Source organism: Natator depressus, chromosome 22, assembly GCF_965152275.1.
Source record: "Natator depressus isolate rNatDep1 chromosome 22, rNatDep2.hap1, whole genome shotgun sequence".
NCBI lineage: Eukaryota > Metazoa > Chordata > Testudines > Cheloniidae > Natator > Natator depressus.
This window is the reverse complement of record NC_134255.1, coordinates 7,407,022-7,478,412: the sequence shown is the minus strand read 5'-3', so window position 1 is coordinate 7,478,412 and position 71,391 is coordinate 7,407,022. Positions and strand designations below refer to the sequence as shown.

Sequence of the window (71,391 nt, the reverse complement as noted above, 5' to 3'; positions counted from 1 at the left end):
ATCAGGCTGAGACTTGGCTTAGGGAGAAGACTTTGCACGTGATTTCTCCTGCTAGTTCAGACTGTGGTTCTGCTCTGAAAAGGGGCTGTAAAACTGGCATCCATCATTTATCCCCTCCAGTGCTTAATTTGTAATGAAAGAGGTGCTGAGTCTCAAGCAATTAGGTGCTGGGGCTCACACAATGCACATTCAACCTGTGGAACTCTTTGCCAGAGGATGTTGTGAAGGCCAAGGCTATAACGGGGTTCAAAAGAGAACTAGATAAGTTGATGGAGGGTAGGTCCATCAATGGCTATTAGCCAGGATGGGCAGGAATGGCGTCCTTAGCCTCTGTTTGCCAGAAGCTGAGAATGAGCGACACGGGATGGAACACTTGATGATTCCCTGTTCTGTTCATTACCTCTGGGGCACCTGGGATTGGCCAGTCAGACAACAGGATACTGGGCTAGATGGACCTTTGGTCTGACCCAGTATGGCCATTCTTATGTTCTTATGTTTATGTTCAAGCAATTTTTTTTTACATTCATAACTGATTCAGCAAGCCCAGAGGTGCTGGAGCTATGAACTGCCAAGCCTAGAGGTGCCGGAGCTCAGCCCTGGCAAGCCCTGGCACAAATTAAGCATTGATCCCCTTGCTGTGATTCCAGATCAAATTTGCTCAGTTTACAAGTTAAAGGGTTATTTTTCTAACCTCCAAGCACTGCAAATTCAGCCAGGAAGCTGGCCATACCGCTGGGTTCTTTCTACCTCTTTCATCACCAGCCACAAAGATTCCACAAGATGCTCTTTGGAGTCAGGTGTGATCTGTAAAAGTCAGATCCAGATGCATATCCAAGTGTCAGAGCTCTCATAACTTTGGGGCGGTTTGGATTCAGGGTTTGGGTCAGGCCCATCATATGGAGATAGGGACCACCTGCAAAATTCTGGTTCAGATTCAGGTTTGGGTTCTGACCTCCTCCATTCACACACAGTTGTTCAGGGGTGGTGTTTCTTTCTGACCACCACCTGCTAGGGGGAGCCTGAAGCAAGAGGGCTTATAGCTCTTCAAAGTTCTTCACTTCTTGTTTTTTCACAATCCTATCTAATGTGACTGTTGATCTTCTCTTACTGCTGTAGGGTCAGTGATCAAAGTCAACTGCATCTCACCCGATGAAGTCCTTAAACATTTGCCATGTTCCAACCCAAAGATGACTGCATTTCTACGCTGGGTGAAGCAATCCATCTGTTGTTATATGCCTGGATTATTGTGGTGCTTCATTAGTTAGGACTCATGTTTTTGAGCTGCTTGAGTGGAAGGTGCATTAGAATTTGTACATAATGTATAGTATTAATAAGCACATGTGAACGTTACTGGAGTCATCCTTGCAATTTGACCTCTGTGCTATCACCCCATGCCACTATAGACAACATAGCATTCTTTCCAGACAATACCCCTATTGATTTCCTGCACCAATGCCGATCGTAAAGGCTTCATTGACACTGTACAAGGTCTGAGTGACCTGATTTGCCACTGGAAATGTCTTGCACAATGTACAAATTGTATACGTTGGCACATCAGATCACCAATATAAGGTCACTGGAGGGGATTGGCAGCACAATAAGGGCCTTATGGCCTAGGAGGGATGGTACAGTGGGTCCCTTCTCAGTGGAAGAGCTATGAATGTCATTGATTTATCTCTTTGTCTTATTTTAAACAAAACGCCCTTTAAAATAAATCAAAAGAACTTAGTTGGCAATGGCTTGAGTCTGAGTCCTCATAAATGTTTTCCTCCCTTTACAAAAGCAAAGCATAGTTGGGCATGCCTGGAAAATGTCTGCCATGGAAAAGCTGTTTTCTGAGCAGCAGAATTGAGGTACATCAGCAGCAATGTGGTGAGGCGAGGCCTTGGACTGGATGGAGTGGCATGTATCTGCAGAAGTGGCCAAGAGCTAGAATAGCAGGGCTGCTATGGGACAGAAGAGAGGTTCATTAGTGGAGGGTCCATGGTCGGAACCCATGGGGGACATAGCAGGTCAGGGCGGAGGTGCATGGGCAATGCTGTGGTGGGTGGTGCTCAGGTCTAGAAGAGAGGGGTGCTGTCGATCAGGAGTGAAGGGCACAGCAGAGCTCTGTGTGCTGCGGAGGGCGGGGGGGGGGGGGGGCTCAGGATTGGAATAACCAGCCAGGAGGAATGTCAAACATTAGCAGAACTCTATGGCAGAAGCACATATGATGCCTTCAGGGAAAACCCCTCTCTATGACTCTAGACAATTGTGCATTTTGCTCGGAACAAATTCACATGAACAAACCAGCATCTCAGTAGGGATGAGAGGGCGTTACAGCGGGGCTGGGGGAGAGGGGTCGCTGAGGGCAACATGGCTCATGAGACAGCCCGGCCACAGGTCTTGAATACAAGAGAGTCCTGCCCATCCTTTGCTGCCTGAGAGACCTCTCTTCACCATACCTCACAGCCTCTCCTAGAGCTGCACATGCCAAGACAGGGACTGGCAGGGTGCCTATGTTATTCCTCATGCCTCGAATAAACTAGTTGTAAACTAGCAGTCTTTTGCTCCCTCTCCCCGTGGCCCCTCTGTTCCTGGTGCCCACCTTCAGTATGTGAGGTGCACACAAGTGGTCCTGAAGCCTTCAGCGTGACTGGCCTGAGCCTGGGATTGGCTTTGCCTTCCTCACACAGCTTCAAAGGGATGGACCCAAACTCTGACTGGCCTCAGCCAGCACAGGATCGAGCCCAGTGCAGGACATCCTGCTGACCCGTGAGGAGGAAGCTGCAGGATCAAGAGGGTGAAGTGTCGGTCCAACACGTCCTGCCCCGTCAGCACATTGCCCCCTTTGAAGAGAGTGGCAATGAAAAGGAAGCGCTTTGATTTACTAAACAAACATTCCCCTGACTGGGGAGATAACCCCAGCCAGGCATTGGCTCAGGCCCCCAGGGGGACGGGAAGTAGCACTTCATCTTTCTACCATGAAAGCTTGGAGCGGGACCCAGCCAGCCAAGATCCAGGGTGTTCATCTAGCTCTGGCAGCCGTGTCGTAGCATCGCTGCCCAGATCAAATGCACCAGGCCTGATTCTCTCCTCGCTGACACTCGCCTAGCCTCATTGATGGCCACTCTGTTGCAAGACAGGGACCAAGAGCAGAACCGGACCCCAAAGGGGATTTTCAGATCACGGAAGAAGCTCAGGGTCAGATCTTTAGAAGATGTAAATTGACACAGATGCTTTGACTTCAGTGGCTACACTGATTTACGCTAGCTGAGGGTCTGGACCTAAGGGTGCTTATGTGTGTATGGTGCTTGGCTGGCATCCCCGGTGACTGGCATCCTCTGTCCGTCCACAGACGAGATGCAGCGTATACTGCAGCCATGCAAGCTTCTCTCGTGCCACCCTGCCACACAAACATGCCTCATCTGATAGGATCTCCACTAGTGCTGAGACAGGAGCCCGGTCTCCAACGCCCATTCAGTCTTTGTCCTGGCTGATCAGGCTGCAGATTAGAGCCATGCGCAGGCGTGTCCTTAGGCCATGGGGGCTCTTCTCCACGAGGAAAACAAATGAAAGTGCTTTGAGATCCCTGAATGAAAGGTGATAAATCAGTGCTACACACCAGTACATGGGGACAGGGTCTCCATTACGCGACGTGGCCTCCACATTTAATCATTCAGCTACCACTGCTGAATAAAGGACACGGCAAAACGATCTCCCTTTCGGTGGGAGTTGTGCACCACCCTACGTGGGAACTCCCCAGTCATGTGCCTGGAACAATGAAATGTTCTCTTCTTTGTCAACAAGAGTGTCTCCTTCTGGGTGTCACAGGCATCTCCTCCCCTTAGTTCCTAGAATCCAGGCAGCAGGAAGAGGAGCAGCCGCACTGGAATGGAAGTGGCATGGAAATGGATGAAGGTTACGGGGTCAGGAGAGTGCACTCAGCTCTCTGGACCCTGCAGCTGGAGCTACAGCTGGAGAAGTTAACTCTTCACTGCCCATGCTGAGTGCAACATCGCTTCGGACTGCGATGAGGCTGCAGCCATGTTCCACCCCAGCAGCGGCTGAGGCAATTCCTGTTGGCCAGCCGTGATGCTCAATGGGCTCACAGTCCGCCACAGAGGAAAGCCCAGTGAGCTCAGCAGAACCATGCCCATGGCCTGAAGAGCTCTGAATCCAGCCCCAGGCTAGAACAGCCACGGAGCCCCTCCCTCTCCCCAGCAGCATGTCCCCTCCCTGTGATATTTTTACTTAGTATTTAGCTTTCTCCAGACCTTTCCTCCAAAAGGCTGAGAAAGACTCGGGCAGCGTCGTCTCCTCCATCGTGCCCATTCGGTGCCCGCCCAGTCCTCACGCCTCCCCTTTCCACCACCCTCTCTGCTTGAATTCCTTTCTTGCCTCTTCTCCATCACCTCCCTCCCTCCCTTACTTCAAACCCCTCCTTGAAACCTCCTTCTTTCAGGAGGCCTCCTACACCAATCTTCTTTCCCATCTCCATCTTCTGCATCGCACGTGTCAACCTGAATTAGACTGCAAGGTCTATCTGTGTAGGACCCATGCACATAGGGTTTGGTGCTTATTTGCTCGCAGAGTTCCAGTATCTCCTCAAAAGTTTAAGCATAAACCAGGGACCTCAAGCTGAGCATTGCTCCCAGCTTCCATGTTGCTAAACAGCTTGGAAACGGTACCAGCATCAGACGCGTTGTGACACAGTCCCCAGGGACTACAAGAGTCTCACAAGGAGCTGTGGGAGTTTGACCCCTTCTCCTGCAATTCCTAGGTCACTTGGAAGCTCACAATGTCTTTCCTAAATCTCCCACAACGCACTGCTTCTGGGAAGTGTGCTGGGACCCCGATTGCATTGCAGGTGGATCGGCATAGCAGAGGCAAAGCTGCGAGCCTGGCTTGTGTTGGTGCACTGAATCACTTGTGCTTCACGGGGTGCAAGACACTTGCCTCAGTTGCACGTGACTGAGTCCTCTACTGTAGAAAAGGCCTGACAGCTAGCGCACTGCTCCAGCTTTGCTGGCATTCCCAAACTCCAGTACGGAGGCCTTGAAGGAACATATCTTTACACTCCTTGGGGTGAGGACCATGCCTTTAACATGCTCCATGAAGCGCCAGGCAGCCTCCTGCTGGGACTGGCCCTCTGCAGCATGGTCCCAGGGTCTCAGCCATCTTTCTTTCCAGCTTCCCACTCTCTGGAGGAAGCTGCATTCACTCTGGGATTTTTTATACCATTTTATTTTTATCCGAGCTTCTTTCCAAAACAGGCCAGTGAAGCCCCCGAGTGATAATGAAGCAAACTAATCTTTTTTTTTTCCCCAAGTCAATATTTTTAGCTCTCATAAACACAAGTCATTAAGCGTTCGAGAGCAAACTCGGCTCTGTGGGGCGGCGGGAGGCACCAGTGCAGGGACAGATGGGAGGCAGCTTGCAACTCACCGATTTAGGGGCTGCCAAGGACTAGGGCAACCCTGGATGCAGGTTAGAGCAGTCTGAGGGTCACCCTAAATGAGACCCTGTATTGGCCACTGCCGGGGTGACGAATCACTAGAGTAAAGGTCACCCCTAATGTGCATGCTTCTGCACCTGATCCACATCTGATCCACGCCCTCCTCCTTCCTGCCCTCCCCTTGCTCCACCAGCAGCCTGCCAGGAGCAGGGGCTCTCTGCACCTGGGGCAGGGGGTGTTCTCCAGGGCAGCTGACATCCTTAGCAGGCACAAAGGAACTGCTGGGCAATGACGAATAAGGCCTTCCCTCTGGGAAGGAGACAGGAAAGAGAACTCATCTTGTCTCTCAGTGCTCAGGTCGCCTTTACCCATTGGGCCATCCTATTCCACAGAGAGCCCTCCAACGACCGTCAGCAGCAGCCAGAGCAGAAGGGGTCTGTACATAAGGCACGTGTTCCTTTTCCTTCACTCCACAGAGCAAAGGGGCTTTACAGCAGTGTAACTCCCCTGACTGCAGCGGAATTGCTTCTGATTTACACCGGTGTGAGAGAGAAGAGTCAGGCCCAAGGGCCTTATGAAGGGGGGGATCATTCACACCACACTCAGATACTTTGTTAGCAGAGGGTCAGGAGGGAGTGGGGTTTGTACCCCTGGTCCAAACACTGAGGGGACGCAGCAGAAACATATAGTCACCAAATTGTGGAATAAACAGAGCAGGGCCGGGGGAAAAAAAACAGATTCAGAGTTTCAGGGAAATCAGGATCTGGATCCCAATGGCAGCTCGGTCCCAGCTAGGCAAAGGATGGAGCCAAAGCCCCGGATCTGACTCCTCTGAACGCTGTGGGGGTCTGGAACCAGAATCCAAACTTTGCAGCTCACAAATCTCTTGTGAGAGGTTCTGCTGGATGACTGGGTTAGAATTACCAGATTCCCTGGGTTTCAGAGTAGCAGCCGTGTTAGTCTGTATCCGCAAAAGGAACAGGAGTACTTGTGGCACTGTAGAGATGAACAAATTTATTAGAGCATCAGCTTTCGTGGGCTACAGCCCACTTCATCGGATGCACGGATTCCCTAGACTGATTCCCTAGCACTGCGGTTCTCAATCTCTTCCATCCTGTGACCCCGTGTTATAACAGGAAAACGTCTGGGGGACCCTTTTCTCATTGAGCCATAAAGAAAGGAAAGGCAGCTGTGACTCTCTGAAGCAAGTTGGTGACTCTCCAGGGGGTCACGCCCTTGGCTGAGAACTTGTGTCCTAACTAACCTGTGGCCCCAGCTATCCTAAGTGCTGGCTACCCTCAGATCTCTACTGCGTCAGGAGTTGCACTTGCCCAGCACCTCTGAAAACCAACCTGGGTTCTTAAAAGAGCTCACGGGAGTGAGGTGCCCAGGTCCCAGGGAAATTCACTGGGAACTGGTTGCCTTAAATGCCTCATGGGCCTTTGGGAATGACCACCCGTATTGTTAATTCTCTAAAGCATTCGATGAAGTGTTGTTTGGCAGATGCTGTTACTTCGCTAACTCTTGGGCTCATCAGGAAATATGTTGTATTCGGCTGAAAGGCTGTGTTTCCGTTTGGATTGCAGCACAGCACACATTGCTAATGTAATATCAAACTTTCTCTGCTCTGCACTTGTATCCCTCTCATGAGGGCTTAGGTACTAGGACTGCCTTGTAAAATCCTAGGTAGGTAGGTAAATGAGGGTGTGTGGACATATATAGATGGGAGTGTATGGGGACTGATGCATGGATAGATAGATCCACTAACCTGTTTAAACTGTTACATTGAAGAGACCTGCAAAGCCTCTGTTATCTCACAGCTCAGGAACCAATGGTTGGGAAGAGAGAGGGAGAGGGAGAGAGAGAGGCAAACCAGTGTTGATGTCAAGGAGCAATGCCCACATGGCAGGGATATGTTTACCTGGCATGGAAGCACTGCTGAAATCAGTTGCAGGCCGTGAGTTGGGCATTGGGATTGCGTCCTAGCACAGGGTTGAGGAGCCCTTTGATTTCATCTCACTCGTTCAGGTCCCGGTCTCTGGGAAATGAGTGGTTGGAATGACTTGTGTGGTGCCTTACAGGCCTGGAGGTGTTACTATGCCAGTCGCAGGCAACTGACAGCTCAGTTCCACTTGAAAGGTGCCCTTTGAGTGGTTTTCCTATTTGCATTTATGTGGCCACACTTGATCTTGCGCCTGGCTCCCCATCTGCCCTTGGGAATCACTGGAGTTTTGAGATTTGGCATTTTTGAACTGCATTAGCATCCAGGGAATGCGGTGAGACACTGCTGTTGAGCCAGCCCTGTCCCTCCAGCACAGGCATATCAGAGAACAGCTTGGGTGAGGGATTTAACTTTAAGAAATACAAATAAATTGCAATGAAAATAGGCCCAAGTTTGGCAAAACAGTGGCTCCATTTAACTGAAGGATGCAATGTGATTCTCTGGTTCAAGCAACTCCCGGGTTCCATCCTAGCAGGCACTGCCACTGATTCAGGGTGTGGCCTCAGAATGATCACTCCACTTCTTTGTGTCTCACTTCCTACACAAGCACTGTGGGAATCATGATGACAGCCACCCAAGTAACAACTAGGATTAGTAGAACTGAAAGAGAAAAATATATGTTTCTTAGAGCTGGTCGGAAAACGGAATGAAGTTTTCACAAAAATTGTCATGAAAAAATTCATCCCCCATTTGTTTTTAATCAAAACACTGACGGTCAGAAAATGTTGACCAGCTCTCATATTTCTCTCTTCTGTATAGGCAGCTGGAGCGATGTGATTATACCAATTATACAGGGGGTGAAGTGAACCACGGAGAAGATAAGCTCACACAGCAAATGCATGGGAGAACTAGGAATGGAACCCAGGAGTCCCGACTCCTAGGATCTGATCCAAAGTCAGTCTGGGGGTTTGCATTGACTTCAACAAACATTAGGGCTCTAGACCCTTTTTCTAACCATTTAGCCAAACTCCTTCCATCAATCCCCAGATTAACATCACTTTTGTTACAATACCTCCCACCTCTTCCACACCCCATCCCACCACCATCATTGGCCAGGCCTCTCACCCTGATGACCAGAGCCAACACGACCTTCATTGCCACCATCTTCCTCTTCCTGATAGCATCTGCATTATTACTACCTCCTCCTGTCTGCCTCACTCAAGGAGGCTGCAGCCCAGTGATTCTCCCATCAGTCACTTCCATGTTGACCGGCAGAGGACTGCAATGTCTCCTAGGGAAGTGGGGCATCCAGAAGTAGTGGTTGGAGAAAGCTGTTTACCCTATCAAAGACTTTCTCCATTTCCTTCCCCTTCAGTGGCAATGACATCTTGGAAAACTCATATAAATGCAGCAGGGTCCGTTTAAGAACTAAACAGCTCAGAGGCTTCTCTGCTTTAGAAGCAGCTGGCCTCTTGAGTGAAAGCAGCTCTCTCTGTCTGGTGCTGTTTATTCGGCCCGCCTGTGTTGGTTGACAGCAAAATTATCAGGAGACTTGGTCTGTTATTGCAAAACTTCCTCCTGTCCCTTGCTAGAATTACGAGGGGAAGATTTAAGGGCACAGATCTGGGGAAGGGGCTTAGTTGCAAAGCTCTAACAAGATCAAAGCTGGGTGAGTATCCAGATTTTCAGATGAATGCACAATCTTGGTTTGAATTTTCCAAGTAACCTGGCTCTCTTGGGTCTGCAAATTTGTCTGGAAACCTCATGAGAGCTCTCTGATTCTCTTGTAGAATTCCCAGCCCTTCTAGCTCCCAGATGGAACAAAAACACCCTCCAAAACAGCTTCTTTCTCATGCTATTTTTGGAATTTCTATTTCTGGAGGAAACGTGCAACTGAAGAAGCAGAAAAGAAGAGGGATTGAGCTTGGCTTTGGGTTCCAATGTTACACCATCAGATTCACCCATCCCTTATGGAGATGCCTCCAAATGGTCACAGTGCTTCTGAAACAACCCCATACAAGGCAAAGGCAAGCCCTGCTAATCTGCTTGAATGGGAACATCTTCTCCCCATGCACCCTTCCCAAAACTTCCTGTCTGGTTCTGATAGAAGAGAACCCAGGTACCATCCAGCACTGCACAGTAGAAACCCAATCCCTGCCTTCCAGCTCCCACAGTTCACTTAGAGAGTCTTGAGGGCTTTCCAACTCCAGCAGGAAAGATGCAACTGAAAGTGCAGGAGGAAACGTGGATGACCCTCATCATTACGCTGACCTTGGAGGAGATGCCTTCTGGAGGTCTCCCATCCACAGAGTGACCCAGCGTAGTAGGGTCTGGAGTCTAAGGGGGTTGAGGAGGGCAAAAGAGGCTACAAAAAGAAGCAGCAGGAGGAAAGCATCTCTGCTGGTTTGTAGAAATGCTAAGTGCTGCTGTCTGGAAGAGGTTTCGGTGTAAGGAACTGCCAGGCCACTCTCTATGAAAACAAAATCTCTGCCCAGGAGAAGCAGTGTGACCATGAGAGTCCAGACACCCTAAGGGGGGAACAGTGGGCGAACCCCAAAGAATAACTAATTGAATCAACTGGTTGTATACATTGTTATTGTGTATCAATATACGTCAGGTAAGGTCTCTTTAATTAAAGCGTGTAATGTTCTGAACTCGATGGTCCCTAGGAGATCTGTGTACAGCTTATGGCTATAAGTGTAGTCATAGGTATGTGTGTAGAACATTGTACACTGAACGGCACCAACACCTACCAGCAGTGTGGGGAAGCAAATGGGACTAATTCCAAGTACTGTACAACCCCCAGAAAAGACAATGACAGACCATTAAAGTGAATGGAAAGCCATTGAAAACGGAAAAGAAAACACCCAGTCTTGGAACACTAAGGAAGGAGGGAGTTTCCCCCGCTCTGTGTAACCATGAATTAGCATAGTCGGAGAGAGAGAAAAAAAATTACAAACCCTCTTGAAAGGGAAGGGGTTTGAAGTGAAGGCTGTCCAGAAACGAAGGGCCAGCATCTAAGTGGGGGTGCTGTCTGTGAAACACTGGATCACATGTTGGGAAGCTGTAACTTGTATTAGAAAAGGGAATTTAGCTCATACAGAAGTGTGAAACCTGTGGTTGCGTCTCTGTGTTTATTTTCTGTGACTGCTGTGAGTTTGCTTTTCCTGACCGTTTCATCTTTGAATCTGTGATTTTTCTATTTAATACACTTTTTGTTTATTCAGACTCTACGCAGGTCTTGGGGGTGCCCAGGGGGTGGATGGTGCAAGTGCACTGATGACTGGGGGCAGATTTCACTCCTGCATGGGGTGATGAACCAGAATGGAAAAGTTTGAGTGTCTGGAAGTTAGGAGCTTGGGGGACGGACTTGGGGAGACAGAGAACCAGAACAGCTATTGGGGTCACCTTGCAAGGAGTAAGCAGGCCAATGGGAGCCAGGGTAAGGCCGGTGGGAGCCAGGGTAAGGCCTTGTAGGCTGGCTACTGGTGTCAGAGTTCTGAGCCATAACCACACAGCATTAGGGCACCCAAAGTGACATGGCAGGTGGTGACAGAACGCTGACTGCTCTGGGTGATCCCCAAAACGTCACAAGCAGCTGTTTCCCTTCTCCCTATTACTTCGACTCACCAGCCTCACCTACAGGAGCTGCTTGATTCTAAGCGAGAGGCGAGCCCAGAGAATAACGAACCTGATTCGCCCGACTTTGCTCCTTGCATTGTCATGTCCTCCCGTGTAAGGCAGGTGTAAAATGCTGCCATTCTGAGGTGGTCGCATTTTGCACCTAGCTTGTGCTGGGGTAAATGACAGCACAAAGTGCAGGGCAATAGAGAAGCAGGCCCAATGTACCTAAAAAGAAGTCTGGTTGAGCAGGATGAGCATTAAGTTGCAGACAGGTTTCCCAGCCTGGCTGACAATAGTGTGACTGAAAACTCACTCCACGAACCTTTTTCTAATTCCTTAAAAGAGGGTTGCTATCACCAGCTAGAATCCCCTCCCCTCTCTCCACCACCAAGCCTAACCCGCAGCCTGAGTAGGAATGATTCATACTCATCCAAGGATCTCAAAGCACATTGCAAATGTGAATGAAGCCACACAGCACCCTGGTGAAGAGGGAATCCATTCTTATCCTCATTTTGCAGATGGAGGTAGCTGAGGCAAAGTAACTTGGCCAAGGCCACTTTGTGGGCCAGTAGCAGAATCAGGAAGCGAAACCAGGAGCCTAATTAATTCCTGACACCAGTGGCCCATCTTCAACTGGTGTAAATGGGCAATGAAATGAATGGGGAGCTCCACCCATTCACACCAGTTGAGACTCTGATGCTCGTCTCTGCATGTGAAACTACAGGAATAATGAACCTGCTCTGCCCACCTGACCTCTTCTTGTTGTTCTCCTTTATTTAGTCCCCTGGAAATTGTCTGACACTGACGAAAGGCCTGATCCAAACCCAAGTGGAAAGACTCCCCGCCCCTGAGTTTTGGATCAGTCACTCTGCCCCTGAAAAGCCGGACCCTGGGGAAATGTCAAATTTGCCTGAGTCATAACAAAAATGCTCTCATTCATTTTACTGTCAAATCAGCTTTAAACAAGCCCGATGCGAGTAAACATGGAAGCCTAGATCGCAAAGGCTGAACAAACACTCTGGGCTAATTGGTTTATACACACTCAGCAGATGTCATTTCACGGACAGAGATCTGCTTAAAGGTTAAAAGTACGATTTTGAAAAAGCAAACGACAGTAGTTTGGAGGGAGGGGGCAAGTTGGGTGTATGGGAGCAACGCATGGGCATTGTTGTTCTCAGAGGAGAATCATTAGGCAGGGTTCTTGAATTCACCGTGTTAACAGTTGCAAGTACATAGCCCATAAAGATGGAGCCATGTAGGCATATCTCATACTGATATAATGGCATGGTGGACCAGAGAGTCTCAGGCTGTCATCTGTGGAGTCTTTGATGCCAATTCAGCAAAGCAACCTTAAGGGCCTGTTTAACTTTAAACGCACGTTTCAACCCATCACTATTCAGCAAAGCACTTAGGCACAGATTTGTAAAGGTATTTGGGCATTGCTTCACTCAGCGTTGCAACACCTAACTGGATCAGGAGCCTACGGGTATGTCTACACTGCAGCTTGATTAGACATCCCCAAACTAGCTTTAATCTAGCCAGCTCAGGTAACAGAGCAGTGAAGCTGCAGCCGTGTGTTTCAGAGCTCGCTAGCCCTGCAACTAATCATCCAGGGGTCTGGGCAATTAAAGCTAGCTCAGGTATGTCTTCTCGAGCGGCAGTCAGAAGCCATCACTGCAGTGGAGAGAGACCCTAAATCTTATTTTCAGAAGTGACTTAGACTTGGGCTCCTAAGTCAGTAAGGCATTGAACCACTGAATGGAGCAACACCTAAATTACCTTTAAAAATCTGAGCTGTAGGGCTTGATCAATGGGTGTTTAGAATTATCCAGGTAAAGATTAGGAATAATTATCAGTAGTGGTTTCACACCTAAATTGTGCTAGATAGCAGTGATCAGAAAAGAGGGGATTTTTCTGTGGAAGTTTTTGACTTTTTGGAGAAATATTTCCACTGAAAACCAAAATGTTTCTATTCAACATGGCACCATGGTGCCTCATGGGAGTTGTAGTTCAGGTACTCCCATTCTCCTATGTGGGACAGACTCTCTCGCCAGCCTATATCTCCCATGATGCACTGTTTTATCCCTTCTTGGTGAGTGGAGGTTCTTCATCATAATAGTCCCTGGCCATGGTGCATTATGGAAGATGTAGTCTGGCCAGAAAGCCTGATTTCAATGGCATATTTCTGAGCAGCCCAGACCACTTTACAGAGCATATAAAAGACCCAGTGCCCCAAGGAGCATACTATCTACATGAGATATGGCACAACAAGGGAATATGAGAAAAACAAAATAAGGGAGTGCATAGACATTACAATAATGGGATGATGTGGTTGCTTAGAGAGCAGGACACACATCTCAGTGAGTGTTGCTGGGGGTTTCTTTTCTTTGTTGAAGGTTTATTTTTCCAATTGTGCATTTATAATGTGAGTATATATATATATATATATATATATATATATATATATATATATATATATATATATATATATATTGATGGTCAGCCTTTAGGGTTGAAGTGGGGAGGAGAATAGAGGAACAGGGGAGTTCCTGAAGGAGTAAAATAACAAGGAGAGATATAGGCCATGTTCTCTACCATTTTTGTATGCTGTGTAGTAGGCCCTGATCCACCAAAACAGTGGGATTCCTCATGGGATTTAAATTAGGCACTCATTTTAGTACTTTGCTGACTTCTGACTTTTGTGTATTAGGGCTAGGCTAGACTAGAAGTGGTAGTGTGTACAAGCCCAAAGAATCTACAGTGAAAGGCACCTTAAATAAAGACCCACCGGGGTCACCTGATTAAATTAAGAGGTAGTAGGTTTAAAACAACCATAAAGAAATATTTCTTCACACAACACAGACTCAACCTGTGGAACTCATTGCCAGGGGATGTTGTGAAGACCAAAAGTATAACTGAGCTCAAAAAAGAACTAGATAAATTAACCAAGATGGTTAGGGATATAAGCTCATGTCCAGGTGTCCCTAAACCTCCAACTGCCTGTAGCTGGGAGTGCACAACACGGGATGGATCACTCGATAGTTGCCCTGTTCTGTTCATTGCCTCTGAAGCATCAGGTACTGGTCACTATTAGAAGACAGGATCCTGGACTAGATGGGGCATTAGTCTGACCCACTACGGCTGTTCTTCCGTTGTCTCTCTCAGACCCTGATCCAAAGTCCTTTGAAGTCACTTTAAACACCCCCACTGTCCTGTTGAGCTTTGAATCTGATCCCCTGTTGTCTCTCTCTTGGTCAGCAGAGGACAGTCCTACAGCATCGCAGAGGGCACCCTTATTGGAATGTGATTGGACTTAGTTCTCACGCTGACTGCGATGGGAAATGCCTGCATTCAAGCCAGGCGAGCTTATGACGAGAACTTTATGCTGGCTGTTGCTTCAGAGGATGCCTGGAATAAAACAATGCAGAAGTAAAGGATGACTCATGGATGAGTGACCATCAATTAGCAGCAAAAAGGACACACACACACACACACACACCCCCGAGAAGGGTGGAAGTGGAAGGTGCATGGCAAATAGGCACAGAGCAACAGAAAACAACAAAGAAATGTCAGCAGCTGCAAAAGCCAAATCCATTATGAGGGTTTGCAGCATGTCACACGCACATGCTGATACCAGTGTCATTTTGCTTCAAATTTACAGGAAGGGGAAACATGTACAATGGGGAGAAGAGATGTTCCCACCTGGCAACATCCGTCCCTCTGTTGGTAAACATTGATGCGTTTGTGATTACATGTCCCAGGTCACCAGGATGTAGCTCACTTGCTCAAAGGAAAGACGAATAATACCCTCTGTAAATCAGCCTGGGACAGAAAGCTCACTCCTGCAGCCTTCCTTCATATCATGCTCAGGTTCATTGATTTCCATGGGCCCACTCACATGTGTAAGGGCCGCTGGGAGGAAGAAGGGTCATGTTGCTGGAGCAGTAACCTGGGCTCAGGAGAACTGGTTCTGCCCAGGCTTCTGGGCTAGTCCCTCTCTCTGTGCCTCAGGCTCCCCCTCTGCAGACTGTGGTTAATAACGTCTCCCTTCCTCACAAGGGTGTGGAGGATGTGATATACCAGGGTACAATCCAGACTAATGAGCTGCTGCGTCACCCCTGCCCTACAACCTCGGGTGCCCTACAATGCCTTGCTGAAGTAGCTCCCACCTGGGCAGCTCACAAACATTTTCCCAGGATGCAAGCCACACCCTGGGTGTCTGTTTGTAACTGCAGCCTGCTGGCCACACTTGGGTTACATTCTGGCTCTCACCAGCCTTGGTTATACTTCAGGGTGACCCCAACACATGCCCAGTCAGCAGCCTGTTAAGCCGAGTCCAGGGTCTGCGTCCCAGGGTGGATGCAAGTTAGCATTTTTGAAATTTGTCAGCTCGCCTCTCGAGCCCAGAGTTGCTGCCACTCTGCGATGACATAGCTGTCAGCCCTGCTTTGCCGTTGTTGGCCCAAAATTGGCAATGGGCCGGCAGCACTGGATGAGCGCATGAACCACCGCCGCGAAAGGATGTCAGACGAGTTGCACATTGACGAGGGAGTGTGTCTCCTGAAGCAAGACGTGTCCCCTTCCGGGGAACTGTAGTGCAGCAACTCCATCTCTACACCAGTGTGAAAGAAGAATCAGTCCCAGGGGATGGGATTCAAGGCCCGTTTCACAGAGAATGTGAGTGTTTGTATCTCTCCCTCCCTAGCTCTCCATTGTAGCACATTTCTGGCATCCATCAAGGAAGCCCTGAAGCCCCTTTGTTTGTCTCTCCCATCACGCTATTTGGTTTACAGTCATTTTCAGCCCTTGTGCCTCACGCTGCAAGGGGGAACGCAGTCGGGTTTTATCTCCTTTCCACTCCAGATTTATCAGTTATTTGTTTATTTGGGTTTATTGCTTTACTTGTTCATTTTGTCGTTTAATTTATTAAATCCCTGAGGCTGCTGAAACATGGCACCGAAAAAGAGCAAAGTACAAATTATTATTATTTGCGTGTTCTCTGGACTGAGCCAAGAAAAAGAGTCGGGGGTGGGGGGGAAGGGTGGGATTCTTCTCTGTTTGTTTCTTCAGAAACACGATGGGGGGGGGAGGCTTATGAAATACTTAACCCTTGGCTGCCTGGCCGTCGCTGCACCATCAAGCTCTCGGCATCCCATTGAAACAGAGGAGATTGTGGGGTGTAGGTTGAATATTTGGTAGCAGGGAAAAGGAAAATGAGAGAGTGTGAATCAGAAGCAGGTTCCTTTATATTACCAGTTTTCTGCCATCAGAAACTTGTCCTGTTAAAAATGCTGGAGGGGATGTCTATGGAGCAAGTGGGAGAAGGGGGTAGTGTGGTCTGACAGGCACCAGAATGGGAGTTGGGGCCCCTGGATTCTACTTATGGAGCTAAGAGCTATTAATATACCCCACGGGCTAGCACAGCAGAGGCCTGCAAATGCCTTGGCAGCGTGAGAAGGATCTGACCTCAACGCTGTGAAAGAAAGTCTGTGGCGGCAGCTCGGAATTCTCCCCCAGCCGTCTCCTCTGTTGCAAAGGGGCATCCGTTTGCACATCCCCTGCCTTCCTGCAGCGGCAATGAGGGAAGTTTCCCAGTGGTCACAGCTCTGCCTTCACTCGGCGGAAGGGCGAACAACAGCCTTTGCTCAGGCGGGTCTGACACAGTGATGCCCATCAGATACTTTTCTGGAGACAGTCCTTGTGGAAAACAAGGGGTTTCAGCTCTGACCCTGTGGCTGCCTATTGTCTCTTCTAGATCGGGTCGGAACTGTTGATCTTCATTGTATCGTTTGCAATCATTAAATTCCACTCCATCATTATCCCCTGGCATATTCCACAGCGCAGCTGCTATTCTGTTATTAACTGGATACAGCAGCTTAGATAAGTCATAAGCATCTCCTCAGCCTGTGTCTCTCCCGCTGTGTGTTAGAGTTTCTGTGTACAGCATCTCAGCCTTCACCCTACCCGAGATCAAACCTCTGGAACAATTTTGTTTGCTTTGCAAACTCAGTTCACATTCGCGAATGTCTTCTCCTGTCATTTAAGCCGTTTAAAAAAGTTTATTTCAAGGGTGTTTTGAATTTTCGAAAAACACAACCGGCATGACATCTTTTCCCTGGCTGAGCTGTGTAGGTGTGGGAGCAGCGCCCTTAAGAGCTCAGCCGGCCCAGCTGGGTGCACTACGTACTGCAGCCAAGATTTTCAGAAGTGACTAGGTTTGGTTTCTTCCAATTCTTGGGAGCCCAACTTGAGATACCTTAAAGAGGCCTGGTTTTCAGAAAGTGCTGGGCACCCCGCCCCACCACCCGTCCCCTGGAAACCAGGCCCCTTTAAGGTGTTCCAAGTTGGGCTCCCAAAATCACTAGTCACCAGGGGCAGAATCTGCACCCCCCGTTCAGAGAGGCTACCCCCTGCCCTGCTTCTTCTGCCTGGGGCCCCGCCCCCACTATGCCCCCCCACCAGCCAGCCCACTGACAGAGCCCCAAACCCCAGCCCATGCCCAGAGCAACCCTGAGCCTGGGACAGCCCGCCAGCACCCAGAGCAGTGCGGAGGAGCCCCGAGCCCCAGCCAGGAGCTCTGAGGCCCGGCCCCAGGGCTGCGGCAGGAAGCATTAGCAGGCATTTGGAGAGGCTTAGCCTCCCTTATCCATCGCCCAGGCTAGTCACTTTTGAAAACTTTGTCCTAGGCACCTAACTGTTGGCACCCCACTTCGCAAATGCTGACCCCAGCGACATCCCAAGGCTCGCACAGTGCATCAGCGGCACAGCCAGTGCCAGACCCTGATCCCTAGCCCTCTGCTCTCCGCGAGCCCTCCGTTTCTAGACCACACCTTTCTGCCCTCTCTCCCAGCGTTTGTCCACACCCAGAGTGCACGGAAGCGGAGCTGGCTCCCAACTCCATTAAGAACTGTACCTAAGCACAGAGCCAGAGAGGACAAAGGAAAGTGGTTTTGTAGGTCAGCTATTGCTGAATGGGAGACATGGCCAGCGGGGAGAGTTTGATCTTCCAATCAGAGCTGTCTCCCTTCCAGATTCCATTCTGTCAGCATTTGGCAGCATGGAGAACAGATTGCTGGCCTCAACTCACCCATGGTCATTGTTTCTTTAGTCAGCAGCAATCACATCTGCAAAGGCAAATGCCATTGTGTCAGAGGGACAATACCTAACTAGTTTCCTCCTCCTCCTCCTCTCTGGATCACAGTAAACGCTCCCTGGCACCATGAGCTGATGGCTTAGCCCGGGTAATGCCAACCACCAATGGGGGACTTTGCTGGGGAATCCAAAATGTGAGACTCATTGGAGCTGAGTGGGCTCAGAGATGGGACCCAGGCAGGAAAATGTGCTCTCTTGGGAGCAAAAGCTTGCTGTGGTTTCTTAGGGGCCTGGCCCCATGTTGCTCCCACAGACTCCCCCTGGGCATTTGAGTCTATATAGCAATGCACATTTAGCTCTAAAGGCTGCAGCTGCATTCTGTAGCCATGAACAAAGTGGCTTTCAAATTGCCCCAGCTCCCTTTGCACGGGGGGAAGGCAGCATGAGGCTGGAGGTGGCTTCTTCTCACCATTTCCACCTCCTCCTTGTTCTGTGCTCTACAAAAGGTGCATTGCATTTTCCCCAAACCCTGGGCAGCTCCCAGCCAGAAGCTGGGGCACCTGTAAACTTTACTGCCGTACAAAAGCTGTGATGTGTTTGCTGTAGGGAAGATAATAACAGGGTCGCCCATAGTGGGGGCAAGTGGGGCAATTTGCCCCAGGCCCTGCAGGGGCCCCCATGAGAGTTTTCGGTGGCACTTCGGCAGCGGGTCCTTCAGTGCCGCTGAACGCACCTGGAGTGAAGGACCCGCCGCCGAAGACCCGTCACCGCTTCTTTCGCTCCAGGTCTTAGGTGGCAATTTGGGAAGACCCGGAGCAGAAGGACCCCCGCCGCCGAAGACCCCAGCCCCCCCTGAATCCTCTGGGCGGTCATGGATAATAATATGAGCTTGTGAACCTCAGAACGATCAGTGAGTCAAGCCTGGAAAGCATCCAAAAACCTGCCGCTGACAATGCCTATTTGGGCGAGGGCTAGGAGCATTGTCTGACGGGGAGGGGAGCTAATGTTAGATTATGATGAGCTTAATTTTGCTCCTCTTTCCCGTCCCAAGGTCCACTTACTCATGTGAATAGTCCCATTGGGCCTGGCATTTGCTCTCATTGCCCACTATGTAGCCATTTACCCCAGGGTGCACAATGCTACCCGGTCACTGTTTTATACCCACTTGGAGCTGACTCTGCGCCAGGGTCAATGACCCAGATTTCAGGGCAGCAGCAACTCGGGCCCACTGTCTTGATATGTGCCGCAGTGTGGGGTCTATACACCCCATCACACTGACAGCCAGGAAGGGGTTAATGGATGGGTCAGTTACTTCTTCAGCTGCAGCTGATTAACCCCAGATGAGGTCAAGGAGGTTTCAGCTGAGGTCAAAGTGGGTGACTGCCAGAGTGGCTAGAAACTACCCTGAGACGGTACCTCAGCAACCAGCTAGGAAAAGCTGCATGGAGAATGGAAACTCCAGGGAGAGGTGATTAGAAATTGCAGCTCTGTGGCAGATCCCTGCAAAGGTAGGAAGCAGTTCAGGGAATCAGCAAGGGATTGTAAGAACCAGACCCTAGCTGTGTATTGCTGGAGGGTGGGACTGGGTTCCTATGCCATCCTTTGCAGGGGAGGGAGCTGTAAACCTTGGGAGTAAAGGGACAGCGACTGGTGAAGCTGAAGACCTGGAAGTCTAGGTTTTTGTTTGGCTTTTCCTGTTATCTGAGAAGGCATGAGGTGTTTTGCTAATTTATTTTATATCTGGTGTGTTTTTGTTTTTAAATGGTGGGGTTGGTACTACCGGTGGCTCTGCAAGACAGCCAGAGAGCGCGAGAGAGCGTGTGCGCCCATTTCAGACACCTCGGCCTACAGGAGACTTCTGAGTATGGGTTAATTGCTTCCTATTGTTGCTCATTTATTTGTCCCGAAGCAAACTCATTTCAGGTGGCTTTTCCATGCTGTAGATTAAGTTGCAGCCACTTCCCTGAGAGATCCCTGCCTTGCGGCTACTGGGCTTGAGGGGCAAACACTCAAAAGCTCCCTGTGCCCTCTCTTTTTGGCATGGCATAGAAAGCCAACTTGTCAGGTGCCTGGTAGATGGGCAACTAGTCCTGTTATCTCCAACAGCAAGAAAGAAAGAGTAAAAATGGAAGAGCAAAAAAAGAAGGAATGAGAGGAGGAGGAGATGGACAAAGAGGTTGTGAGACCATAACAGTAGCCCATTGTAATACATCATTATTATTGGGGATATCTCCAGTGGCTTTAACCAGCCCCTGATCTGTTGCATGTGCCCTGGAACCAGTTTTCAGTGCATCCTTTTGAATGAATTTTGGTGAGGATGGACCCAGTGATTGGGTCGCAGTGGGACAAATGCATTTCCAAGGTGGTATCCAGCATATTCATCCACAGATTTTTAAGGCCAGACTGGCCTCCTGAATGAACACAGCCTCTGTGGCTCCCTGAATTTCAGGGACTCGGCTTCCTAGCTCATGAGTGCGGTGTGATGTGTATGAGAAGGGCCTGGGGATGGGTATCAAAAGGCAAACCTGGACTCCAGCTCTAAATAGCAGTGCAGCCTAAAGAATCATTCGTAGCAGCACCAAGGGCACGGCTGAGCCTGTGCAGAGTACAACCCCGTGTGAAACTGGTGAGTTGGCACTACTCAGCTGTTCCACAGCATCACTGCCATGTACATTTGCACTAGCGTGAGAGCCAGCAGGAGTATGTGTGCAGAAGCAGGGGAATCATACCCCTAGCGCGTAGTATAGATATGACCTTGGTGTCTTAGCTGATCTGTAAAGTGGAGATGATAGTATTCAGGGATGTTGGAGGATAAGATACTAAAAGGTGTGAGGGTTCAGACCCTATGGTAATAGGGGCCATATAAGTACCTTAGGCCTTGCCTTCATTGCTAAAATGGGTGATCTTTTTACAACAGGGTAACTAACACACATGAGCTATCCCAAGGTCAAAACCACAGGGGAAGACCAAGCCCTCTCGTTTTATCTGTAGGAAACCAGCCCTGTATCCCCTCTCTCTCTCCTTCCATGTTGCTTTCAGTCCCTCTTTTCCTCTTCTTTCCTGTCCAGATGTCCTGTCTGTACCTCTTGTGTCTGTGTTTATAAAGCAGAAGGGATTGGTTCTGGATAACCTATGTCATCAGGAATGTAGGGAGTCATCTCAAACATGCGGATATTGTCCCTAAAGCTGATATAACAGGTTTCTGCTATTCAGATATTAAGTGTTGGACTTCAGAAATACGAATTATGAAAAAAACGATGAATGATATCTAGTTAACTGAAAGATCAAGGTAGTAAACTAACAATAAAAGGACCCTGTTCTGTGACCTAAGGGGGGAGAGAGAGAGATGATATCTATTTTATTTCTAAGGCACAAATGCGCACAGGCCTTGATTCAGCAAAGCACTCAAGCCTGTTCTTACCTTTAAGCATGTGCTTAAGTCCCATTGCTGAATATTTTGCTGAATTAGGGTGACCAGATGTCCCTATTTTATAGGGACAGTCCCAATATTTGGGGCTTTTTCTTATATAGGCTCCTATTACCCCCACCCCCATCCCGATTTTTCACTCTTTCTGTCTGGTTACCCTATGCTGAATTAATATGGTTGAATTTAAGAATGTGCTTAAATGCTTTGACTCAGGGACACCGTATATATCAGTACATAAGAGTTTCTTACCTACTATAGCTTGGGTAAATGTAATAGCTTTTAGGACCAGGAGGATCCATTATAATGACCTATATAACACAGGCTTGAGAACTTTATCCAGTATTTGCTTCAGCAAGCCCATCACATCTAACTGAGCTAGATTTACCAGCTAGTTAATGCACAGAGTAGCTTATGGCTGATTTTCCAACTGGCATTCTAACTTGCCCCCTACCCTTCTCAAACTAATTAGGATTGAGCTGCTCTGTTCTCAGTCTCCTAAATCTCACACACCCACTTTAAGGCTCCTCTGCATTGCCAGAGTGGTATAAAGGGGCCTTAGTGTAAAGGAGACCCAGACCCATTGCTGTCGGAAGTCTCTTAGAGCTGAAGATGATTTGGTCCATTGAGAGGTGAGGTCAAGGTCACGGAAATCAAAGGGGCTGGTGCAGAAAGGGAAACCGTGCACAGTGTGTAGCTCTAGACAAACAGTTGTGTCGATACTGTGCTCTACTTGTTAATAAGTCTATCACCGTTATGGATCCCGCCCTGTTGAGCCATGGTGGCAGGCAGGCAGAGAGCAGCTGACAGTCTGCAATGGTGGAAGGCTGGCTTTGGCCATCTCATTTGATGAGTCCGTTTGGACTCCAGTATGTTAAAAGTCTCTGGGCGTAGCGTCCGTGGTATTTCTCACCACCCCTGCAGCTGTTCTCCATTGCTACAGTTACATGTGAAGGCAATCCTGCTCAGCGTGCATGCAGAGACTTGGCATGTGTAAGTGCAACATAAAAATTGGAGAACTGGAGCTCAGGAGATCTCTGTCTACGTGCAGAAAATCGCACTTGACATGCTGATATGGCCCTCATGGCCACAGTTCTGAGCACCCCACAGTCATAAATGGAGTTTATCCTTACAACAGCCCGTGGAGGGAGAAGTTTTATCTCTGCTTTAGAGAAAAATAAACCAAGGCAGAGAGAGATCAAAGGATTTGCCCAAGATCAAATAGCAGATCTGTGGCAGAGCTGGGATTAGAATTTAGATTTTACGGGTCTTAATCCCCTGGACACCCACGTGGGAAAAAGTGCAACTGGGGACTTTAGTTACCCTGTCCCAAAAGGGGGGAAAATGCTTCTTGCTAATCTCCGCAATCACTAGCCAGTATCCATCCTTCAAGGGACAGGAAAGAGCAGTAGCTCTGTAGCATAGAATTGCCCATATAATTGTTAGTTGTTATTGTTATACTGATATTCTTATCATGTAGAAGACGAGGGACCTTCAGTTTCCAGGGATATTGGGCTGGCACCTTTCACCAGCGCTAAATTCGTTTACAAGAAAAAGATGTAAAAATAATCCCGTTAAATTAAATTACCCTCCACGATTTCATCAGGCTCGGCTGGTGTCCTGGCTGCACCTGATGTGAATTACGCCAAATCCAAAAGCAGTGTCTTTTGTGGTACTCGGATGGAAAGTGCTCCCTGATCACTCCGTGGCTGCAATTTCTAAAGGATTTACTTAGTTAAAGGTTATAATCTTTAACAGCTGCCTGATTTACTCAACTCATTTTCCACCCTTCATTAGAGATGCTGACATGGATCTCAGAAGAGGAGTATAATCTTCCTCCTTCTGGTGCCATTTCTTTGAGGATTAAGCCTTTTTCATAAAGGCAAAGTCTGTGATGGAGACCTCAGCATGGAGCTCCAGTGCTTCCCAGCATACAGCACTGGTACAGTCGACACTATCAGCAAGGAGCTGAAAGCATATTTGCCACCAATCTGTTTAGGCCCATTCTCCAGGTTAGAATTGCTGGACAAATCTGATGATCTTCATGTTGCATAATTGGGCAGCTCTAACATCAGCTTCCTGGCTAGGGATTCTTTAGGAAGCTCAGTGAGCATCACCCCATAACTGATCAGTATTTCCCCTACTTTCTCACTTTTGCAGATCAGCAGCACTTAGAGGCTTTTAAAGCTATTTCCCACCCACCTCCTAGTAATGTAAAACATGCCATTAGGTCCGTCCTTTCTTGATATAGATCTGATGCTTATCTGGCACTGGTCCAGACTTCCTGCAGGCACGTGTCCGGGGCCATTATCAGCGTCAGATAGTCAAAACTGGCTTGGGGCCAAAAAAAGACTTTCCTGCATGGAGAGCCTCTCTTGGCTAGACTCAAATCTTGGGCAGAGGTGCCTCTGGAGAGCACACGTTGTGGCAAGAAGGCTATGACAGTTAGCAAAGCCTGCAGTCAGCCAAAGGAAACCGTTCAAGTGCCCCAGTCACACACACAAGTTGGAGAGGGATTTGAGACAAGTTCCCAGATTTGATCTACTGTGGGCTTTGGGAGTCTGAAATTCTGATTCAGATCTTGCTTTTGCAGTGTGAGGTCAGCTCTACTGAAAAGCAAACTGCATGCAAGGTAACTTGTCAGTATCTGAACTCTGTTGGGACACACTGGGGCATTTCCATGTGACAACACTGGAGGAAAGAGACACTTAATTCGTGCCTTCTCTCAGGATGGGGGCAATTCTCCCTTCTTCCTGGTGCTTCACTGGTCTCTGCTCTGACAAGCTCAAGCTGAGAACTAATCACCATGGCCACAACTCTGCCACTGCAAAGTTCCCTTGGACATCCATGGGAGACTTGACAGAGGAGGGACTTCAGGATTTCGCCACCTGTGAGTAGAAGGCGCTTTCCTATTGATCATCGTCCATCCTTCACCCTTTTGGCCTATGGGAGGTAGTGTGGCTCAGTGCGTAGTATGCTGGATTGGTACTTGGTTCTTCCTCTGACCTGCTGGGTGACCTGAGGCAGCCCCACCACTTTTCCATGCCTCAGTTTTTAAAATGGGGCTTATGACGCCTGCCGCTTTTGTAAAGCGCTTTAAGAGCTATGGATGCAAGTGCTATGTCCGAGCTAGGTAGGTCCTGTCTGCTAATTGCTGTGCCATTCCAATCTGGAGTTGAACGAACTCTCACTCTTCTGCTCTAAAGGATTAATAGCAGCTTAAAACAACAGAAGCAGGTGTCAGGCAGGGATTCTGTTCCAGATGTTGTTGGTTGGTTTATTGAGCATCCCATCCACTCTGCATTGTAAGTGGATTGGGACTAAATTTGATGCTGATCCATTGAATCTTTGTGGACCCCCAGAAAGGTCTGCCACCAGCCTCCTCGCCAGTCCATCCCGTACAAGATTTTTAGCCTGGCTTCAATCATGCAGGCCCCAACTGTGCCATGAGCTTCCTCAAACCTGCTCAAAGTTTGAGGCTGCATGTACCCAGTGTCCTCCAATGACTCGCACCTCTTGCCCACTCAACAGATATCATAAAACTGCCCCTTTCGCGCCAGCTGGGGTGCCCAGGACCTAGCTCCTCCCACTGGGTGGAGCAAGAGAGTTCCACCTCCCTTAAAGACACATCACCCTTACTAAGTGGAAAAAATTGTCCCCAATTTGCTCCTCACTCTTTACCTTCTGAAGAGCTGGAGACTTAATTTCAGCTGCTTTGTCTGCAAAAGTGGTTACAATTTAAAAAAAAGATGGAGCCAGCACGCTAATTCAGTGGTCAGCTGGCAGGAGTCCTGCAATAAACAGTGACCACAGCAGAATAAACTAAGGGGCATCAAGCGAATCAGCTGTCTTCAATCATCCGAGCGGGAAAGGAGTTGACCACATCACTTGGTATCATCCTCCGGTGCAGGCTGCCATTTTTGTTTTGGCTTTGCCGACCCTACATGACGGCCTGTATTTTATGTCTCTGATGCTAGGCATGACTCGCTAAGAGCCCCATGTCGTCCTGCGCAGCTTGGTTGCACTCGGGAGCAGTATTGCACTCCACATGTTACGAATTAGGCCCATTAATTCAATCTACGTCTGTTTGTTTTTGTCTCTTGGCCAAAAGAAAAAACACAAAACAGGAACCCAGGCTCAACGAGTTGATCTGAAGCCATATCTCAATCAGAACTAAATCCTCTGACCAAAAAGAAACACCAGGAGGCCTTTTAACGTTGCTTAGGAAGGTTTCTCTCCCTCAAAATACATTTAATACTCTTCTCTTCCCCACCCTCAATTCCTTTTATTTCCGTTTAGAATGAAGGAAAACAAGCAAAAATCCCATCCAGTCCCAGACCCAGGGTCAGAATCTAATTTTGAAAAGCATTTCGTATGCACAGATCAAGCCATCTTCTTTCCATTGACTTAAACGGAGATACATAAGGAATGAATTGGGAGCAAAAAATTAGTTGATTTGCACAGAAAGCAACGTATGACTTCCTCCCGGGCACCAACCGCACGGCGTATTAAATCATTTAGCAAAGTTTATTGCTCATGATTTGCATTACACTGATGGCCCAAAAGCCTAAAGATCTGCTTATCCACATAGTACACAACAATACTACACTCTGGATAGGAAAGGTCAGTTTCCACAGCCATGCTGGGGGTCGGTATTTAGAGACAGTAGCTTTGCAATGCAGACCCCCTGGGAGCTCCCTTCACAGAGCTGACCTTTCCTTGACTGCTGACCTGGGCTGGCTACCAGTTAGGTCAAAGGCACCAGAACCTAACGGCCTTATGTACCTGTGCAAAAGGAGTGAGGATGGAGCCCTGCCATCATGCCCTAGTGTAAGTGGAGAAATTGCCCACAACTACCCCCCTGCAATTTCCCTGGGAGAAGACCAAAGCCATGGGAGGAAAAATGTTTGAAACATTCTGAACAGCTCTAGTCACTACTAGATTCCCAGTGTTTAGTGCTGACGACCACAAACGAATGCATCGAAGGGACCGCCCTGGGCCGAAGGGGAGCATATTACATCAGGGCAAATTCAGAGCCATTCTGAGGGTAGAAGAGGAGGTGCACTCCTCCAGAATGCTCTGGGATAAATGCAGCTGGGGAAAAGCATGCATCATGATTCTCCTATAATGTTCAACAGACAGCAGAAGTCCTCTGTCTGCTTGATGCTATGGCTACTTCTATTAAGTCCTCTCCCCTCTACCTAACACCACTTACCTGCACCTCCGGTTGTCTGACACCAGGGATATCTACACCTCCTTCTACCTGACTCTTTCCCTCACCCCTCGGTTGTACTAGTCCCTCTCCCTGTCTGCCACAAATACAGACTTTGTAAATGACCCCTGACAGCTGGGAGAGTTTCAGGGAATTCCTGGGCTGGCGTTCTCAGAGGGACTCCTGCGAGTCCATCTCCAGGAGACCATTGGGATGTCCCTAAAACCATGCATTCAGCACAGCACCAAACACCTTCATAAAGTTCAAAGAAAGAAGGTGGGAGTGGGGGGGGGGTGTGGGGGCGAGGGGAAGGGGGTTGTATTAGTACAGCAATAATTCCTGTTTGGTGGCTCCATCAAAGTGAATGGGCCTTTTATTAAATGACTTCCCTCTGAAAGCAAAACATGGCCCAATGTGATTTATAAGGTGCTATTGTGCTTTTATTAATGGCAAGTGTTTGAAAGCAACCTGCTGTTGGCACATCTTGGCCCTGCTGCTGGCACGTGTAGAGGTGCTAACAGAACGAAGGGGAATTAAAACCCAGAAACATTCATTTAAATGTGGGCAGCAGGGAAACATTTATAAGTGCCTTATAGCCAGTTCCCAGTCTGAACAGTGAACAAAGCCACAAGGTGACCTTGGTAAGGAATAAGAGGTTCGACAGTTCCTTTTTGATAAGAAGATTATATTTGTACAACTCCTTTCATCCTGAAAGGTTAGTAACCGTGATTGCTAGTTAGATAGGAGTCACTTATTCCAGCCTGCTCTAGGCTGCTACACAGAGCTGCTTAGCAGCACCACACAAGTAGCGAAGAACAATACTGCATGCAGTTGTAACAGGGACGGAGATTTAGGCCAGGTAAAATGTAGTAATTACCCCAACTGAACTGGGCCAGGCCTACATCTCTGTTCTTGTCTATTGCTCCACTTATGTCCTGGCTGTGCCACAGGCTTCCTGTGTGACCTTGGGCAAATCACATAGCCTCTCTGTGACTCAGTTTCCCATCTGTAAAGTGGAGATAATAGCATTTCTGTACGTCACAGAGATGTTGTGAGGGGAAATACGCTAAAGATTGAGTGGTGTTCAGATACTATGGTAACTGAGGGTCAACTCAATACCATAGTTTTATGGTTCCATTCACTGTACTACCTAAGCACCTCCTAGACATGAATCAATCATTCTCTCAACACCCCTGTGAGGTAGGGGAGTGTCACTGCCCACAATTCACCTGTCCTGGAAATCTGGGCCAGAGTCAGGAACTGAATCCAGGTCTCGTGAATCCCGCTCCAGTGCTTTCACCGCTAGGCTGTCGTTCTTTGGGAGCTTTTTGCATGTTCATCAAGTAGTTGAAGCCCAGATTTCTGATGCCCGTGAAAAGAGGCACCTCCAGGGGCCCGGCACGGCCCTGAGGCATTGGTTCAGGAGCGGCCCGCAAGGGAAAGTGCCACCAATGCTACTTGCCGCTGGACGCTGGGGTTTTACTGCAGCTTCCCCCTCTGAGCACTGCCCCAGCCTCGCCCTGCCATGCAGCGAGGCAAGGCTACCCCCTTGTGTCTTGAATTCGTTCCCTCCCCTCTCAATGCGAACGTTCCTCTGCACTCTATAAACAGTGCTCTCGGCCTGAGTGCAGAGGAGATCACGAGGCCCAATGCTGTCAGGTCAGTGACTAATGCCTGGGGTACTTCGTCACCCAGGGTGGCCAGCAGAGAGCTTGGAAACTGCCCACTCAGAGGAAATGGCCTTGCCGTTACAAGCTGACCCATCCCTAAAATGTGAAGCCTTCCTGGAATAGCCTCTCCCAGTCCACGGGGCCATCAAGAGACTCGGAGCACTGGGCACGGCTGAGGGAAACCGCAGAACTGCAGACAGCTGAGTCAGATACTCTGAACAAATACCTTTTCCTTGGTCTTGTGGTTCTTGGTATTAAAACAGTTCCTAAGAACCATCATTTCCCCTCAAATTGAATATCGCCCATGAACACCATGGACTTTCCACGCTTCGCTCCATCCCTGTGACTGTCATATAGCAGTTACTGCCAAATTGCCATGACAAACCGGAGGGGTTCCCCCCAGCGAGTGGCTGGAGCAACTTGGCTCTGTTTGGACAGACTTGTCCCCTTGCTATAGCCTAACAGCATTAGCTGACTGGGGTCTCTGTCCAGAATGCACTGGGTTTGCCATAACTCTCTGCAAGGGGAAGTCAGCACGACTGAGCCAGTGGATCAAGCATTGAGCTGGGACTCAGGAGATCTGGATCCCTAGCTCAGCCCCAAGATCTGTTGTCTGACCTTGTGCAAGTCACTTCACCTCTCTGTGCTTCTGCTTCCCCTCCAACCCATTAGGTTGTTTGTCAGCAGCACAGGGTCTGTCCCTTGCTCTGTGTCTGTGCAGCGCCTAGAACCATGATCTCAGTTGGGCCCTTGAGGAGCTACCATCAGACCAACAGTAATAAACAGTCCTCCTTTGTTGGAGCAATTAGCTCTCCTCCCTCTGTAGGGTGATGTGGCAACTCCATTTCAATAGACTGTCCATCTCATGCTGGCCCATGTCCATTGGGAAGTGGGAGAGGTTCCATATCTCTTCCTGAACCTTGCTTCCCCTTAAAGAGAAGCCATCCTTTGAAAGAGGTGCAACAACAACCCAGCATCGAGTTTCACTGCTGTGCAGAGTACTCCCAACTATTTTAAGCTGCTCTTTTCTAAATGGTGTGGATATATACATCAGCTGCCTCACTGGAGCAAGGCTTGCCTGGGGATGGCTCCTGGGTGATTGTAGTTAACCCAGCCAAAGGCTGAGGTGATGGTGGGTAGAGGACGCTGAGTTGAAGTGATCTCCTGCTCCCTTTCTCCTAGAGGCTGGGGGCTATTTTGGAGGGGTAGACATATTGAGAGGAGGGACGTAAGGACTGGCTGTGGTTAAAAATGGGTTTATCTGAGCAATGTGGCTAAGGTGTATCAGTACTTGTCTCCTGGGGACCTGGTGATAGTATCTCCCAGATGCAGACAAAAACAGACTGAACCACATTGTTAGGGAGACCCTACGAATAGGAAAGAAAACAGCTCCGTGTCAGAAACCCAGAAGCTGATGTCCCTTAAACCCAGTCTGACCACAGGTAAATCTACAGATTTACATTAGTGCAGGTACTCCAGTGTAAATCTGGAGTAACTGTCAAATTCAGTGTGGTCGTATGGGATTTTTCTCACTGGGATAACAGATCTGAAGAAAGTCAGAAAGCCATAAGGCTGAATCCTGCAAAGTGTGCTGAGCATTCTGAACTCTCAATAATTTTAGTTTTCAGGGGCAGATCCTCAGCTGGTATCCATCACCAGAACTCCACTGTAGTCAAAGGAGCTCTGTGAATCACAACTGCTGCAGTTCTGGCCTTCAGCATTCAGGACCTTACAGAAGTGATCCTTTTGGGGGAAAAGTTCTAATTTGAGTGCCTACAGCTAGACACCCAAATCCATAGGCATAAATATGGATTTAGGTGGCTACCTGACCATATTGGTCTTAACACATCTCATAAGAATGGCCATACCGGGACAGAGCAGTGATCCATCTCGCTCAATATCCTGTCTTCCAACAGTGGCCAGTGCCAGGTGCTTCAGAGGGAATGAACAGAACATGGCAATTATTGAGTGATCCATCCCGTTGTCCAGTCCCAGCTTCTAGCAGTCAAAGGTTTAGGGACACCAGAGCATGTGGCTGCCTCCCTGACCATCATGGCTAATGGCCATTGATGGATCACCCCTATCACAAAACTGATTTTCTAACCCTTTGTTGGAATGTTACATACTTCTTTTTCAAACTCTGTATTTTGGGGTTGAGATAAAGCACTTGGTTGAGATTTTGCCTGTCCGTAAGAACTTCTTTCCTCTGCCACTAGTTATGCTCTCTGTTTTTTTAATGTTGTTTGTTCTTCGCCAATGTCCTGTTCCTGAACAGTTTGTTTGATATGGCTGTTCCATATCACGTACGTCATTTATGTCATGCCCTTTAATAGTATATTTCTCAGATACATTAAACAATTGTGCAGCTTTCCCTAGGCAATATTCCCAGACAAGGCACTGAGCAAACAAACTTGGAGTTGACCAAACATAGACTCTAATCACTTTACTTTGAGCTGGGGTTTCAAATAGTGGTGGTTGTTTCCTTTAGTCTTTCGCCTGGAGATGGTTTCTTTGCATCCACATAGATTCCTCCCGCCCCCCGCCCCAGGGGCATTTGATGAGATGCAGTGGTGCTATCTAGTCCCCAGTGAACAAGGGGTTAACTTGAACTCAGTTCCCCACCTCTCCTCACATGGGCACTCAGAGGAAAAGGTATGGAATAAGAGTAAAGTTCACCCCGGTGCAGAGGGTTAGCACAAAGCTCATTGTGCTTAAGTGAGACTTAAGTGGCACATAGCTCTTGTGCAAAAGTGGGATTTAAATTGTGCGGGTCCTCTGAATTTCACTCTAAAGCAATGATGACACAGTGAGAGACGCCCACACTACCACACCAGCATCTACCAGACTCGATTATTACACATTTTGGTTTGCTGGTATCTTAGAAATCCAGCAATCGTAACGGGACAGGATCAATATCTCCGTCTCCCTTATTCCCAACTTCTCCAGCAGCAGGAGACATTTATGCCATGTACACGTTCCAGGTAGCTCCTCAGGTGGTGTAAATGAGCATAGCTCCATTCCAATCACTGGATCGCAGCCCATGTGCGCTAGCTGAGGATCTGGCCATGTGATCTTGATAAAGCTGTTTGTAACTGAATTCCTTGCAATATTGTGATCTAGTTGAACAGAATTTTTTTTTCTTCTTTTGTGGAAAGAGGAACAAACTATCAATCACTTTTCCATAGATAATTTAGATGCGGGAGTGGTAGCAATGTCTTGTGCAAAAGATGTTCACCCCCAAAGTTTTTGGGGTGCCCTCAAAATTTGCCAAGCAACTGCAATATGAAAATCAAGCTGTCGTTTCCTTTGTTTGGGATAAAATTAAAGGACAAACTGTCCTTGCTGAGAGCTGGATGTGACAGTCGTTGTCTCTGTGCAGACCTGTCCTGCTACAGGGAAGGAATTGGGGCTTATCTCATGTTGGTGTTGATATGACTTAAGGAGCAGGAACTGACTCATCAAGGGTGTGCTGGGAATCGTTCCGCAAGCAAGCAACGGAAGGCATATCTAATGTTTTCTAAGCACCTAGCAACATTGTTAATGAGCCAAACTGCTCTCACTGGCACCCCTGTGAATGTGGAGTAGCATTCAAGAAGAACTCACAGGTGATGTGCAAAGTGGTATAATTTCGCGTCCCTTTGAGTATGACTCCTTCAGACCTCTCTATACCTAGACTCCCTCAAGCATTGGTCAATAAGATGGTCCAGAGGAGCCTCAAGGAGGTGTAAACAAGGGTCAGTTAAAGTATTGTGCAGGCTATTCTAATGTACACCTTCCTTTTCAGCAATAAAAGCAACCATCTTCTAGCCCCAAAGCATGGGAATTCCTCCAGATTAGATTTGGTTACATTCAGTGGGCCAGATTCACAGCTAACTTATTGCAGTCCATGGGAATTACACCAATGTAAATGAATAGGTAACTCTGTGTGAGTCTAAGTTGAGAAGGAGTAATTGGTGTAACATAAGCGCTGAGTGGGCCTGATGAAGATGCAGCTTATAGCAACCTGCATGGAACATCAGAGAAGGAGCACAGGTTGCAGGAGGAATACGTTTGGAGGAGGCACCATGAAGTCAGTCTGCATGCACATGGTTGGAATGTTAGCTGCAGTTGCGGCATCCCTGTAAATAGTTATTTTAATGGTTAGTTGAAGTAATCTCATGCCATTACCTAGCACACAGTGCATGAAACAGAGTGGAAACGGTCAGTCTAGTGAGACTCAGTGAGCAAGAATGAGACCAACAAAGCATCATCCAGAAACAGAGCAAATAGGCAGCATGGAGGGATGGAGACCACAGGCAATGCTAAATTTCTCTCCCAAAAACCTTGCACAAGCATGGAAGCAAGAACTGAGTCTTTATAGGAAGCTGACCATGGGGCGAAAGATGAGAAAATGAAGATACAATTTAAAAAAAAAGCTTTCTCATTGGGGAAAAAGGAGAAGTGAGAGATACACTGTTGCCAGAAATAATGCCCAAAACATGAACCGCTAATAAGTGTGTTTGAGTACTATGACCCTAGGCAGAGAGACTGTCGAAAGAGTAGTGTTTTTGTTTTTTTACTGGAAACCAAAAACAGAAGAGGGAATGGATACTAACATTTACAGAACTGAGAGCTCTGGCACCCACATGTAATTCTGAAGACATGAAGATTCCTTGACGGCGGGGCATGCGGGTGACGTGACTCAAGCTTTCAAGAGGGATTGTGGAGAGAAACGGCTCTAACCCTAGAGAAATACCCTTGTTATTTGCAGGCGTCTGAACCGTCCAGAGACAGGATCAAAACAATGACAGCAGAACGAGAACGCAGGCTCTCGCTAAAAGAAGCAGGATGGAGGCAGACCGACTGGGATTGCAGACATCCGTGTATATACTAGGGAGAGCAGCACAAATGGCAGAAGTTAAGTGCCTGGGTTATGGGCAGTGGTGCAAGAAGTGTGGGGAACAGGACCCATTTTATGTCCCAATGCTACAACTGCCCCCAGGAAGAAAAATGCAACGGTACATGCAGCGATGGAGGAAAGAGAGAATGATGTCTGCAATATGATTTTAGCACATCCAAAGACTCTCAGTGCGCTGCAGGAGGAGGCTGCTAGCCATTCAACTGCCATATTTGGATCAACGACAAAGTTTATTCCAGCTAGATTGTGGAGCCAGCTGCAATGTAATCCTAGCAACAGTGATAAGCAGCAATGTTCGAGTGGAGAAATGTGACCAAGTGTTAGTGATGTACAATAAAACCATTGTTAGGCCAATTAACAAAATGCAGGATGTCGATAAGAGATATTATCACTTAGCAAATATGTTCGCCCACAAAAGTACCACCCGCTGCTGGGCAGCAGGGCAGCAAAAGCCATAGATTTAATCACAGAGCAATACCCAAATATCCTCCATGTGAGAGAAGAGGGAGAACAGTCGCCCTGGGTCCTGTCCAGCATTGTAACAGAATATAAGGACCTACTTCCAGAGATGGACACCTAGGGGGTAAACTGAAGTTGGGGGGGAACCTCATGTGCAGCCCATAAGGCTACCAAAATACAGAGTTCCATTAGCCCTGGTGGAGTCGCTGAAGGAGGAACTGGCAAGCCTGACAAGAAAAGACATTGATACGTTGTTTGAAACTAGCACAGAATGGATCCCCGGCCTGTAGGGGTAAGAGAACCATCAGGTCAGCTGAGGAGCTGCATTTGACCCAAAACCACTGAACAGAGCACTGAAACAAGTCACTCCACATTGCCAGTGTTGAAAGTTCTTCTATCCAGAGCCAAAGTTTTTCACTGTTCTGTGGCGTCAAGGGGTTCTAGCACATTGAGCCAGTCCGTCACTTGACAACCTTTTCCACATCTTTTTGGCAGGTCCCGGGGGATACGAATGTCCATCACATCAGCCTGGCCTCAGAGGTGCTCCACTGTAAACTCTGTTTTAACCGTTATAAAGCGCTAACTTCTTGAATCTCTACTGTCAGATTGTCTGACCCGCCCCTCACACAACTGTGAACACATAAATTGATTGTTTTTAACCTTTTTTTTTTATTTTGAACATCAGTATATCTGAAATTATATTTAAAAACAAATTTCATTCTGCCAGCCTCCATGTAGGTGAGCCAAGCTTGTTGTTTGATACATTCTAGCTCCTTACCATAAACTTTAGGCTCTTTAGGGTGTACCTTGACCAGTTAACATGTGTGAAGACTACATCCGTATGGAATAAAAGCCTAACCCTAGGAGGGTTAGGCTGAGAGTATGGCCAGTTTCTGCTCCCAAGTAGGCAGAATGCACGGACCCATACCCCCAAAGAATCAGATGGAACTTTTAAATACCACTTTATTTCAGGTTTGCTATCAATGCACAAACAGCAAAGACTGATGTACAGTATACATGGTATACACAAAGCAGCCAGTACAATAGGCATTTCTGTCCTTCTGCCATACATTTTGCAAAAGAACCACAAAAAAACAAAACAAACCCAACCCCCCACCCCTGCCCCCCACGACTGACAATTCTTGATGGTGTTGGGAACCAATTCTTTCAATGGAAAGACACAAAGGGCAGCCCCTCAGGACCAGCCGCACAACTGGAAGCGGTAGGGGGTTCAGCTGTGCTAGACACAGAAACCCCACCAATAAACGTCATGTATATTCCTAAGGATGTGGAGGGGGTGGACTCTGAGACAGGGAAAGAGGTAACGTAGAAGTGTTACATACAGACACTGTATAATCTAGAGCCTGGTCCAGTATGGCCTAGTGCAGTGCTACTCAAAGTGGTGGTCCGCGGACCGGTGCCGGTCCAACAGCCATTGGCTGCTGGTCTGCGCGCACATTGGGGAAAAAAAATTGCCGGTCCCCCCCACATCACATAGCTTGAGAAGCACTGGGCTAGTGCAGAACTCTTTGACTACCCTGATAACTGCCTGCCCAATGGGATTTAGTTTCCTTTCTCCTGATCCTCTCTCACTAAAACATATTGTTTCTCTTCTGTAACCAGTAACCAACCATTCCAAGTTCTCTCTCCCCTATGCTGATACCAATGTTATATCATGAGAGATTATGGGAATGCTGAGCATTGACACTATCTTATCAATGCTCATTGATCACTCACCACTGGGAAGAAAAGTGAAGTGAACACTCAGGAGCTGATTTGTCCTGGAGACTGGGCATGGTTTGATTCTGTTAACTATGGCCTTTACAGAGGATGAGGTACAGTGCTGAACCACAGCTGGAGTTAGGTAACAACAAACCCCATCACCCATTCTGCACAGCATCTGTGAAGGACGGTGGGGAGAGAGAGTTGGTGTAGCTCTATCAAAGTCAATGGCGTAATTAAGGCAACAGAGCTATACTGATTTACACCAGAGGAGGATCCAGCCCAGAAGCCCTAAATCTATCCATCAGAAAGGGGTTTTGCCATCGAAGAACCATCTATAATCCCAGTGCTATAGTTCTTGATCTGAAATCCAGCATTAGGTGTGGTTAATGCCCTTTGTAATCAAAAATCAGAATTCTGTTGAATTTCCAGTTGGGGTTATTTTGAAGCCCAGAGATCTATGGGCCCGGGCCCAGTCCCGTCCCATGCAAGTCTATGCCAAAATTCCTACTTGCTTCAGTGGGACAAGGAAGAATCATCTTCCCCATAGGGTGGAGAAGCTGCCCCAGAAGACATTCCCGAACTACTGTTGCTGGCATCACAACATCAGAGGGAATCCTCTTGATAATATAGGGCTTTGGGGCTGGAGAATGATCCATGGGCAAAGCTTGGACAGAACATCCAACAGATGCAGATGCTCAGCGCAGCACTTTGCGTGTAAGACAGGCATCCAAAGCTCTTGTTTGAGCTGTTCTGTTATGGGCCCACACTTGAGAGGTGGGCTCCTGAAGGCAAGCTCACTCTGGAAGAGTGTCCTATCAAAGTATATCCAGTGGGCCGGCTGGAAGGGAGCATGTGGGTAAGACAGGCTATGATGGAGCCACGAGGAGCCCAATAGAAGGGCAGGAATGGACAATTAGCCCATTGCCAAGCAACATCTGCATATGAGTTGCTCATGTACTTTAGAGTGCCGGGGGGGGGGGGGGGGTCTACAGCTAGCTGCCGTTCTCTGGCAGTGGAAGGCAGTTGGTCTTCGGTTCAGTGCCTGAGTTGCAACCCAGCCAAGGGCCAATAATAAAAAATACTTTCCCCTGCTCTGGTATCTTCCATGCTAAGATCTCAAAGAGCTTTGCAAAAAATGAGCAAGTATCATGATCCCCATTGAACAGGTGGGGAAATTGGGCCACGGGGGCCCCAATTCAGCAAGGCGTATACCTCACTTTAAGCCTGTGAGTTGTCCCCTTGATGCCAGCGGGAACACTTGCAGACTTAGGGTCTGTCTACACTGCAATCGCAGGGTGTGATTATAGTTTGAGTTGACCTACCCAAGGTACCTTCAATCTATCTAATCTGGGTCCTGGAGAAATGAAACTGCTGGCTTGTGCTTCAGCAAAGGTTGTCCAAACCTTCCTGGGCCCCTGGTGAGGCTAGCCTGGGCTGAAGCATGCATGACTGCAACGTCTCTGCTCAGGGACCTGAGTTAGCTAGATTAAAGCTAGCTCAAGTATGTCTGCACAAGATGTAATCACGCGCCTCAATTGCAGGATAGACACACCCATAAACGTAGGGATGGGCTTAAGCAGGGTACGTGGCATATATCTGAAGGCCAGAAAGGCCCATACAAACATCTGCTGGAAGGAGAGTTAGTCCCCGTTTCTTTTATATTTCAGCACCGAAGATCTCTGTGTTTTTGAGGGCTTGTCTACACTACCCGCCAGATTGGTGGACAGCGATCAATCCAGCGGGGGTCGATTTATCACGTCTAGTATAGACATGATAAATCGACTCCCGTCAACTCCAGTACTCCACCAGAACCAGGAGTGCAAGCGGAGTTGACTGGAGAGCGTCAGCTGTTGACTTACCGCAGTTAAGATACTGCGGTAAGTCGATCTAAGTACGTCGACTTCAGCTACGCTATTCATGATTGACCCCGCGCGATAGTGTAGACAAGCCCTAAGAAATAACCCTGAACAAAGACGTTAGGAGAAGAGAGTGGAGGATAGTGCGAGTACTGGGCACGGAGTGACAGTTAGTGACATACACGGAGCACCATTTTGAGAAAAGACTCAGTATTTGCCACCCATGGCAGTCACGCATACAATGCTCTTGGCAGCGCGTCTCATTCTTCCAACAGGAAGCACTGTGGTGGGGCACGATTGTGCAGTACCTCCTAGAATTACAGCCATATTCTCACGTACACCGAGATCCCTTTAAGCTTCAGCCGCGTAAAGGGGTCACGGGAATGCAATTTATGCTCGTTTTAAGGCACCTTTACACTATTAGCACAGCAAAAAGGGACCTAAGTGTAAAATGGTATCTGGCCAAAAGAGGTTTCTTTAAAATACATACCCACGCTGTATTGGGGTACACTGCCCCTTCACACACCCTTCTCAAAGCACCATATAAAGAGGCATAGTCTTCTGAGAGGATCCAATGGAAATGACAAAATTACCCCAGGTCCGCAGGGTTTGCGTAAACCACGAGGAAGGAGAATAAAAATATGGATATTAAGCACCATAAGAATCTACGTTGTTCGGTCCATACACATGAAAAGCAAAAGCCGCCGATCAGTGGCCGGCGTACAGCCCTGCATGACAACGCTGCTGCACAGGTCTGGAGAGCAGCAACACATCGGCTGCGGAGTCATTGCTAGCAAGCCCTGAAGGCATCGGTTCGTAATAGACCCCAGCACTTTATTGCACCGGTCGTTAAGCAGTATAGTTTGTCGTCCTTGCAATGGTAATTCCTTTTGGTCCCATCTAGCACTAGTGTTTCAGGGGTTGGGGCGTGACCCTTTGAAGCCTTGAGGGAGGCTGGCCATGGCGATACAGAAACACACTCTTGTTGTCCTTGGTGTTTTGTTCGATCCCGGAGAGCAGTCACCAGAGACCGATGCTGTTCCTACCACGCCCATAGCATCCTCTGGATGGGGAGGGAGCCTGGACAGTTTGGCAGCTTCGAGGTAGATGTTTATTTTACTTCATCTCTGAGCAACCTGTTCTATAACACCCCTCTCACGTGGGCACGCTCTCGCCCTGCGTACAAGTCCTTTTGTCTGCTGATATGCCCTATGTAACAGACCCCTCACCTCAGACAGCTCCCCCTCTCCCTCCCCCCAGCTGCTGTTCAGCCTTCAGCCATTAATCTCCAGCCAGAGAGACACCAGGCCTTCTTTGGAAGCAGCACCCACAGGGTCAGCACGGCCTCAGGGTGCAGAAATCCAGCTCCTGAGGCTTCTTCCTGAGGTTGCAGCGATCCCGAGGCAAGAGCTGGCCGGCCCGCGCCGTGCATTTCAACAGGCGCCTCTTGAAGCCCCGGCCGCAGGTTTTGGAGCAGGGGGACCAGGGGCTCACCTCCCACGTGGGGCAGGGGTCGCCACATATCCTGACATCGACGGGCTGCTGGGCGGCATCGCACGCGGAGGCCAGTTGGCCGTAGGAGTCGCGACAGTGCACGGAGCGCTTCTGCAGCCCATTGCCGCAGGAGACGGAACAGGCCTCCCAACCACCAGCCGCCCACTTGTAGGACACACGTTTGTAATTCGGCCTGCCCGGATCCAAGCGGTTGGACACGCTCAGGACGTTGTTGTTAAGCACGGGCGGGCTTTTCCCATCTTTCCGGTAAGAGGACTTGTCGTCTTTGCTCTCCTTAGGCAGGTAGAAGGAGTAGCGCACGCGTGGTGGGGTCATCTTCCCCACTGACAGCACCTCCACGGTCAGCGGCTCCTGGATGGGCTTGAAGGCCTGGAGGCTTTCCACTGCCGTGCCCGTCCCACTGTACCGCAGCACGCTGCCCTTCACCATCAGGTCCCTCTCCACAGCCGAGACGATGAAGTGCCCGTTCAGCAGATACTTGCCTTGGCCGTTCTTCAGAGCTAGGTAGTTGTCATCGCTGATGAGGCCCTTGTAGCCCCGCTGCCTGATGTCAATGCTGGAGGCTCCTGCTGGGATGATCACCACAAAGTTGTAGCCGTGCCTATAAGAGAACAGCAGACAAGCCACCCGGGAGGTGGTGTCAGCATCACCAACATCACTGGGCATGGGCCTTTCATTTATAAGCTGTTGCTCTTAGAGGTGAGACTCATCCTCTCTAGGGCCGGTGCTTCCCAAACTTCTCCCTCCCAGCTCTGCCGGGGTCCTTCCCCTTGCCTGAACCCCCCTCTGCTAGACTAATAGAGGGACCCCACAGCTCTGCCAGTATGCCTCAGTCCTGACCCACAGTATCCCATTCCAGCCCTGTCAGTACTCTGCAGCCCCACAGCTGCTCTATAGCTCTGTTCCTGAGACTTTCCTGGCCCTGACAAATCCACACAAGAGGTGCTGGACAGACAGCATCAGGGTAGGCTTCCCTGTTCCCCAGTGGGCCTCAACCCTGAAGGGATCACCTTTAGTGATGAGAGAGGAGTTCAGTCTCCATGGGTTTCCTTGGTCCCCCTGCTGAGACGGCTACCAAGGAAGACAATTATGGTGCTGGGTCTTTCTGATGTAGACACCTGACCACTAGGTACTAGGCTGAGAGCGATCATTCATTTTACACAGTCCACTAGAAAGCCACAGTAAAACCATCCACTCACTCCCAACCTGGGCTGGGTCTGATTCAGAAACCTACAGCTGAAAGGGTCTCTGGTCCAGGATCAGCCCCTGAGTCATCTAGTACAGTGGCTCTCAACCTTTCCAGATGACGGTACCCCTTTCAGGAGTCTGATTTGTCTTGCATAACCCCAGGTTTAATCTCACTTAAAAACTACTTGCTTACAAAATCATACAAAAGTGTCACAGCACCCTCTTACTGAAAAATTGCTTCCTTTCTCATTGTTACCATATAAAAATAAAAAATCTATTGGAATATAAATACTTATATTTCTGTGTATAGTATATAGAGCAGTATAAACAAGCCATTGTATGACATTTTAGTTTGTATTGATTTTGCTAGTGCTTTTTATGTAGCTTGTTGTAAAACTAGGCACATATCTAGATACATTGATGTACCCCCTGGAAGACCTCTGCGTACCCCCAGGGGTACACACACTCCTGGTGCAGAGCCACTGATCTAGCGAGGTTCCACTGTAGACAGTTCTCCCCCAGTGCAAGAGACCAGATTGAAACCCCTGAGAGTAGCCTAGAAGTTGGAGCCTTGTGCTCCAAAAATTCAGGCCCAACCAAGGAACCTAAAGGCAGCTCTCCCATCCCTGGAAACACTGCCATTGGTCCCTCCCTTCCATGAGCCCATTTTATAGGGCACACTGGGAAAGCAGCAGGATCCTCTGGCACTCACATGGGTTTGGTGAACAAGCCCGAGACCTTCTTGCAGCTCTTGTTGTCTCCTCCACACACGCTGCACTTGTCAAACTTCTTCTTGGAGCCCAGCTTGCCGTCACATCCCGCTTTGATGCATTTGCCCTGGACGCAGACCGAGGTGGAGTCGGGCGCGCAGGGAGTGCCGTCCACAACCTGAAGTTGACCCGCAGGCAGAGGGAAAGCAGAGCAATCAAGTCACTTTGTGCTCAGGCAAAGATATTTGCCCCACCTGCGCGTGTTCCACCGGCATTCCAAGAAAGAACTTTTGGGTGCCCATCTGGGACTATCATAGCCCCATGTGCCACTGAGCCGGCAGCTGCTCTAAACTAAAGAGCAGCCCAGTGTGGAGGTGGTGTTGTGTTGGAGGACATAAAGCCGCCTTTGCCTCCGTTCCGGGCTGTGCCTTTGAGAGGTACTAAACAGAACGGTGCTCTTTGATTGCTGACTGCCACATCTATAACCACCTCTCCCTCTCTTTCCTCACATTTAATCCTGAGGGCAGCACCCTGCAAACTAGCAGCTTTTGAGATTCGATTAACCCTTCGGCGGTGTCATGTGTGCACCACATGCCCAGTCCCAAATCTGGCAGCCGGCCCCGCCCTGTGCGTGTGAGCCAGAATCCCCGGAGGGAAGTGTCTAGTTGTTATCCTTTATTCTTGTTCTTGTGCCATAGGCATGCAATCTGGGATGCTTTACAAACACAGGTCCAGGCATGGGGCCAGATCCACAGCTGGTGTAAATTAGCACGGCTCCATTGATTTACACCAGCTCATCTGGCACACGGCCTCTCATCTAATCCCCTTTATGCCCCACGATAACACTGATAGCCAAAGAACAGGCTCGTTTTTCTGGAATCCCAGCCTCCGGGGCAGTGAATTCTACATGTCACCCGCTGGGTCAAAAAAAATCCTTCTGTTCACTCGTTTCCAGGTGCCCTTGTGTTTCCCTACAGCTCCTTACCCGATTTCATTTACAGCCGCCCCCCTTCCCCCACGCTCCCCGGTTCACACTGTTTGTCCTCCTGCTCACCTTAGGAGCCAATACGTAGAAGTAACCCGTGCCATTAGCTCTGCAGATGAGCTTGCATTTGTCCCGAGGAGAGACTCCCGAGTACTTCGGGACCCAAGAAACAGTGGCAGTGAGCCGGTTGGTGCTATGGTTGTAGCCGTTGAAAGCCTCGCACTGCTCCTCTCGAAAACTCTTTCCTAGCCCTGGAAGGAAACAAAGCACACGTGAGCATTTCACCAGAGAGGACATCCTCAGCTAGGAAGCATCAGCCATACAGTATCGCACCATGGAATCTGGGGGTGTCCAGGGTCAGATTCTTCTCTCCCTGCGACTGGTTTTACTCCAGTTCTGCTCCATTGACTTAAGTGGAGTCGCTCCTGATTTACACTAGAGTGGCTAGGCTCTGGTTCCAAATGTATGGCTGGTCTGACTTGGTCCCCAACTGGACTATTAAGGATTGTAGGTGTCTGCCAGACTATCTGGCTCTCTGGATTTACTGAAGCAAATGAAGCTTTGGTGTTGCAATTCATGAGACATGTTATGTCCTCGACTCAGAGGAAACTTGTCTGACTCTTTGTATAGTCAGGGCACCCCCAATGAAGAGAGGATACAAGGGCGAGTGGTTTGTGGGGGTAGGATAAGAGCACTTCAGTATCATCAATGGTGGAGGGTACAGAGAGCCACTTCAAGCCACACTTACAGCTAAGGCAGTGTCAGTTCCAGGGGTAACGTCCCACAACCATTGCTAAAAACAACTGCCACCTTTTTACTCCAGGGGAAAATGAAACCGGCAAGACTGTAAAGTCTGCATGAATGGCTCACTTCTTGGAAATCACTGCCTCGTATTGCAGGCCATATCTAGTAAGGGCGGGAGTGGGGGGGGGGTGGCCACTTGATGTTATTGCAGTCTTTCAGAAATGGGAACAAGGTGTGTAATAAGAGATAATAAAGCTCTTCACCCAAGGATCTCAAAGGAGAGTAAATATTATTATCCTCATTTTACAGATAGGGAAGTGGTGAGACACAGATTTGGGCAGTGACTTGCTCAAAGCAACACAGTAAGAATATAAGAATGGCCATACTGGGTCAGAGCAGTGGTCCATCTAGCCCAGTATCCAGTCTGCTGACAGTCGTCAATGCCAGATGCTTCAGAGGGAATGGACAGAAGAGAGCAATTCTTGAGTGATCCATCCCCTGTCATCCAGTCCCAGCTTCTGGCAGTCCGAGGTTTAGGGACACCCAGAGCTTGGGGTTGGATCCCTGACCATCTTGGCTAATAGATGTGGATGGACCTATCCTCTGTGAACTTGTCTAATTCTTTTTTGAGCCCAGTTATATTTTTGGCCTTCACATCATCCCTTGGCAATGAGTTCCACAGGTCAACTGTGCGTTTGTGTGAATAAATACTTCCTTTTGTTTGTTTTAAACCTGCTGCCTATTAATTTCATTGGGTGACCCCTGGTACTTGTGTTATGTGAAGGGGTAAATAACACTTTTTCTGCACACAATTCATGATTTTATCGACCTCTATCCTATCTCTCCCCACCCCCCTTAGTTGTCTCTCTTCTAAGCTAAGGAGTCCCAGTCTTTGTAATCTGTCCTCATATGGAAACTGTTCCATGCCCCTGATCACTTTTGTTGCCCTTCTTGGAACCTTTTCCAATTCTAATATATCTTTTTTTGAGATGGGGCGACCAGAACTGCACACAGTCTTCAACGTGTGGGCGTCCCATGGATATTCCATGCTATGTTTGTTTGTTTGATCTGTGTATTAGGCACTCCTTGCAAGGCCTCTGAGCAGTGTGCAATAAAGCTCGAAGAAGACATCTGACAGTTATATTATTAGAAGAGACAGCGAGACCCGAACCAGGAGATGGCAAGGAAAGAGTTAACACTCTCTCCTGAGCAGAGGAAACTACAGTGCACAGCCCCTCGGTGCGGAGATTGTGGCTCCTGTCCATGACTATGGCTGAGCCCAGCTGTGGTGAATTAGGCAATTCCTCCCAGCACATTAGAAGAGGCCTGTGCTGCGAGAAAGCTGGAGTAGCTGGCATTAGGAGCTGGGTCCTGCTGGCGGGAAGGAGGAGGAAAAGCTAACTGAACAGGCCTTTCCAAATGGATCCACGCTTGAGCTGCACAAATCAGTCCGTTTGGTTACCCTCCAGACCGTCTGATGTCCTTCTGAATAATTCTGTGAGAAGGCCATGCTCAGAGGGAGCTTGGGGTATTGGTCTCTCCCTGTGCAGGGATATTTAGGGGTTGTTAAATATCTATCTGAAACGTTTTTAGACTGTTGCCCATCACCATAGTACCTGGGCGGTTTCCACATATAACTGGTAAGAGCAGCAAAGCTCCGAGACGATTTCATGGTGTCTTTGGCAACTCTCCCTTTTGGGAGTCAAAATTCTGCTTGGGGGCTGGTGTTTCGGGTGTTGACAGAGGGTTGGAAATAGAAAGCGAGGTTTGTATCGTCAGTGTCACTTATGGGACCTGGCTTTCTCAAAGTTGTACAGCGTTTTCTAACGATACTCAGAAACTGGATGCGCCTGACCTCCCCTGGAAGACTGTTCCCTAGCCAGAACCCCTCAACTGAGAGTGCTTTGTACCCAGCTCTCAGTGGCTTTGTCTTGGGCTTAGTGACTTTTTCACTAGGAGAGCAGTGAAGCACTGGAATGGGTTACCTAGGGAGGTGGTGGAATCGCCTTCCTTAGAGGTTTTTAAGGTCAGACTTGACAAAGCCCTGGCTGGGATGATTTAGTTGGAGTGTATAATCTCTCTCTCACACACATGCCCTAGCACTATATTCCCCTGCCCTGCAAACTGTGCAGTCCCTTCCACTTATCCAGTGTGTAATATTCCACGCTAGTGCCATGGCCAGGCTGGAGTAAACTGGTGATGCTCTGTTGGCTTCAATAGAACTGGCTGGTGGCTTATCCCCCCTTTGCACTGCTGTAAATGACAGCACACAGCAGCAAGGCCAAGGAGAATTGGGCCCACTGTCTCTGGTGAAATTGTCCCTAAACTTGCAAACATGGCAGTGGGTGCTGTGACGAGGCTAGCTACAGCTCGTCGAAAATGTTTGACGTTTTTTGCAAAATGTTCTTGCTTATTTTTTTACCAGCTTAAAGTGCTCAAAATGTTCCAGAAAATTGGGTTTTTGATTAGTTATTTTGTGCGCACATAAAAAATTTCTGCATATTTTTCACATACTCTAACTTTAGCTCTGCTATGCACAGATGAAACAACAGTTGCAGACATCTGTCCGAGCTTTAGTCTCTCATGATCTATTGTTTGCTTGATACTGCAGGTGGAGTTAGGTCAGATGTTACCAGCTGCAAATACCACCTCCTAATCAACGTGGGCAAATTAAAAACCCAAACCAGCTCTTTTCAGGTCTGGTTAACTTTCCCTTTCTGCCCCCATCAACCAGGTTTTGTGGGCCTTTGAATGTCGGCCAGGGCAGAAATACCATGAAAACTGGGATTTTTATGGTATTTCCAGCTCAAGTGGACTGAGTGGAAATAGAGCAGAGAAGGAATGAGCGCCCCCGTTTTCAATAGGGATGAGCCAAACTGGATTCTACTAAAAGACACAAGCTCCCATTAAACCATGACCTACTTTAGATCTTCCCAAACCCACTGTAGGACTGATATTTAGAGATGTTTTCTTCACTTCTGGCATGAAAATCCCTTCCGACCGTCTGTTTTCCCTCATTCACCTGCTCGTTTTTGCAGCCTCATGAGGCTGAGACACCGCTCTGCTGTGTGTGTATCAGTACTGACCACGCACTCAACCTTCGGAACATCTCTCCACTTACGGGTCCCATCACGTCGTGTCTGAGCGTCTCACGCTCTTTAGTGTTTTTATCCTCACAACTCCCCTGCGAGGTAAGCAGTGCTATTGTCCCCATTTTACTGATGGGGCACTGAGGCCCAGAGAGGCTAAGTTACTTGCCCGAGGTCACACACAGAGTCTGTCTCCCTTTAAGTACTAGGTTGGTGCTCTAACCATTGAACTGCCTTCCTCTGGTACCTACTGAGATCTCCAACTTGATTTGAAGACCAGAGAGAGCTATGTAACCTGCAGAAAAGCTGCCAAACATTTGGGGTCACCTGACCCAAACCTCCATAGCTTTTGAGGCTCACACCTCCAAACCCCTCATCCGCCACTAACTTCAGTGACACCTAACAGCGCCATGAGCACAACAGATAATCAACAGCAATGGGACTGAGCGGGATAGTGGGTAGCTGCTTGGGATTGGTGGTTTGCTTTAACACGTACAGCTCTTTGAAAGGCCCAACTGTGCCCATTAGAAACTAGTGTCAGGGCAGGTCTCTTCCCTCCCGGCTGGCCCCGTCCCTTGGGGAAGCCTCACCTGACTCGGAACAAAGGTCGAGGTTACAGGAGCGGTACTTGACCCGGACACCTTCGCAGTACTTCCCTCCATTGGCAGGCGCTGGGCTGTTGCACTCGCGCTTGGCTAGCTGGACTCCCCCACCGCAGGTCCGAGAGCACTGGCCGTACGGGGTCCACTTCCCCCAGCTGCCATCCACCTGCGGGAGAGAGGGTGTTAAGAGGAAAATCCCTTGACCCTACCGCCATGTCTCTTCAAAAGCAGCCAGTCGTGCAATATTTGGGTCCCCGGTGGAGGGAATCCGACTGGGGGGGGGGGGGACCCAACATTAAGCAGAAAGGGACTCTACTCTCTATGGCTGCCACACCCAGCATAAGCCATTCACACCTGGTGTCAGGAGAAAACACTTGCCAGGCACCAAGAGGAGAACAGAGCTGCTTCAGAGTGACGTTTTGGGCGTAGCTCTGTGCTGGGGCAAGAGCTAAGTCAGAGGGAGCCTCAGCCCTAGCAACCAGGGCCCCAAGTCCTTTGCAAAAGATAATCATTTGTTTCCTCCTCTGCTCCATCCCCACAAGCGCATTTGCTGTTTATACACCTGCTGGGGACTCGGCTTGGCCTCCCGGGTTACAGATGGGAAGTGGGGACTTTCCCATCTAGCTTGCTGACTTTCCGCAGTGCTTGGAATTGGCTGGCCTGTTCGCAACAAGTTTGCTTATTCGTGGCCAGGTGTTCAAGCAACACCCACCGTCACAGCCAGTGTCTTGGATGGCGGCCGCGGAGATGAACTCCACTCTGAGCCCGCCAAGTGCTCGCGCCGTGGTGAGGCTGCTCCATGAGGAGTACCCTGCGGTTATCCAGTCTAGAGGAGCCCTGGATAACCGCAGCCAGGCCCAGCGCCCTGGAGAAACTGTCACGATCGCTGGGTTCGAGGACGATGATGACTAGCACGCCTGTGCAAGTGGGGAATGGACAAACCCCTTCAACTTCTGGCAGCTTCCCTCCCTGCAGCGAGGTACAGCCCGGTGGCTTTCGGCCATGCCCCTCCCTTGGCCAGCCCCTGGGAGAGCGTTGGCACTCCGTGGCCTGCTTTCAGTGCACAAAGCACTCTCAGCTACATGTTCTCAGCTTCGGCTCAAGCTGCCTTGCCGGGCTTTGCCTTATATGCCCTCCGCCAGCCCTCCCCACTCGCCTCCCCCAGCACGGAGCCGTCAGGTACTCACCCTGTACTTACTGATGTTATGCCTCTCGACACACGCGCCTTTCAGGCAGAACCTCCCCTCCCCGCAGCTGGTGCCATCGGCCCAGGGGAAGTGGCGCGTCTGGCAAACAATCTGACCCCGGGCTTTCCCCGTGCACCAGAGCTTCGTGCAGTGTTGCATGTAGGGGCAGGGTTTGGAGCCGAGGCCAAAGGCCAGTTCGCACTGCTGGTTGAGGGTGTAGCTGGCCCCAGGGAGGTCCTCCGGCAGCGAGATGGGCTTGATGGGCTGATCCAGCAGGCAGTCCCCTGCGGGGCAGGGAGAGAAATATCAAATGGGAGATACCATTCGAGTGACCGGGCATTCAGTACACGGGGTTGCTGCACCCAACCCTTGGAGAGCATGCAAAGCAGACGTTCATGGCTGATGCAGGCAGACCTGTTACTTGGCGCACTATAACTTGTGGAACTCACTGCGGCAGGAGGCCATCAAATAAAGCTAAAGCTGGATTTTCTTCTCTCTTAACAAGGCCTGTGTGATTTTTCTAATCAACAGCACGTGTAGTTTCAGTGGTTTCCAACCTGTTCCTACGCGTACAGGTGTCCACTAAGCAAAACCTGAACGTCCTTGAAAATCTCAACCAACCCCTCTGGGTCACAAGACATAAGCATGTTGGCCGTGAGTTGTTCAGAGGCGCATCCCAGGAGAGAGGGCTGCAGTAGTTGTGTATCTAGCCCTTACATCATGTCGACCTCACAGCAATGAGTACAGCGAGATGGTGCATGCAGGGGGAGGGGATGTAGGTGGGCAGAGGCAGGTCTCTAGCCTGACCTGGCTTTGGTTTAATCAGGTTGAAACCAAGAAACAACTGAGTCCGAGTTAGCCAGGGCCCAAGCTGACCTGCCCTCGGCCACTATTGGCCCCTGCATGAACGCAGCTTATATGATTTACTGCTTGCCAAGAGTAAACTGTTTAAAAAGGGAGAACCATGCCGGAGTCTGTGGAGCCGAGGGACGTCCCAGCTCAGCTGTGTGAGGGCTTCAAGGCTGCAGACATCTGGTGTGAGGAGCACAGACGCTTCCTCTCTCCCCACCCCCACATCCCCCTGAGAGGCAAAGGCTCTAATTCTTCATATTTAAAGCTCCTGAGCTGCAGGGCTTGTTTTAAACCAGGTCCCAGCAGGCAAAATGGGACTGGTGACCTGCAGCTGGGAGAAGGCGAGATGAAAGCCCAGGCCGCACTGACCCAGAGCACTGGGATGGAGCGGATCTCACCACGGAGCAAGCATGGATCCCATCACAGGAGTAGGTAGCTACAGGCTCCCAACGCCTGCGCTCGCTGCTTACCCGCTTCTCCTCCCCGCAGTGTCTCCACACTTTGTGTCTGAACCCTTACCAGCTGGATGGCCCGTCCCCCAGCAGCAGTGTAAGCCCCTCCGGGCAGGGATTTTGCCCCTCAGTCTGTTTTATTGAGAGCTGCATGAGCCGCCGTCAGCAACTGCAGCCGCATCCCCCTTCCCAGCATGCCCAGCTCACCGTGCCCACTATCCAGGAAGTCGGTGATTATGGCAGCACTGCAGGCCGACCAGGGGTTGGCGCGATCGATCTGTATGAGCGTGGGTGACATCATGTGGTTGGTCTTCAGCCTGCCGAAGACTTCCTCGCAGACCTTCACGTTGTCGTGGGGCATGTTGAACACGTGCCCTGGAAGAGTGAGAGGGGCCTTTAGTCATCCTGAGCTCTCACACTGCACTTTTCACCTGTAGATCTTGGACCAATTCACAACGTCCATCCCATTATCCCCATTTTACAGCTGAGAAGCCTGGGGCACCGAAGCCAAGTGACTTGTCCAAGAAGCCTCAGGCAGAGCCAGGAGGAGAACCTGGGAGGCCCATGCCTAAGCTGCAAGGCCATCCTTTCATCACAAGGCAACCTCTCCCTCTCTAGCAGGAGGCTCTGATCTGACCAAGTCTCCTGTACATGGATAGCGCGCTTAGTCTCAGTTTATACACATATCTGGCTAGTCCCCTAGGATCCTGGCACGGATCCTGCTCTAGCTAATGCCACGGAGCCCTCATTTGCTTTGATGAACCACCACACCTATATGGGCCCTGTTGTAACAGCAAAACCACCACGGCCTCAGCAGCTGATGTCTCTCCCCACCACCCCGTGTGTTCTTCCCGGATGCTAATGAGACACATCACCCCAGATCTTGGCCATTCTGGCTAAGCCAGAAGAAATCGTTTTGCTCGTGGGACTAATGGCTCTAAAATGCCTGCAGCCCGGTGGTTAATGGTCTGGGTGTCCTGTCCTGCCACCCCGGGCTCCACAAGCTCCATTCCTTGTGTTTAAATCAGATCGACCTTAAGACGGACAAGTTCTAACACACGTTAAGCCTGCCAATGAGGTCTCTGAGCCGGCACTTTGCTGGCCAAAACACACACCCTCTGCTTCTTGTATGGATGCGGGTTATTCAGAGAGAAAAGAAGGAAAGGAAGAAAGAAAACACTGAAGAGAGAGAGCGATGTCATTGCTCAACCCCCCAGAGACTACAAGTGTCTCTGGATTTAGGGGTGTGCCTAATGCATCCCAGCCTCGCTGTGTTATTTCAGGACACCCGAATCCTGGAAACTGAACTAAAGTGGCAATAACAACAGTAAGATATAGCTGGGCCGGCTGACCCGCCCGCACTGGCCCCTCTCGCTTTCCTAGCAGCTGGTTTCCAACCGTTCCTCTCACCTCCCAGAAGCGCTGGGAGGAAAGCCGGTGCATGTCACTTTCTCACCCCGAGGTGGAGTTTCCCCTGAAAGCTGTTCCGGACACTTGGCTATTGTCTAAACTTCCTGAGGCTGCAATTCAGGGTTATTTTAAACAGCTTAGGCTTCCCTCCCTCCTAATTATGGAGCCATAAACATTAGCAGGTTTGGGATATGGGTGTGGGGTTTTTTTGGGGTTTTTTTTTCCCCAGGTGGCAACCGCAGCCTGGGGCTCCACATCTCTGCTGTGGGTTTGGTTAAAGTGGCAGCTTTCTAAGCCACAGAATGATGGATGGAGGCGTTCGCTATTAAAACCAGAAATGGTCTGGCAACTGTTTGAGGGACAACATGCAAGGCGGAGGCTTGAGAACCCAGAGAATGAATGGCTTGCCCGGGAGATCGGACACTCGTGCGGTTCATGGAAGCACACCCCCGGTGACACTAGCATTGTACAGCAAGGGGAACAGAGAGTCAGCAAACTGTACAAGAAAACGCAGTCATGCTATTCTCAGCAGGGCAGCACATTCCAGTGGGCTAGGAATCAGGACTCCTGGGTTCTATCCTGGCTCTGCCACAGCCTTCCTGTGTGACCTGGGGCATGTCACATCCCTCCCCTGCATCTCAGATTCCCACTGGGTGCCACATGCTTTGAGATCTGGGAAGTCGAGGAACAGGGGTGAGTCCAGAAAGCCAAATTCTGTTCCCCCAAAAGCCACGCCGCACACAAATGAGAGAGCAACCCCGAAAGGGGACGGGCATGCTCTGCCCCTGAACCTCAGCCCCTTACCCAGCTCGTGAGCCGTGGTGAAGGCAGATGGCAGCCCGTCGTCCTCGATGACCGAGCAGCTGCGCTTGGGGTCACACATGGTGCCAACGTCGGCCATCCCCAGGGTGTCGCAGGTGGTGGCGCCGCACAAATCCTACAGGGAACGTGGGGAGAGGACAAATGGGACCAGTTAGCGGTGGGCAAGAATTGCACCGATGCTGCAGACCCGGAGACGCCAGCACCAGAGAAACCCCTCTGAGATGCCAGCACGTGGCTTTCGTTATTGCACTAACTAACCCCTAGAAAACAAGAACAATAGGAGACTACAGGATAGGAACCGAGCATCCCTGTTTACACTGAGTAGGAGCCAGGAACCCTTTGTGGCTCACTGACCTAAAATACACACTACCTTGGGCTGTCCAGTGCAATGAAATGACACGTTTGGAATTAACCCTGGCACCAGCTATAGCTTATATATAACATCTTCCTGAGTCTTCAGTGACACTGATTCCTGACTTCTAAGGCCCCTATAGCCAGGGAGGGGCCCAGCCTAAACACCAGGGGAGGCAGCCTTTTTTCTTTTTGTTTCAAAAGGACAAAGGGCCTGACCCAAATGCCCCTGAAGTCAACGGGAAGGCTCCTGCCTTTGGATCAGACCCAAAGGAAGGAGACTGGTCAGCTTCTCACCTCTGCTTGGCTTTGAGAGGTTGATGGGTCAGAGCCAAAGTCTGTTGAATTCATTGGAAAGGCTCCCATTCACTTCAGTGGGCTTTGGCTCAGGCCCCATGCCAGCCCTGCACTGGGAACAGGCAGGCAGTCTGAGTTAAACAAGAACTGGGCCCACCTTTACCTGCAATTCAAACTGCAATTGACCTTTTAAGGGCCAAAAGATTATTCCATTCCTTCCCCTCTCCCCTTCCAGTTCATAGTGACTCCAGCCTGTCCGAGTTCTGGATGGGTCCAGAAGCGTTGGAGAACTGTGAACTCATAGGAGAGTATTTCCTGGGCATGTCAGAAATGGCACAAAGAACCACCTGATCGCCAGATTCCCAGCCCGATTCTGCAAATCCCAGAGGCCTGCAGGGTTCAGAGGAGCCAGGCTGCAGAGGGATTATCTGAACCAAATCTGTGAACTGCCTGAGGTTTGTCCAGCGCTAGTCTGTCTGAATGAAACCAAAGCAGGACTAGGCCCTGCCAGAGGATAGCCTGAGGATGCCCTCTGTTGTAGAGTGTCTGTCTGCTCTCAGAATGGGCTTCTGCACAGTGGGGATATTTTTTAAGCATAGGCAAGATATCATCAAAATATTCTGCACACGTGCTTATTGTTATAGGCACAGTGCATACACATGCATATTCATTATGATTACTGAGTATGTGTATTACTGTTGTGCCTAGAGGCCCCAGCTGAGATCAAGACCCCAGAGTGCTAGGAGCTGTACAAACATAGAGGCAGACATAGCTCCTGCCTATAAGAGTTTAGAGACTAAATGCTCCAGACTGCCAAAGGATGGGGAGACTGAGACAGCTGGGGAAATTGACACAGACACCAAGATTTTCAAAAGTGATTGGTAATTCTGAGTGCCCAACTCAAGACACCTTAAACAAGATCTGATTTTTCAGAAAGCACTGAGCATCTGCTCTCTGAATATTAGGTCCCTTTAGGGTGTCTCAGATTGGGTCCACAAGAACTGAGAAATCCAAAGTCATGAGTAAATCTTGACTGGAGAGATTAAGTGATTTGCTCCAGGTCCTACAGGAAGTCTGTCCTATAGCCAGGAGTTGAAATTAGGCCTTCTGCCTCCCTTGCTAGGACCTTAACCACCAGACCAGCCTTCCTCCCTCACATATGCAAACAGTGCACCAGTTTCCCCGAACATTTGCTTAAACTCCCCTACCCTAAACAAACTATTTGCAGCTCTCGGCCCTCACGGGTCATTGCAGTTTATCTGTGCTTCCCAGACACAGATAACTCACACTAGCCAGTGAATGGCATGATTCATTCTGTGAAGAAGGAGATGGCACTCTGTGAAGCTTGCAGGGAATGGCTGCCTTTTTAACCAATGAATTGAACCCTTATAATAATAATCATAATCATACTTTGCACCACTCATCCTAAGATCTCAGAGCACATTTCCAAGAGGGTAAGCATCACTCTTCCCATTTTACAGATGTGGGGACTGAGGCATAGAGTAGGGAAGTAACAGCAAACCAGTGACAGCGCCGGAAATAGAAGCCAGCTATCTTGGGACCTATACCCATGCTCTCTCACCACCAACTGGTGCTGTGTCTCTGTGCCACACCAAAGGAGAACCTTTCAGAAGGAATAAGCATGGAAGTGGCAGAGGAAGAAATCACAGAAACAGCTGGGGGAGCCGTGCTGGAGATGAAGGATGCAGTTGTGAGACTGCAACTATTAGGAAGGGTGGTCCAGTGGTTAAGATGCTCATCTGGGGCTCAGGAGAGTGGGGTTTGATTCCTGTTTCTGTCACACGCCTAGGAGATGGGGGCTTTCTAAGCACCTGAGGCAAATAGACTTAAGGAAGCAGATAGGTGGGGAGATGATCCCCAGCCCCAAAGAGAGAAACAAGGGAGTATCCCTGTCAAACCCAGAACAGCTTTTCATAGAGGAAGCTTCTCCTGCTCGGATGAGGTGCTGCCAAAAGGTTCTTTGCAGCTGGGGAAATCTGCAGCCTCCCAGTTGACACCAGAGAGGTAAGTTTTATCTCCCAGCTGGAAGCCCTGAAGGCAACTAATTGCTCTCCTTGTAACCCATTCCCCTCTTTTCCCAGGCTGGGAGGTTTAGGTCTGACCCTGCTGTTCCCCCTAGTTCCCATGTGACCACACAGACACACTGAAGAAGACAATAGTGACAGCCACCAAAGGCAGAAGCCCCAAACAGGGGGTTATGCCACATCTATGCCATAAGAGATTCTCTCTGCTGGAGTTGTTAGGAGCCAGGACTGACTGTGTCTAGCAGATGTTGCTTATGGAGACAGAGACTGGTCTATAGACTTCAGCTGAGCAGTGCCATTGCCAGATATAAATTGCTTCCTTATTTTGTAGCTCACAGGTGAACAGAACCAGATTGGCTAACTACATCAGGGCCTGGAATTCCCTTAAACCAGAACACATGCAGTCATGTTAATAGTCTGCTACATAACAGAGATAACAGACATTGGGGATGCACAGCCATGGGGGAAGGGAAATTTCCCGTCTGAAAGAACTGCAATCCAAGCAAGACACTTGGAGTCGGGGCTCCTGGGTTCTTCTCACACCTCTGCCACTGATGAATCACTTAAACCAGAATCTTCACCCTGAGGTGCCTAAAGTCAGACACAGTATTGATTATCTTATAGCACCCCCAAAGCATGCTCAACATTTCACAGAAGACATGGTAAGCACAGTCCCTGCCCCAAGGAGCATCCAATTTAAATTCCAGAGGAGGGGTGGGTGTGAAAGGAGCCAGGTTACAAGAGGTTTAACCCCTCTTTCAGAAGTGCTGAACACCCACAACTCCTGCTAAGGTCAATGGAAACTGCCAGGGCTCAGCACCTCTGGTGAAACCAGACCAATTATCTGGATGCCAAAATATGGATTTTGGTACTCCAGTTTGAAGGTTTGGGTCTTTAACCTCTCAGTGCCTCAATTTCCCCATCTGTAAAAGGCAGTTGGCAACCCTTACACACCTGGTATGGAGCTTGGAGTGAGAATGCATTAATTAGGGTCAGCTCCTGTATCATTAAAATCTGTGGGAGTTTTGCTATTGTCTGCAAAGGGGGCAGGATTGGGGCCAGAATCCCTGTAGGTGCTTGGACCATCACATTCCTTGAGCAAAAGATCTAGGGTCAATTCTTGGCTCTGCCGCAGACTCTCTGGATAACCTTGGGCAAGTCACTTAGCATTTTTCTAGCTCAGTTTCTCATCTGTTAAATAATGATAACCACACTCCCTTTCTCCCAGCCTTTGTTTTGATTATTTCAATGGTGAGCTCTTCGAAGGAAGGCCAGCGGATTGTACCTCACTATATGTCTACAGAGGGCCCAGCACAAAGGGGCTTAGATCTCTGTTGAGGCCAATAGGTGCTACTGTAATATAAATCATACGGTCAGATAAGTCACTGTTCAAATACACAGTATTATTGTTGCGTAAGCACAAAGTGTCCTTCCTTCTTTTCCCCACACTATTCTCTTTCTCCAGAGCTCAAGGGAGAGAGGGGGTTAAGGAGACCTACCAAGGATGACCCATCCCCAGTGCCGGCCTCACTCCATGACTCTCGTATCGGATTCCACTTGACAGCTCCGCTGAGTTTTTCCCTTCTAGGCAGCCCTGGACTCGCCCCTGGCTGTGCGGCCTTCTCCTTTGAAGTGCACCCACAGGGGAGAGTCTGGGAAGAGAAGTAACTCCCTGGAATTTACACGCTGACATTTCATTTGTTTGTGAAGATCTGAGCATCATTTTTCACCCCTTTATCATCTTCTGAGATCAAGCTGGAAGACGCAGGAATCCAGGAGAGGATGTGCTCGCAGGACAGGCTATGGGAAGGGGCAGGGAATCTCTCCCACCTTAAATATGGATGGGATCAAGCTACAATAGGTGGGCCTTTGGGGTGCTATCACACAATAAATAAGAGTGATTCGTGCTGCGTTCCTCTCCAGGCCAACAGCAAAAAGAGTTTGATAAGTTCATGGAGGACAGGTCCATCAATGGCTATTAGCCAAGATGTTCAGGGACACAGCCCCGTGCTGACTGCCAGATGCTGGGACTGGACAACAGGGGAGGGATCACTTAATAATTGCCCTGTTCTGTTCATTCCCTCTGGGGCACCTGGCATTGGCCACTGTCGGAAGACAGGATCCTGGGCTAGCTGGACCAGTGGTCTGACCCAGTAGGGCCATTCTTATACTGTGTGATCGCACAAGAGAGGCTTAGGTGGTCTCCAAACTGAAGTTCCGATAATAATCCAAACCGCTGGGGGCTTATTCAAGGTTCGTCCATCGATAAGTACCAATGTCAACAACTTCAGAGGGTTCTGGCCCTGCCCCGCTGGCTTTGGTAGAAAGCATGTGGCTGAGAATTCATTAAATACTTTGAAAACATCAAGGTAATAATCTGTCGGGAAAGGGCTGGCCTTTGCATAGTAAAGAAGCAAGCCTCTCACGACTGAAGAACTGGATGGACAAACCTGCACTGGTCTGGGTGTGAAATGAATGTGTTAGGCTCACCCTGGTCCCTGGTGAGAATATATCGGCATCACAAAGCCATCCCACACTTTGACACTGCCGGCGACAAGGAGCCACACCGGGAACCCAGAGAAGGACTAGTATGGGTTGCTGCAGATCAGGGTTGGGGGCATTGGCAGAGCTGAGTGGGAGTCTCAGGAAGGAGGGGCAGAAGGTCTTGACCCTGAAAGTGCACGGACAGAGTTGGGGGAGTGGAAGCCTGATCTGGTTTATTTGATCTTTGAAGCTTAAAGTCACAACTGGGCAGAGAGCAACTGGTGGCTTATCTCCAGGGCCTGGCCCAGGCGGGAGGCTCCTAGAGCTTTCTTCCCTTGACTGCTGAGGGCTGTAGCTCGTATGTCTTGAGGGAAATCTCTCTTTCTCTGACAGGCAGGTTACAAGAGGGCACTCAGCAAATCCATCACCGAAATAGCCCTGTTGGCTGCTGAGGAATTCAGGAGAGCTGGCTTAACCGCTCTGTCTCTGTTGTTCTCCAAGGGGCAGCCCTAGGTTCTGGGGGCGTATGTGCAGCGAGGCATGAGGAAACCTAGCCAGTTTCCTCCCCACCCGTTGCAGTGGCCTGCAGTGCTGTGCTGAGTCAGTTCTTGGCGACGGGGCCCTGTTGGATTCCATAGGCCTAAGGCCAACAGTCTCTCCGTCACGTGTGGGCAGCACCACCATTGCATGGACTCCTGACCACTGACATCAGAGGGAGTCGTGCTGATGCCTCTGCCAGGATGGCCAGGCCCCTGTATCCTGCCCGCCAGGGATGGACATCGATCTCAACTCCTCAGACAGACTGGCTCTACACTGCCCTTGCAGCTGTCCCTGGCTCCGGAAGATCAGCAGCCTGACTTGTCCATGTGCCTGGTGAGCATCACGGCAATGCGTAGGAGCACCTGGGCACTTCCCTTCATACAGTGCTTCGGACGTTCACAGCTGATGATCTCAAAGCACTTTAACAAACCACCAGGGAAATAATCTTCATACCCCCTGGTATCATGAGCCTCGCTTTACACTGGAGCCCAGATAGGGTAAGTGACCTGCTTTAGTCAGTCGCACAGCTTCCCACGAGGGACAGAGGGTACTTAGCTTAGTCCAATGTAATCTGGTTTAGATAAAGTAGGATTGTGTGTTGCTAAGCCAGTCAGATCTCTGTGATCTCGCTCCTATTTTATGCCCTTTAACTTTCCATCTCACTCTTTCTGCTTTTGCATTTTCTTAAATCTTGCCCAAGGGAAACAGTGAGCAACATGAAGACCATGGAGCCTGACTGCTTTCACTCATGCTGGTGCAAATCAGGAGTAACCCTGCTGAAATCAACAGAGCCACACCTGCATAGAACGGAGGTAAGTGAGATCAGAACCAGACCCTCTGAAATCCAAAGTGTCAGGACCTGGTTTCTGTTGGGGGAGGGAGGGAAAGCCCCATCGTCAGTTCCTGGGAGCATTGAGAGCTGCAGGTCTGGGTGTTCACAGACTGAAGGAGGTGTGAATCTGTGGATTATTGCGTTGCTTCTGAACGTCACCCCTGGAAGGATGGTCCAGTGGTTAGGATGCTAGCGGAGACCTGGGTTCAAGTCCTTGCTCTGCTTCCAGCATCTTGTGAGTCACTTAACCGTTCTGTAACTCGGTTTCCCCATCTGTAAAAATGGGAATAAAAGCACTTCCCTACCGCATAGGAGTATTCTGAAGATAAATTTGTTAGAGGTTATGAGGTGCTCAGGTACTATGCTAGCAGGGGCCAGATAAATGCCTTTGATAAATATAGGGGAAATATGCACATTTGTGAAGGTTGAAGCAGCAGCATCCAATGGATGAGGCACTAGACTGGGAGTCAGGAGACACAGATATGCTGTGGGACCCTTTCCAGTTCACTTCCCCTCTCTGCAGCTTACCCTCCTCATCTGGACAATGGGATACTGAAACTGACCTTCACTTTGTAAAGTGCCTGGAGCTCTACACCCGGAAACTACTAGTCAGGGCAGAGTTGTAGTCGTATCCGTACAAGGACAGGCTGATGCCTCAAACTGGCCAGACAGAGCCAAATGCTGGGCCCCTTCTCAGCACTCTGTGAATGAGCCCGTGCTGTGTGCTGAGCTGAAGATGGTATAGTGTTTACAGAACAACCATTTATTCCCGGTTCTTGGCTCATCTGCTCTCCCCTGGAACCGAGAAGCAAAGCAGCCCAGGGCTGTAGTTTGGGTAAGTCTGCTTGAACATGGAGTATCTGCCACAGCCAGAGCCACTGAGGGCAAATGGTCTTGGTTAAAAGTCGGGAGGGCACCGTGGGGACACCCCGGGGAGAGGCTGGAGTCTCCTTGCTCATTGCTCTTTTAAGAGTTCCTGTTTCCTTGCTGGCTGAGAGCGCTCTTGGCTCCCTGCCGAACACCTGCACTGACACACTGACCCACTTACTGCTGCGAACCTTGTCCGCTGACTGCAGGGATAGAGTAACAAGCAGCTCTTACCCGGCCCTCCTTTAACCTCTGGGCCCGGGTTCAAATCTGACCCTCAGCCTCCCGGTGCCATTCCCCTTTGAAATGCCAGATGGCAGCGCCACAGCCACCTGCCGTGCCCCTCACCCCCACTGAGAACCCCTCCTCCAGCCACGCTGGAGATCCAGCCAGCTCCCAAACCTGGGTCGGAAAGGTCAGCGTAGGGGCTCAGAGCGAGGGGAGCTGCAAAGAGGAGTCAGCAGAGAAAGAGATTCCAAAACATGGGATTGGGAATGTGTCTGGGGGCTCACAGAGTAACCATGGGATAGCATCTCCTCTGCGCGGGGAAAGACTCTGCACAGAGCCAGAGGGGAGGGGGAGAAAAAGAGAGAGGGGCAATTGGGAGGAGACAGGGTTACAGGTGGGGGAGAAGAGGAGGGGAAGGAAATAGGGGGAATAAATTAGAAGAACAAAAGAGAAAAGAGAGTGTGAGTTTGCCATGCAAAGAGCCTGACCCTCCACGTCCTTGTGTCAGCACTGACACTTGTGCAATGGTGCAGTTTCACACCCACACACTGGGGCAAGCAAGTGGAGACTCCTGGCCTAGCAGCGTTTTGCACCTGCCTTGCACAGGGGCAAGACAGGAGAGGACCAAGCCCAAACTGTGCAGCTGGGCAAAGTGTATTCCTAAGCGCGGGAAGATGGTTATTGGGACTACAGGGAAGAGGCAGGAGCTGTGTACTACAGGGATGGCAAATTATAGACGCCTAGATAGGCAGACTACATGTTGGAAAGAGGGAGCAGGAAGAATCCAAAGCAAGAGGCAAACAAACAATTCCTGCCTGCCCTAAAACAGTCTCCTTTCCTACCTGAATCCACAGAGATTTTAAGGCTAATGGATTCTTTAGGCTCAGCTAATCTGATCTTCTGCACAGCACAGGCCAGAGAATTTCCCCAGAGATTCCAGCATCAAGCCATGTAACATGACTCCAGCAAAACTCGAGAGGGGGCTGAAAGCATCCGAACCTGGATTAGGGAGAGCTTTCCCATCCCACTGGAAGCCAGGAAAATGCTAACCACATACGCAAGTGTCACCCATTTAAAATCCCCGCAGATCTGGCTATGGTGGGAAAGGGTGGAAGGTGGAAACAGCCCAGTTACAGCTGCTGCATCCAATGGGATTTGCAGAATGTTCACAGATAAGTCATGCTCATTACTTCACTTCGTCTTGGCTATGCTGAAAATGATACTAATACTGGTCCAAGAATGGGATTTTACAGTAAACTAAGGCCTTGTCTGTCACGCCAGCTCCCTGCCTGATCCAGACACAGCTCTCCTGGTCTGGCTCTGCCCACTGGTCCTTTACAAGGTGATAATACTTTGCTCCAACAGCCCTCTCATCCCGAGGCCTGGAGCCTCACCATAACCCTGTATTTCCCAGCCACTTCATAAATAGGGAAACTGACGCACAGAGAGATGAAGTAACTCATCCCGGGTAACACAGAGTCAATGGCAGAGCAAGGCAAGAGAACCTATTCTTCCCTGCTCTAACAGCTAAACCATTCTCTGACCCTGCCCAGCTGTGTTTGTGGAAGATGAAACAGACGTATTTCTTCTCCGTCTCTTCCTAGACTTTCCTAGCCCACCCTCTTTCATCCCCCTCCATTGTGTGGCTGTTGGAGAATAGCCTACACAAGCTGTCATTGCCACAGTTTGGCAGGCTCTACAGAGATGCCACCATCTCCACGTGGGGCCCGAGCCGTTGCCTCTCACCAGCCAAGCACAGCGACTGTGGTCCCATCTCCCATGGGCTCCATAATCCCACGTGATACTCATCCTTCTCCTTATCCCCACTAGAAAAACTCAGGATTATGCAACCACTGTGCTGCTGTCCCATTGGATTTCTCCTACCAGGCTTGGCCGCCTCCCCAGTGATTCCTAATCCGTGTCTTTCCAGATGCTTTGCAAGTTGGCTGCAGGGAACCTTGCGGCAGTTGTGTCAAGCACTTTGAGGATGGAACTTCCTCCCTCCACAGACACACAACTGGGTCAGCCTGACTCAAAGGTACTTGAGCTTTTCATTATCAGCTGCATGTTTTCTAAGCTCCCCACCCTTGAGTCCATGGATAATGGAACTCTATACCCTCTCCCGCCTCTGGTGCACAGCAGTAAAGAGAACAGCTGTTTGGCAAAGCCGTCCATTTAACGACCGGGCAGTAGACATTTTAAGAACCTCCATGGTCATCGTTGGCTGATGTCAATCTGGACAAAGCTGCAGAGCATGAGTCTCCAGATGGTTGTCAATGCAGCCAAGTTACTGGACGCCGCTTGCCGAACCAATCTCCATTCCCTAGGTGCAGTCACAAAGGGCAGCTGTGCAGCTTAATGCCGTATGCTCCAATGGCCCCTTGTTCAAGCACCAGCTAACGTGGGAAGAACGAGATCTCTTGCTCCCACTTGCTTGGCAGACCTGAATTGGCCAGATGCACAAAATGAGTTCACCAAGGACATATCCGCAATCCAGAGCAACTGACATCATAGAAAACAAGGCTATGCGGGAGCTCCTGATGCCAGATTGAGAAAGGACAACTCCATCTATCAGCGACTTGCTGACTACAACTGGAAACTGCCTATCAATTGGCCTTTAGACTAAATAAAAGTTAAGGGTTTATGTAACAGCCTTTTGGCAGGGAGATAAACTCTTGGGTACCAGGAGACTACAGATGGACAAGTTCAGGGAAGGCAGATGTCTCCGTTGATCACGTGCCCTTGCGCTGAGCTTGCACTGGGGTTTCAGGAATGGACGGTTTTGTCATGCGTCAAAAATGCAGCCAGTGTGGCAGCACACGCATGTTTAAGGCCAAACTCATCCCTGGTGTAACTCCAGTGACTTCAGCAGGCTTATGCCGTGGTGAATCTGGCCCATTAGGGACAGGGTCAACATGCTGCCAGTCCTTGCAACAATCGTAAACCAGACAGGGCCTGATGCAAAGCCCAGTTGAAGCGGTTGATGTCAGCAGGCTTTGGATCAGGCCGTCTGTATTCGTTCCCATTTAAAGAGATTCATGTCCATCTAAAGGACTTGATCTGAGGAGATGAATTTCCACTGCTGAAATTGTCAGTGGTTGTGTTGCCACCATTCCAGGGTAGATCAGAGGTCGCTAGTTGGTGTCACAGGTCAGTGGTGCTCATATCCTCTTGATCATTAAGTCTTGTGGTCATCAATATCCTTTCCTTCCCATGAGTGCCTTACTAGGACACAAGTTACGGAAATGCCCCCACAGCTTCCAAAGGGGTTACTGATCTGCTCCGGGATCTGATCCCCCAGAATAAAGAGAACAGGGTGGGAGGGAGGTAGAGAAAAGAGAACTGAAGAATCACTGTCACTATTCTATGTGCTTTTTCCCTATCATCCAACCCACCCTAGCTGATTGCCATGATATTGTGTATTCGTAGACACTTCCTCTCTTGTTAACTAGCCTCTTTCTTCTGCGTGACACCTTCCATTGGTGATTTCCAAATTCAGCAAGTAACATCTCACCCCATTAATGGCTATAGCCACACGGTATCATAGTCACTGACCTAAATCCTGGTCGCACTGAAGACAGTGGCAAAGTTCCCATTGCTTTCAACAACAGGATGAGGATTTGGTCCACTGAGCCAGATTCTGTCCTGGTTTACACACTATGTAAGGACTGCAGAGGGGTAGCTAAGAGTACAGTCTAGCCTATGTTGGTCTGGAGTCACTGAAGGCCTAGGTAGGTAATTGGAGGTGATTAGTTAAGTCAATAGCACTCATCACTGTAGCAGAAAGGAGAAAGCTTCAAGCAATGTGATGTGAATCAGCAAATAGCAGCCATGGAAAGGAGAATGCAAAGCCCAGAGTGCTTTAATGAGTTGGGGTGAAGTATTCTGAGTATTTTAAGGGGCAAATATGAAGCTTGATGTGTGCAAACATTTCCCATGGGGAGAAGTGGGATTCCTCCCAGGGACCGAGGGCAGTCAGGAGCCCAAAGGCTGTCTAAGTGTGGCAAAGTTTCTCCAAGGAAGTTTCAAGCATGTCATCTGTTTGCATCCAGTCCAAGTGGGCAGTGACTGAAAGTCACTCGTTCCCATCTGTTGGCTGTTTCGGGGCGCATGCAAAGTGAGCTGCCGCTCTGAGTCTTGTTCCCATTGCACAGTTCACCATGCGGCAAAATAATCATCCCAAACAGCACTGACATTGGCACCATTGCAGGCAGCATCAGCTGAGTCCAAGGACTGAATGAGGCAAAGAGAAAGAGCTTGAAATGCATCAAGTGGAATGCTTCCATCTCTCAGCGGAGCCTCAGAGGGTCTCCCTCCAGACCACAGCTGCCAGTACCATACTTGTTCTGTGGACAGAGAGAGGACTCCAGCCTGCAGGGATCTGACACCTTTCACCAGCACTACATTCACTCAGGACCAGTAGAGGAGAGAGAGTTCCAGGCTCTCGTGGGGCTCTTCAAACGAATGAGTCAGAGGAAGTGTGAAGCTGGGAGAGGCTCTCTCTTTGGCAGGTGCAATGCGCAGCTCCAGGGCTCAGCTTTCCATTTACTCTCAGCTGAGGAGGAAGGCTCGGAAACCAGGGCCGGATGCTTGCTCCGCTTCTGAGGCTGTCCTCAGATGGACTCAAGCAGGTTGCAAAGAGAAGCAAGTTTCTGTGCCCTGTTGGGAGCCCCAGTGTTCCCCCAACTCTGCTGTTTTGTATCAGAGAATCAGAAGCTGTGATAGATACTCATGCTGGGCGAGGGCTGGGGGGTTTCCTTCCCCTCAGATATAAAATACCTTCAAACTGGAACCTCCAGGTTGCTGGTGAAAATGCACCATGTCGAGATTATTGGTCATGAGCGGTTTCCTGGCCCCACCCAGCCTGTGACAGATTTTTCTGGGCTGCTGCTGGGAAGGCATGCCATGCATCCAGCAGAAGCCCTGGCCTTGCCCTGTAGCTCTAATTCGACCCTCTGCCCTCACCACCATCTTTGCTCTCCCAGCCCGAGTTCGGGCCCTTGAAGAACTCTGTAACTGGCTGGGTGGGAGGGGGGTTGTTCCCCAGCAGAGTCCCCCGGCCTCGGGAACCGCGCACCAAGCTCATGACCCAGACCCACACACACCGCTCAGGGGGAAGAGCCTGAGCTCGCCGCCTGGCTCTTCATCCCTGGAGCGCCTCCTGCTGGCCAGGGGGCGCGCCCCCCCCGCAGATTCCCTGCTCAAGCCACGCTGGGGGTGCCTATCGCTCGGCGCTTTCTGGGAGGCTGGAGCTGGGGGAGACGGGGCCGTATCGGCACGAGCGACCCGAAAAGCAGTACGGTAAGTTAAGTGGCCTTGCAAAATCACGCCCGCGCCGGGTTTACACGGGAAGGGGGCTTGCTTTGCGCAAACGGCAAACCGGAGCGGACCGAGCTGTGGCAGGAGCGGGCAAGGGGCGGCAGGGCAGGCAGCCAGGGCCAGGGAAGGAAAGCCTGGCCCGCTGCTCCCCCTGCCCTCCCGGCCCGCGGAGCCCAGACCCACCTGCTTGGTGAAGAGGATGGCGGTGTCCCAGTACTCGGGGTGCTTGTCGCTCACTTTGTTCCACTTCTTCTGCCAGGCGCAGAAGTTCCGCAGGGTCAGCGCCGCGTTCCCGGTGACCTTGGGCCCCTTGTCGTCTTGGCCGATCACCAGGAACTTGACCACCGCCAGGCTGATGGGGTTGAGGATGCTGGGGTGCTTGTACAGCCTGGCCGCCGTGGCCAGGAGGGTGAGCAGATAGTGCTGCAAGTCCGCCCCGTGGAACTTCACCATGGACTCGTCGGCCACCACCAGCGTCTCCACGTAGCGGGGGATGGAGACGAAGCGCTTGGAGCGGCCGCTCTTCCTGGGCAGCCTGGTCTCGTTCAGCTGCTTCTTCCGCGGCGGCTGGGAGCCTTTGTACTTCTCCAGCGCTTGCAGGATGGCCGGGTTCAAGCTGGAGCCCACGCCGCACCTGGAGGTGGGGTCTCCGGCTTGGATGGGCGCGCCCCTGCGCTGCAAGAGGTGCTCGCCCTGGCTGTTCCTCCGCGCCCCGTTCCCGCTGTCGGGCCGGAGCGGGCTGATGAGATATTCAGCCCCCCGGTACCCGAAAGCCCCCCGGAGCCCCCCGCAGAGGCTGAGGGCGGCGAAGGATTCCCGGTCGGAGTTGACATCCCCGGAGTAGAAGCAGTGCCTGAGGTCGGGGCGCTCCCTGGCCGCGCTGGGGGATGCGCCCAGGTAGTGGATGGCGAAGGCGGGCGCAATGAACTGCGCGTCCGGAGTCAGGTTCAAGTAGAAATCCTCCTGGAAAGCGGAGATCTGGAAAATCACCCCCTGGGGGCTGGGCTCCTCCGGGCCCCTTTTGAAATAGTGCCGGCCGTTGATGTCCGGGTCTAAGCGGAGCGGGGTCACGATCTCGCTCTCCAGGGGGGAGCCGAGCGAGGGCAGGACAGCTAGGCACAGCCCAAAGATGCCCAGCAGCCGCAGCATGATCCCGGGCGCTGCCGAAAGGGGTGGTCAGTTTCAGAGCGGCAGCCTGATCCAGGCGTGCGAGGGGGGAAAGAAACAATCACAACCTGCCCCCAAGGCCACTCGCACCGGTAATCCAGCTGTCGGGAACCCCCAGGAGCGCGCTCTTGTCAGCACCAGCCTCGCCAACTCCAGCGCCCTTGGAGGGGCTACCCAGCCCGCGCCCCCCGTACCTGTCTTTTCAAGTGCATCTGCTTTTCTGGGGGTTTATATACATTTCTGTCATGGGCAAAAGAGCGAGGATTTGTAACCAGAGTTCTTGGGGGGGAGGTGCTGAGGGCGCTTATTGGACCTGCCCTCAGCCACTTGGAGCTCTCCAAATACTATTATCACTGCACAGGGCTGCAAGTTTTTAAAGAGCCAGAGCAGCTCGTTACAAAACTGCAAGGAGTTGCTGGTGTGCTGCTGTTATTCTTGGTCTTTGCTCCCCTTCTCCTCCCCTGCAGCTGGTTTGCACTTTGTTCCACTTTGGGGTTGTTTTGGCAGCTTTGATGTTTTTGGTGTTTTTTTAATTTGTTTTGGGGGGTTTGTTTTTGATTAAAGTCCTGGCTTCCCTGTGTCTGTTGTCCTTCTTTATTATTGTGTTTGTTTGTGGCTGCTTTGAGACGAGATCTTAGTGTTCTGACCCTCCCAAAGTGTTGACAGCTCAAGAAGAAGTGCCAAGGGCATGTTATGTAAGAGGACTCGCTAGGAAATGCACTAGATAGTCCAAAACAGGCTGCATAAGGCTGCATTGTGTCTCCCTTCTCCTAATTAGTGCTGGCTTTATCCTGCTGAGAAGCTATTAATCTTCACTGCTGACCACCGGTTGCAAAAAAGGTTCTTTAAAACAAGAAACCTTTCTGCCATTGCCCTGGCAGTTTGGAGATTTGTTTTAAAATTAGTGTTACACGGAGTTCTGCCCCTCAGGGCCAGAGCCTGATCTTGCCTCCCCTGCATTTGCTGAATAATGTCTTCAGCTGCCATTGGTCCTACTGAAATCAGTGGGCTAGCTTTCCTCACAAGGACACAGCATATAACAGTGTCACCCCAAGAATGTCCCAAGGAAGGAATATTGGCTCGTAGAATCACAGTTGCAACTGGCTGGAATTTTTGCCACAAAATGTTTTTTTCACCCCAAAATACCAATTTGTCAAATCCGAGACTGCGGGTGGAGAAAGGGAAAGAATGTGAGAACATAAGAGTAGCCATACTGCATCAGACCAAAGGTCCATCTAGCCCAGTATCCTGTCTTCCAATTGTGGCCGGGTGCTTCAGAGGGAATTAACAGAACAGGGAATCCTTTTGTTTGCTTTAAACCTGCTGCCTATTAGTTTCATTTGGTGACCCCATAACCCAAGAACTAGGGGTCACCAAATGAAACAAATAGGCAGCAGGTTTAAAACAAACAAAAGGAAGTATTTCTTCATACATTGCACAGTCAACCTGTGGAACTCCTTGCCAGAGGATGTTGTGAAGGCCAAGTCTAGAACGGGGTTCAAAAAAGAACTAGATAAGTTCATGGAGGATAGGTCCATCAATAGCTATTAGCCAGGATGGGCAGGGATGGTGTCTGTAGCCTCTGTTTGCCAGAAGCTGGGAACGGGTGACAGGATGGATCACTTGGCAATTACCTGTTCTGTTCATTGCCTCTGGGGCACCTGGCATTGGCCACTGTCGGAAGACAGGACACTGGGCTAGATGGACCTTTGGTCTGACCCAGTATAGCCATTCTTATGTTCTTATATTCTTAAGTGATCCATCCCCTGTCGCCCAGTTTGGTTTGGAAAAAGTTCCTGACTTGAAAAAGCATTGAAAAAAAATTAAGTTTTGAAATTGTCACAAGGTCCTATTTTGACTTTTTCAAATGGAAAAACTTTGGGTTTTACGGTTCAAACCGACTTTTGTCTTTTTTGAAATTTCACTTCATTTCTACTAAAAACAAACTGAAGAAAGAACAAAAGGGCAAAATCAAAATGAGACCTTTCAAAATGATCAAAGGGAAACATTTCAATTGGCCCAAACAACAAATAATGATAATAATTTGTTGATTCATGAAATTTTTCAAGATTTTGATTTTTGGCCCAATTCTGGACAAGGACATTTTTTTTAAAATTTGGAAAATTCTCACAGGAGGGGAAAACAATTACCTGCCTGCCCCCCATCACAATTCCCTTCTGCTCCCCACCAGCCTCCTGGGAGCTAGTAATTTGCTACTGGCCTATACCAACAATCAGTTAATACACAAACTCTTAGCTGCACCAATCAATTAATGGAGGGGGTGGGGCTAAGTCTCCACCTATGTCCCTCCCCACACACCTGCCTTGATGGGAAAAGGCTGGAATTTTCAGAAGAGCTCTGCTCTCATTTAGGCACCAAAATAAGGAGCTGGATTTTCAAAGCAAGCTGGCACATTGGATGCATAGTGCTTGAAAATCTTACCCCACCTGAGCACTTAGCCCTGTATACACTCAGGCTCAAGGTCTGGGTTGCCCTGGAGCATAAGGGGGGGGCTCTTATTCCCTCCTACTCTGCTGCATCGATGTGCTATCCAAGTCACAATTTAGCCCAGTGAACCAAGGTGGCAGAATTTGGACCATGGTAAAGACACCTGGGATCTTCAGAGCAGGGTTTAATGTTAGAGAAGATGTGCGGCTAAATCCCCTGCACTGTTTTGCAAATCTCAACCTATGTGCCTTTGACAATAACTGCCCCAAACAAACCCTTTAGCACACATACTTTCTGGGCACGTCCCAATGCAAGGGACAATCCTTGGGCTATTTGTCTGGCATTGTAATTCCAGTACCTCATTCCCCACTTCTCTCCTGTTGTTAATTGCATGTTTATTGCGTCTTGATTTGCATTAAACTGCAGTCTCTTTGGAGCAAGACCTGTTTCTTACTCTGTGCTGTACAGCAGCCAGCACAATGGGGCCCTGATCCTGACTGGAGTCTTTGGGAGTGATCATAATGATTAAGCTATTACAGCAGTGAGCACATTGGCTTTGATTCAGCGAGGTGCTTACACACACGAGTAGTCTCCTTGACTTTAATGATGCTTAAAGTCATGTACTTGCTCTTAAGCCTGGCTGAACTGGAGTAGCATCAATAGAGGTATGGAATGGTGTCGGGGGGAGTGTAAATGTAGATATACCCACGACTGGGTGTGCAAGTGCGTACGGTGAGTGTATGTAGATGTGTCTGAGAGACTGTGAGATCTCTGGGCGTGCGAGCCTCTGTGTGGCCGTGATGTAACTGCACATGTTGTTCCTGGAGGGTGTCTGTGACAAATGCCCACGGGTATGAACACCTATGTCTAGGTGTCTGAGCACATAGGTATGTGTGAAAATGTATATGCAGAACGTGGATCACATCCTCAGCTGGCGCAGACCAACCTCACTCCACTAACGTTAATACTAGCTGAGGCTCAGGCCTTCTTGTGTGTAACCTAGTCAGTTTGGGACTGATCCTGAAACCCTCGCTCGTGTGGGAAGGGCTGCCAGAGAGGCTGTGTTCGTTTGTATGTATCTGGTTCTCTGTGCATTAGTGTCCATAGGCCCAGAGCCTCAAATGTATTTAAGCTCCTAACTTCCACTGATCCTTTGAGAATCTGGGCCTATAGTGTCTTTATCAGCTGCCAAAGCACGAGTCATCGTCCTCTGTGGAACAATCCTGTACTGATTGGGAGGGATGCACAAGGTGACCAAAGAGGTTTTTTCCATCTTTGGCTTCTCTCATTCCGTGCTAAATGGTTTTATGCTTGAATTAGACACATGCATTTAAATAATGCCCTACAGTTAGCTGCTAATACATAAGTCACGTATTCAAAGCAAAGGCTTGTTTTTACTCCACCACGTTGATTTAATGGTAAATTAAGCCGGTCTTGTATGGTGGTTTTGATATGATTTAAAGGCTTTGGCTTGGAAGTGATGGTGGCAGAAGAAGTTTATGCATTTCCAAAATACAAACCAACAGTGCTGCCTAGGGGAGACTGAGCTTCTCGGCCTACAGTCCCGACTGTCCTAGCACCAGGATCTCACCACTGACTGGATTCACCATCAGGTCACCCCGTAAACTACCTTCAAGCTGAACTTGTGACCCAAAAATCAGACTTGATGAACCCATAATTTTAGCTAATTAACTCAGTGACTTTAATGAATCAAACTCTGTTTGTACACCAGCCAAAACACAGCAGTGACTTGAGTTCAGCTGGGAATTCATACTTCATTTTTCATGTCAGACCTTCCAAACTGCTCGGAAGAGCCTTAATTTAACCCCGCTAAACAGAATCCCTCCTTCATGCTGATAGCCTGGTAAACCTGGGTTTTTATCCAAGGTTTCTCTTTTGCATGCTGCAGTCAGAAAGCAATGAGCGGAGGAGGGAACCCCTCAGAGAATCTCACACTGTGCACCTGATAACACATCAGGCTCTGTGTGCCCTGATGTGAACATGTTTTGAGATGGACTCAGAAGTACAGTTAATGAAAGTGCAAGAGGAAAAGGCCAGGCTTAAGTATGAGCAACTCAAGACATCACAAAGGACCTGGCTTCTGAGACCCAATGCTGGAGAGATGAGCCTGAACCAAACCCCTGGATCCAAACATGCTCAAAGTCCAGGGTAGCTCAGAATCTGAATTCAGATCTGAATGTGGCACTAGACCCCTCTCTCTACAATGGACTGAAACAAACCTTTGGGACTGGAACATCCCTGTGGGGAGGGGTTGAACTCCAGAGCTGAACTTTGCAGCTCAGTACTGTACAGCACCCGGCACCACGGAGCCCTGACCTGACTCCTGTGGGCATGACTGCAATATAAATAGTAATTAGCTCCATTGGGCTGACTTGGCTACTCCCATTCAGGTCAGATTTCCCAGTCTGACACCAACACTGCATGGCGGTGTGGGACAACAGTCCACATCATTGGTGGGTCCCTGGGTATTTGAAGGGATGTCCCTTATCTGAGGCTAACATCACACATGCCATATGGATGCAGAATGCACCATGGGTGAATTTTACACCGGTGCAGAGGGCCAGTACAAGGTACCAGTTAAGTCTTACTTAAGCTGGATTCTGAGGCCTTTGTTCCATAATTCAGTGAAGAATGACACAGTGTGATTCAGCCATATGGGCAGGGAACAGAAGCCTAGGGGATGCCACTCTTTAAAAATCAGCCTTTTCATTTCATTGTTCTTCATTCCCTTGACATACAAGGAATTATCCCACTATGTGATCCCGTACTCAGGCAGCCGGAATGGAGGGGTAACTCATAACCCAATTCTCTTTCCCCATGGCTCAGCGGCTGGGGATCCGCACAGATCAGAAAGCCCTGCCGGAATCCATGACTCAAAACTCCCAAGCAGAGCACATAGGCATTTTGAACTTGACATTTTTTTGTTCTAATCTAACCCTCCCACTCTGTTTATTCTTTGTGGCCACATGTCTAAAGAAAACAAAACCCTGTTATTTTAACATGCAACTCAACTCCCGTATTAATCTAACTGGTTTTTTCCTTGTGTGTCAAACTTGGGATGGACTGGGCTAGTGTCATAGAATCATAGAATATTAGGGTTGGAAGAGACCTCAGGAGGTATCTAGTCCAACCCCCTGCTCAAAGTAGAACCAACCCCAACTAAATCATCCCAGCCAGGGCTTTGTCAAGCCAGCCTTTAAAAACCTCTAAGGATGGAGATTCCACCACCTCCCTAGGTAACCCATTCCAGTGCTTCACCACCCTCCTAGTGAAATAGTCTTTCCTAATATCCAACCTAGACCTCCCCCACTGCAACTTAAGACCATTACTTCTTGTTCTGTCATTTGCCACCACTGAGAACAGCCAAGCTCCAGCCTCTTTGGAACCCCCCTTCAGGTAGTTGAAGGCTGCTATCCAATCCCCCCTCATTCTTCTCTTCTGCAACTAAATAAGCCCAGTTCCCTCAGCCTCTCCTCAGAAGTCATGTGCCCCAGCCCCCTAATCATTTTTGTTGCCCTCCGCTGGACTGTCTCCAATTTGTCCACATCCCTTCTGTAGTGGGGGAACCAAAACTGGACACAGTACTCCAGATGTGGCCTCACCAGTGCTGAATAGAGGGGAATAATCACTTCCCTCGATCTGCTGGCAACGCTCCTACTAATGCAGCCCAATATGTCACTAGCCTTCTTGGCAACGAGGGCACACTGTTGACTCATATCCATATTCTTGTCCACTGTAATCTCCGGGTCTTTTTCTGCAGAACCGCTTAGCCAGTCAGTGCCCAGCCTGTAGCGGTGCATGGGATTCTTCCGTCCTAAGTGCAGGACTCTGCACTTGTCCTTGTTGAACCTCATCAGATTTCTTTTGGCCCAATCCTCCCATTTGTTTAGGTCACTCT

General features: G+C 49.5%; 1 protein-coding gene across 1 annotated transcript; it reads right to left on the bottom strand.

Moving 5' to 3' along the window:
• Nucleotides 1-36,463: 36,463 nt before the first annotated feature.
• ADAMTS15 (ADAM metallopeptidase with thrombospondin type 1 motif 15) lies at nucleotides 36,464-65,247 on the bottom strand. Its single transcript, XM_074936650.1, has 8 exons — nucleotides 64,041-65,247; nucleotides 50,877-51,009; nucleotides 48,870-49,037; nucleotides 47,359-47,642; nucleotides 46,160-46,337; nucleotides 41,806-41,987; nucleotides 40,754-40,929; nucleotides 36,464-39,454 (listed from the first exon to the last, which is right to left on the bottom strand). The coding sequence occupies exons 1-8, from the start codon at nucleotides 65,004-65,006 to the stop codon at nucleotides 38,674-38,676; spliced, it is 2,868 nt and encodes a 955-aa protein (XP_074792751.1). The 5' UTR covers nucleotides 65,007-65,247; the 3' UTR covers nucleotides 36,464-38,673.
• Between the last annotated feature and the right edge of the window lie 6,144 nt (nucleotides 65,248-71,391).

Coding starts and splice junctions, on each gene's coding strand:
- ADAMTS15 (XM_074936650.1), bottom strand. CDS start 65,006: ATGCTGCGGCTGCTGGGCATCTTTGGGCTGTGCCTAGCTGTCCTGCCC. Junction 47,643..48,869: donor CTTCCTGGATAGTGGGCACG/GTGAGCTGGGCA, acceptor CCTGCCCCGCAG/GGGACTGCCTGCTGGATCAG. Junction 41,988..46,159: donor CGACCTTTGTTCCGAGTCAG/GTGAGGCTTCCC, acceptor GTTTCCTTCCAG/GGCTAGGAAAGAGTTTTCGA.